Source organism: Lactuca serriola, chromosome 5 (genome assembly GCF_051521515.1).
Source record: "Lactuca serriola cultivar US96UC23 chromosome 5, Lser_US96UC23_V15, whole genome shotgun sequence".
NCBI lineage: Eukaryota > Viridiplantae > Streptophyta > Magnoliopsida > Asterales > Asteraceae > Lactuca > Lactuca serriola.
Window position 1 is genome coordinate 171,176,960 of NC_136412.1, and position 72,089 is coordinate 171,249,048.

The following is a 72,089-nucleotide window of genomic DNA, read 5'->3' on the forward strand; positions in this document are numbered from 1 at the left end:
TTGGGTCAAAAATATGGTTTATACTTTACTTTGCTAGGCAAATGTATTTTTCTGTAATATTTTATGAGTTTATGGTCAGTGGGTGTTTACGGCCGTAAACCCATTTACGGCCCATGTTCACCAAGCCTATATATATATATATATATATATATATATATATATATAGGTGTTAGGGGTGAGAAGTAGATTGATGAACAGAAGAGAATAGGGAGCTTAAGTGTGTGTGAATCTTGTATCCGGATCTTCATTCATATCAATACATACAAGATTCATCATTTTCTTCTTTCCTTCTCTTCTATTTGATCTGACATCATCCGTTTGATTGGGATTCCGCACCATCAAACGGATCTGATTGATACACAAACAGATTGGGGACTTACACAAGATGGGATTTTGTTCGATCCGGCCAAAATCGAGGCGGTGATGCAGTGGGAGGTTCCAAAGTCTCCCTCGGATATCAGGAGTTTTCTGGGTATGGCAGGGTATTATCGGAGATTTATTCAGGATTTCTCCAAGATTGCAGTACCCCTTACTCGTCTGAGGAGGAAGGGGTGGATTTCCAGTGGGACGTTGAGCAGCATTCAACATTTGAGACCCTTCGACAGAAACTTTGCGAGGCCCTAGTATTGACCCTCCCGGAGGGAATTGAGGATTTTGTGGTTTTCTATGATGCGTGTATCATTGGCTCAAGAGCATTCCTCGTGCAGAGAGGATGAGTGATAGCTTACGCTTCGCGGCAGCTGAAGCCGTATGAGACGAGATATCTCACACATGATCTTGAGTTGGGAGCAGTGGTTTTCGCTTTAAAGATTTGGAGGAATTACCTTTATGGGGTCTATTGTACTATTTACATGGATCACAAGAGTTTGAGGCATATTATGGATCAGCCGAACCTGAACATGAGGCAACACAGGTGGCTGGACATAGTCAAGGATTATGACTGTGAGATCCTTTACCATCCGGGTAAAGCAAACGAGGTAGCGGATGCCCTGAGTCGCAAGACAGCTGGACTTTTTGTTGAGGTGGCATTTATGAGGATATATGTGGATTCTCCACTTGTAGGTTTGATTAGGGAGGCTCAGACTGAGGATGTTCGAGAGGAGAATTGGAAGATTGAGAGGATCAGGAGGTGAGATCACCACATTTTTACCGGACAGTCGTGGTTTGTTGACCCGTTGTGGTCGAGTGTGGGTTCCTGTGTTTGGTGGGTTCATAAAGATTGTGTTGGAGGAGGCTCATAAGTCTCGCTTTTCTATCCATCCGGGGACACCAAGATATATCGAGATTTGAGACTGAGTTATTGGTTATCGTGCATGAAGAGGGAAATTGCTTGGTATTTCGATAGGTGCTTGACCTGTAGGATGGTTAAGGCTGTGTATCAGAGGCTACATAGCAAGTTGCAGCCTCTAGAGGTTCCCATGTGGAAATGGGGGCAGATTTCGATGGACTCCATCACCAAATTGCCAAAGACGGCAAAGGGTTTCGATGTTATCATTGTCATCATGGATTGTTTGACCAAGAGTGCCCATTTTCTGACAATTTGGGAGGGCTCATTGGCCGAGAAGTTGCCCAATGTGTATATTCGCGAGGTCGTTTCTCGCCATGTGGTTTCGGTCTCTATTGTTTCAGACCGTGATGTTCAGTTTACCTCCCGATTTTTGTAGAAGTTTCTTGAGGAATTGGGCACGAGGCTACACTTCAGAAACGACTTATCATCCGCAGACCGACGGTCAGAGCGAGCGGACCATTCAGACCCTCGAGGATATGCTGCGAGCATACGTCATAGATTTTGGTGGGAGCTGAGACTCCTACCTACCTCTTGCAGAGTTCTCCTAAAACAACAACTTCCATTCTAGCATCGATGCTCTGCCCTATGAGCTTTTGTATGAGCGGAGATGCCGCACCCCAGTTTGTTGGGGCGAGGTTGGCCATAGGGTCATGGGTCGGACCGAGGTGGTTGTGCAGACTACCGATATGATCCAGCAGATCAGGCAGAGATTACAGACTACACAGAGTCGACAGAAGAGCTATGCCGACCGACGCCAATCTCATTTATGCATGATGTTGTCTGTTATGTTTATGTGGTGGTATTTTGGGGAAGACTCACTAAGCTCTGGGCTTACAATTTTTTATTATGTTTCAGGTACCCCAGATGATAGCGAGAAGGCGAAGGCTTGATCGTGCACCTCCTCATATTTTGTGTTATGATTTCTGGGAAAACTCTGATGTGAAACTTGTTTTGAAAACAATATGTAATAAATGATGGTTTTTGGATTTATTTAAAAGTTTAAAAATTTTCAAAATTTTGTGGATGTTACACATTTGTGACTGGGATACCGAGGATCACAAACAACACGTGAATAACCATGCAAATTAGCTTGGTGCTCTTGATGTCATTTATCATCAATGATAATTTTCGATACACCCATTGTCACTCTTTATTAGTCCCTATCAGTGTGCCGATTAACCACATACGCTCCATTAACGATTTATAAAGTGCAATGTGCAATTTCATGGGTTAGCATATAAATTCACATTTTTCCTAAAGTAACTAAGATTGTGATTTAAAGCAAAATAATTTAGTTGCTTTTAATCACATTATACTTACTAATGAGAATTAATTGTCCTATCAAGCCCGTTCGGCTAATGACCTTCCACCATACAAGAAATCAATGGGTAAGAATGAATACCTAATGACAGTCATTTTATAGGCCGATTCATTAAACTCCCCTTATAGTATGGCTTCGTGAATGAGGCGTACTAGCGGTTCGACTGACTTATTCTTATACATATAATAATAATTAAACATTTAATTTTACATATAATATAAGGTGTATTTTAAACTTTTCAAAATACTAGGGTTTATATTTTAAATTTGGAAAATTAATAAATTAATTTTAATTTAAAATTAAGCCAATCATGAATTCAAGATAAGGATATCTAATTACTTAGATAATTATTCAGTTTTACATAATTAAAACATTATTTAAGGTAATTATTCTAATCAATTCATGAGATAAGCAATAAAAACGATTTTTATGGATTTGATCGTCCACCACGTCATGGTAAACAATTACCACGTCGTGGTCGAACGAATCCACAGGTCACCACGTGGTGGTGGAAGTCACCACGTCATGGTGGCAGAACATAATGACGATTTTGTTTTTCTTCTCCTTGTTCAAGTTCAACAATTATAACAATTCAACAGAAAACAAATCCTACGCTCTGATACCACTAATGTGTTTTATGCAAAACAATAAACTTAAATCATTAAGTGTGCATGCAACCCTAATAAAGATCTATGTTTTCTCTATTGAATATATAACTATGAACAACAAATCAAGAACCCGAAGAACGCTAGGCTATTTTCAAAAAATACCAAATTAGGGTTAGGAATGTATACCTTGATTCTTATTGTTGTAAATAACAATTAACACCTTCTTCTTTATCCTTTGGAAGCAAGCACCATAATTGTTGTGCCTCTAATAGAATCACACCCAACACAAGCAAGAGGATGAGAGGAGAGAGGAGGAGAATTTCGGCCAACCCAAGTGGAAGAAGAGAATGCCGAAATTGTGAAGCCCTAGGTTATTTATATAGCTGAGTTAGCTTGTTGCTAAAGTTAGGGTTTAAGGAGGTAACCCTAAAGCCCTTTGATTGGTAACCAAGCTGCCCATTCCCCTCATCCAAGGGGCTTTGGACGAAAATTCCTTGGGCTTGCCCAAGTGATTTTCTTCCACCTCATCCATTGAGGTCTATGGGCTTCTTTCCTTAACTTCCAATAAATAACCACACAGACCCTGCATTTTTAATTAATCCAATTAATTCCAAAATTAATTCCAACTAATTTATGATCAATTATTAATTAAACAATATCTTCATAATATATTAATAAATCAAATATTCCAATTTATTACTCAAATAATAAATCAACCTCTCTTTCTCCAATATCATCATGTCCAGTTGCTAGGTTTGATGGCAACCCAAAAAGATTGTGATACTATCAATTCAAGTTTATACCAATTATAGTTATGGGCTTAGACATCTAATCCAACAGAGGTAACGATTTCTTCTTTAGATGAAGCTTTGAGCTTCAATGGTGAACTTGTTAGTTTGGTTAGACTGCTTGAGTTAATCAGTTTATAACTCAATTATTATGTTGTTGAGAGTGATTTGAAACTTTAAATAAGCTTTATATGTGATTTTGATAGTAAAATCCAAATATGGAAAGTTAGGGTTTGAAACTTTAACTAGTGAGGAAGATGAGTTCATGCATTAGATAAAATAGATTTAGAGGTAGAAGATGAAATGTTAGAATTATGATCAATTAAGTGATCATTTTGATATAAAGAGTGATTAAGCACTTAATAGGCCAACACACGTTCTAAGGAGCTTAATATGTTGTATGATTAAGCCTTCAGTAAAGAAGATGGATCAAGATGTGTCAATTGAATATTAGAAGCCAAGGGTAGTTAGACTTCACTAACTAACAATGTGAGTTATAATTCACTCTCTTATTAGATTATGTATGCATTTAATATGTTGATGTTATTATATATGCATGTTTATATGTTAGGCTGTTGTGTTAAATACCCAAGATATATAAGATGTAGATAGAATGTGAATGGTATGGTTAGATGTAAATGATATTACCTACAAGCTAATAGACGAAGATAAAGTATATATGTAGGGTTATATATTGATGGTATTATGTTATATACCCATCATATATATTATACGAAGACAGAGTACAAATGTATGACTAGAGGTTTGTTAAATACCTACAAGCTAATATATGAAAATAAAGTATATGTGTATGTTTAGATAGTAATGGTATTATGTTAAATACATACATCTTAGTAGATGAAGATTTAGATTAAGTACTTAATGAGTTAAGTACTAGAGTGGTAGTAGAAAATCTCTTAAGGAGATGATGAGATAAAATGATATGAGGGATGTGGTGTATAAGACTATGGTGAGACCATAACATTCACATGAAAGATTATGTGAATGAGGTCATGTTTCCTTTGGGAATGGAGATAGATGATTCATTTGGGAATGAAGATAGATGATCCCATCGGGAGTGGAGATAGATGATTCCTATGGAATAATATGATGATTCCTTCGGGAAAGGAGATAAATGATTCATTCGAGAATGGAGATAGAGGATTCCTATGAGAATGAGATGATGTGTGGTTATAGAAGATTGAGAAAGGGTTCCATAAGTGGAACAAGGTAAAAATTTTCTTTCGATAAACTTGGTATAATCCATGAGGGATTAAGTGTAGAGGATTCGTAAGGGATAATTGTAATCCACGAGGGATTTAAGAAAAGAATAGTTTTCAAGTGATCCATATGGGATCATGATGATGGGACTAAGTCTGGATGAATGTACACTGGTAAGGTTAACGTATGTTGTCCCCCTACATAATAGGTGAAGCTATCATATATGATTAGACTGTTTGCTCTAAACAAAAGTAGAATGGGAATATGAAAAAAAGAAATAAGAGCAAGGATGAGATAGGACGAAGATAGGAGTGAGTATGCCATAAAATGAGAACGGAGTATTAGTTGAGAGAGAAGTGATTAGGAAGAGGTATGGATAGAGTAGAACGAGAAGAAAGAAATGAGGTGAGATGGGGGAATAAGAGGAGTCGGGGAGAGGCTGACATAGAGTATGAATAAAGCATGAAGTGAACATGAGAAGACATGAAGATAGAGTATAAGACAAGTATGAAAAAAAGATGAAAAGGCATGATGTGAGATAGAGTAAGACAAATGAAAGAAAGAGCAAGAGTTGTAGAATATGAATACATGATAACAGATTAAAGTATAACTTACCAGTGGTCTGATGTTGTAGATTCTTTCATGTTTTCATGTGTTGAAGGTTCAGGTAGTAGCCATTGTACGACAGGAGTTGGAAGCGTCAATGACTTCGAATATAAGTAGTTATACTTATGACATTTCCTTGTTGCACTAAATTAGAGTTATGATTTATTGTAAACCCGAAACAACGTGGGATGTAAGATGTTTTGATTTTAGAATTTCGCATTTTTAGAGAAAACTCTGATAGATCCGTAGATACTCAGAGTGAACATTTTGGTTCATTACAATAATGTCCTATTAAAATCATCCATCCTCCACACCATAATCAGTTTGGGAGCCCAAGAAAAAGAGAAAACAATATGAGGTGGAAAGAAGCCACGATAAGGGACATAATGGTACCGGTGAGAGTCAAAGTCAGGTGCTAGTGGATTTCATACCCATGGTCCAGGTGGGAGTAGAAAGCTTACAACGAAGTTTGTAAGAGTCACTTGAAGCAAGTGCAAAAATAAAGGACATGTTGCTAGAACTTGCAATGGCCAAACAGGGAACCGATAGAATTGGAGCTAGTTTGATGTCTTTTGGTGTTTATGTGTCAAGTGGTGTTATTGGATAATGTAATGTTTATGTTTATTGTATGTTTAATTTTTTGGCACTTGATGGTATGGTATGGTGTCTATGGGAATGGTTGATGTTATGTTAATGTTTAACTACGGTAATGTTGATGTTTAAAAATTAGTGTCATTGTTATATGTATTTTTGGCTAGAGTTTTTTTACACATTGAGTTAACTTGTAGCACTTCACCTTTGTTACATTTTACACAAAACAACTCATTGTCATTGACATTGTCTAACTCATAAACGGAAGATTGGTCAAAATATACTAACATATAATTACCATTGACATTATGATACAAGACATGTCTTACATTTTTCAACTTAACCAAAATATACCCAAAAGATGTAATTGTCTTACAGCTTAACCAAAAGATTACAAAAGATAACCAAACCACATGTATACTACTTCTTGAGTGCCAACACAATCACAAAGAAAATCCAACTGCATAACAGGTAACATTTAGAGTTTTATAGATTATGCCTTCAATTTGTTGATTGATCACAACAACCTAGGCATTATATCTTTTGAACGTGCACACATGGGACCATCAACCCATGCAATAAACCGACAATTCGATTCCTTGAAAGAAAAAACAAACTTACACCCCCGATCAAAATTATTTTTTGAAAATCCAAAAAATAATTACTTATTTTCGTAGGGCATTCCCATAAATGACGATGATGACCTGGTTTTTATTAGGGCAACTAAAGAAGATGACGACACGAAGGTAGCACATGGTCTTTACCATATTTAAATAGTCTAATATATTAATTAAATAAAAGGAAGGAAATAGAAGGAATGACAAAATTACCCTCATGTAGGCGAGAGAGTATACACAACTGTTAAATTATTGGACTAAACTTGCAACAAAATCAAAGTTTTGGATCGATAGTACTAGTCTAAAACTTGTTGGATCAAAATGTTAATTTTCAACAACCACCAATTTTACAGTTTTGTCTAATAAATAATTACTCTCTTATATTGAATCAAATATTATAAACATTTTTATAAGTTAATAGTTTGTTTGAAAAGGGTTGAAAATAACAACACTCTAGTAAAGAGCGCAATCTTGTCCTAAATTCTGCAAATCCGGCCAACTGTACCTTACCTTGCTTTTACTCACAGTAATGAGTAAACCCCCCTCCTTTCAATTCTCAATTCAGTTTCAGCTTGACGCATTGGAGACCGCTCTCTCAATTCAATTTCAGCAAATCCCCTTGAAAACCCATCTCAGTTTCAGAAATCTGTGTGTGTTGATGTGTGAACTCTACCCTAAAACTTTCTACTTTAAGTTGTTGGGAAGCGGCCAAAAAATATGGTCATCTCTTGTTTACTAGTGTAGCCCACAAAAAAAGTAAAAAAGAAAAAAAGGGCATTTGTTTCTTACTCTCAAAAGTTTCTGATATGGAGAGTGGCAGCAACAGTGGTGGTGCCGCCGCCGCTGCTGGTGGTCGGTTGCTGGTGGACGAATCTTCTTCTGATGTACAGAACGACAGGAAGCGATTTCAGATAGAATTGAAACCTGGTGAAACAACGATTGTTTCATGGGTTAAGCTGCTTAAAGAATCCGGCATTCCAGTTGATCAGTCTCCTCCTCCATCACCTGAGCCTCCGGTAAGAATTCTCCTTGTTGGTTTTATGTATATAATATTCTGATGATTCTGTTGTTGAATTTTTATTATTTCTCCATTACTAGGGTTAAATGATTGTTAGATTTGTGCAAATTTTGTAAATTTTGTTTAATTTGGACACAATTCGGCATGCTCTTGTACAAAGGAAGCCTCAATGTAAAAGAATTCAGCAGGGGAGCCCAAAATTTCTCAAAAAGGAGGCAAATTTTACAAATTGATTACAACTTTTATTTAGGGGTGGAAAATTGTTTAATTCTCCAATTTTTACTAAAAATTTCCCTACTTAAGAACTCACAGATCATATGAGATTCAGGTACTCATGAAGACACCATTCCGAGTTAAAATTCATTGATCCCTTAAGGGATTGAGGCTGCAATAACATTTTTATCAGATTATTTTGATCAAATTTTGTCAAAAAACTCTGAAAAATGATTATTGCTACTTAAAGTTGCAATAATCAGTTTAAACACACATCCAAACACCCCCTTTGTATCAAAAGATTACGTGCACTTACAAGTCTTCTGCTTTATATGCGAAAAGAATGCTCTTTTAGAATAGGAAATAGGAATATACATTAATATTTTGTGATGCCAAAAGCTAAAACTGCAGATCTTCCTTATGATGAAGGATTCTATTTATTTGATGGTTCACAAGGGGTGAATCTATGCTGTATATATATCTTGCTGATTCTACGTTACTGGTGGATTTATCTCATTAAACCTTTAGGAATTTGTTGATAAATTCAATGTCTATCTTGTGCTTGGTGGTCTTACAGATGGAGTATCGCATTGTAGCAAGAGATGTTCCCAATAAAAGAAAAACTAGAAGCCAGGGGGACCTTACACCTGAAGCTACCCACTTTAAACCTTCTCCTAGGAGTGTTTAATGAGTGTTGTAGGGTTGTAACTGGTTCCTTTGCTTGGTTACATATAATCTATATAGTGTTTAAGTAGTATTATCAAAAGACAATGGGGTCCGAAAATGGTTTGAACTATTTGGTAGAATATGCACCTTTTCGTAATTATGTTATATATAATATGCGTAATCGACTAATGATATGTATATGTCTTGTGATATCTACTAATGATGGAAACCTACAAAGAATTCCTAACAGATTCTCTATATTGACTTGCTTGATCCTACTGAGCTTAGTGCATACATGACAACTTCCAACTTCCTGATTGGCGCTATACATCGTTGCATCTTATATATGACAAATGTTATGATCTTTTTTTCATGCTTTTAGACATGGGGTAGGACTTAGGAGTAGAAGTAAGGGTAAGTGTAACCCCCCGCGTAGAGTTGTTGGTGTTTTGATGTAATGTCTGTTACTTTGGCTAAATGTGAGTGAACTTATGCATGTGTTGATGTGACATGCTTTTTGCTACTATGGCTTAATTTCATTTCACCTAATGCCCGTCACTCGATAAACTCATATCACCCATTACAATTTGAGATCTTATCATGTCCACCTTGACTGTCTTTCCAAATGATGCTACCATACTTTCTTGGAATATTTATCACTCTAATCCTTTCTTTTATCATGGGGCTTGAAATGCAATTCAATATTTGCATTCTTGCTACATTATTATAAGAAACATGTTGCATCGTGGCATCTTCACGCTTAGAACCTTATATTATAGAAAGTATGAAATATAGACCTTACCCTTCACTAGAGAGTATTGATATATATCTCTCTCTCTATGTGTGTATACATATGTACGAATGCATATGTATGTGTGTGTGTGTGTATTATAACATATAAGTAACTTTAGGGACACTTGTCACCTTCCCATGTTCCTAACTATCTAATTTTCCCGCTGATCCCAAATGTCTCTAATTTAGGAAAGTTGAAACACCCTCTCATTTTTAGAAATCTTTGATGTTACTTATTCCTATGTATTCCTAGCAACTAAACCTAAGTAGGCGCATCGTTTAAACTTAGTAAATTCTCCAAGGAGTTCCTCAACCAAGTAAATATGTATTCCCTACATGCCTACATATTATTAGCATAACATTACTCTAAACATGACTTATTTATCCCTCTATTAACTATGTTAATGCTTGTAACGTCCATACATATGAAACGACATGCTATCTACCAAGATATGGATTTAATATTCGAGGCAAATGATTATGAAAATTTTGCCAAAGGACTGTAGTCAAATATGGTAAACGCAAACTCGAGCAACCTCCAACTAATTAACCAACATGAGGAAGGTAAATCTTAATGTCTTGAGAGCAAGGAACCTTACACCTCCTTTGTGGAATCTCATCTCCTTACCACTAAGGTAAGCATGTAGGGACGACTTCCGTCAAATAGGGCCTAAGTGGGCTTGTAAAAGGGTAGACCCAAAGCCCAATACATTCAAAGCATTTTAAAGCAACAACCCAATCGAAGCCCAATACCCAAAAAACAATTTAGAGCAACAACTCTACATGGGCATAACTTTAACGGGGTCTTTTGGTTTCTTTAGAGAAACAAGACCTTGTGACAACCTATATATAGAAAAAAACTCATAAATGACCTTCAACTCATCACCTCATCTATGCATACTTTCTCTAAACCATGCTTTATTTTGCTTTCTCCTAGAGGCAAATCAAAGAGTTAAAATACCAAAGCATACATCGTGCTTTTGGTGGATATATCTAATCGGAAGGGATGAGATTCAACATGATGTGAATCCAACATGTCCTTACTGTTAACTTCGTAATTACTCATTTGTTTTATGAACCAAATTTCCTTGAATATGTGAGGATCCAAAGACATACCCATATTTCTCTCTTGAAAAAGTAGTAGGAACATTTCCTTCAACTTTGTTTGGCTCATATATATGATGAGACTATTGATTGTTGGATATGCTTCCTTACATAACCTATCTTCGTTAATTTAGAACCCACATTGTTGGAAACTTCTATATCATGAATGAGACAATGAGAATGATGTATTCACCATCAAGCATAACCACATCTTCCATTCCTTCTATAACGAAAGTTGCTTTCAACGCGTTGATTCTTGATATCTCAATTGCTATAATTTAGAGTTTTTTTTTTTTTTTTTGAACGGCAGCTTGATTTGTTAGGTGTTGGTGTTAATACTCCAATTCTTGTTAGCACCAAGGATCAAACCCTGGCCTCCCCATCCTTGCAAACTAAGAGACTATGCCTCTACTAATTGGGCTATTCCCAATTCTTCTCAACAACAATCAATTTATGCCAAACTAGTTATGGTAAGTAATAATGAAAACGGAAGAATCATTATTTTGCATTGATAACATATGCATATACTCCATTTCTCTCTTGCTACTCACCTACCCCCCATATATTTCCTCAATCGGTTTTTTGTAGTTGATGTTTTTGAAAGTCAATGTAAATTTAAAGGAAAATAATATATATCACAAATCTTGGCATTCCAAACATAAAAGAGTGGATCGCAGTCTTGAACATAGGTTTACTTGGGGGTGTTTGGTTCAACGGGTTCTGTGGGAGTTGAGTGGAGTTGAATTCCATTGGAACTCTCAGAGTTGAATTCCCAATCGAAGCTTAATACCCAAAAAAAACAATTTAGAGCAACAACTCTACATGGGCATAACTCTAAGGGGATCTTTGGTTTCTTAAGAGAATCAAGACCTTGTGACAATCTATATATAGAAAAAATCTCCTAAAGGACCTTCAACTCATCATTTACGTATACTTTTTGTAAACCATGCGTTATTTTGTTCTCTCCTAGAGGCAAATCAGAGAGTTAAAATACCTAAGTCTACATCATGCTTTTGGTGGATATATCTAATTGCAAGGGATGAGAATGAGATTCAACATGATATGGATCCAAAGACATGTCCTTGTTGTTAACTTCGTAACAACTCATTTGTTTTGTGAGCCAAACTTCCTTGGATATCTGAGGATCCAAAGACATACCCATATTCCTCTCTTGAAAAAGTAATAGGAACAACTCCTTTAACTTTGTTGTATATATATGATGAGACTATTGATCTCCGGATATGCTTCCTTACATAACCTATCTTCGTTAATTTAGAACCCACATTGTTGGCAACTTCTATATCATGAATGAGACAATGAGAATGATCTATATTCTCCATTAAGCATAACCACATTGTTTCGTTCCTTCTATAACGAATGTTGCTTTCAATTTGTTGATTCTTGACATCTCAATTGCTCTAATTTAGAGTTTCTATCACCCCACTTCACAACAACAAGCAATTTATGCCAAACTAGTTTATGGTAAGCAATAATGAAAACGGAAGAATTATTATTTTGCATTGATAACATATGCATATACTCCATTTCCCTCTTTCTACTCACCTACCCCCATCTATTTCCTCAATCAGTTTTTTGTAGTTGATGTTTTTGAAAGTCTATATAAATTTAAAGGAAAATGCCATATGTTACAAATCTTGAACATAGATTTACTTCAGGGCGTTTGGTTCGACGGGGTCTATGTTACTTGAGTGGAATTGGAATTAAGTTCCATGCTAATCCCGCGTTTGGTTGGAATTGAATTCCTTTGGAATTCACCAAATCCGTTGAGGATTTCAACATTCCATCCTAAACCCACATAGTTGAAATTCTCCACATTTCCTCCTTTGTTAATAAAACTCATATACCCTTTTAACCATAGAATTTCACAAGTAAACACCTCTCGCTTCTCCATGTGCTTTGCCTCTTCTTGCGAATTTCCTTCCATTTCCTGCCAACCAAATGCCAAAATTCAATCCCTTTAGATTCCAAATCCTTCAATTCCAATTCCTTTGATGGTATCCGATTCCTTCAAACTTGTAGCATTCACTTTTTCGCACACTTCAATGGCATATCTAACTATAGTTATTTTTAATGCAAAGATGCTATTCCATAATTGAGACATGATTTGTAGAAACAGAAACAAAGAATTTATTCGTCTTCTTCTCAGTTCAGTTAGCTACTTGTAAATTTTTAATCCTTTTCTTGTGTTTGATGACATACTATTTATACTTGATTTGTTTCCTGATGTGACATATAGTTACAATGCGTATCTAAGATTATATGATAGTTTTTATTACACACACCTTCATTTTCTCTATATTCACAGTCATTTTCTAAATCACATATTTTGGTGAATAAGTTAATTATTTATTCACTTATTATTTCTCATAAGTGATTGAATGTCTTCACTCCTCACCAATTATGGCATCTACATCTCTTAATTGTAATGGTTTCTTTTAAATACTTAGGCTGATTTCAGGATGAATTTGGTATTAATTGCTCATTTGACCATGAACTCTCTCTTTTGCAGAAGTGGTTTCATGAAGAAGATGAGTCAAGAAGAGAGTACTCCAACATCATTCTTAAGAAAGAGAAGGAAGAGCAAAAGTGAGATATTGCTAACTCCTTTATTTTTTGTGAAAATTATTTATTAAAAAGCAACCCAATATTTTTGAATAAAGCAATTAATGTAGTTTTGTGATTGTTAGCTATAGATCTTCCACAATAGAGCATTGCCAACCAAAAAAGCAGAGGACTGATATCTCACAAGTCTTGGAAAGGATCAATGTAACCAAAAACACAAAAATGGGACATGCGAGGGTAAAATCGTCAACTGATGTGAATTATCATTATGATAAGAAGAACAAATCAGGATCTCCTTGTGGAATGACATCTGATAGGGCTGCTGTATGTGTTGACCTTAGTGAAGAACATTCGGTCAACAATGGAAGGAATGAGCTTCCTGACCTTAATGTTCCTTATACAGTGCAGACAACAGTGAGTAGTATACAATGCATACACACAAGCATAGATTTTCTATGCTTATGTGTTGTTTGACTTTCTTTACAAACTTCCCTTTTTGACAAAGCTAAAAGTATACGTATTTATCCATCTCAAACCAGTATTCTGTCATGATTGTAAGGCGATTTTAGGCATTTTTTGATGAATAGTTATCCACTTCTGCTAAACTAAATGGACTTAATGGTGATATGACTTAATCCAATAAGCTATATAATTATATATCAGTGTTTCTTTTTTATTTAAGACAAAAAGAATGACTTAGGCGAAGGATACTTTCCCCATTAACGTTTCCTCATTTATTTTTTCCTTTACTTTCCCAAGTGTGCCATTATTTTTCTTTAAACATCATTAATATAGTTTTTTTGCAATTAATAGAGTACTTCATCAAGAGACATTAAGGATGAATCTTGTGGTTTGATGAATGGATCAATGCTCGAAAGTACCATCTTGGAGATGGAGACAATGGTTGCAGAGTGTAAGTTCAATTTTCTCAAATAATTGATGTTCAATTCATGAAGATTGCAATATTTTTCTTTTTTCTTTTGAAGTTTTCAAAATATAATCACTTGCCCATTGTCATCCATTACAAAAAACCAATGATATTGATTTGGGTCGACATAGTTGCCCTAATTTGTCTTTATTGAAGAATATCGAACACATTTATGTCCCATTTCTATTTTATTTTCCATTTAGTGTTGTCTGAATAAAACATATATGATAAATTTTGTAAAAGCTTAGGCCCTGTTTATTAAGTTATTCTTTCTGCATTAAGTCATATATCCAAAATGTGTTTCTTTTGCAGCAAGACAACTGCATGGTGATGTTCAAGATTCAGTTCATTCAGTAGCATCTAAAAGCCATTTGCCTCCAGAACTTAAGAAAAAGCTTGAGACTGTTGCTAGATTAGCAGTATGTAATACCATTATAACATCATTGTGTCATAAATCTTTTTTTTTTCACATGGGCTATTTTTTGAATACGAAAAGAAAAATAATTTGATTCTTTTTTTCTTCTTTATAACACTTTTCTTTGGGAATTTCAGCATTCAAGCCAAGGGAGAATATCAGATGAACTAATGATGCGTCTTATGAGCATTCTTGGACACTGGTTGAAGCCAAGAACACTAAAGGTATCCAATGATTTTTAACAATTTTCGTTTCTCTTCACTTGAGCTACAAGAGAACTGTTATTTAGAGTGCACAATTTTAAAACATTTTGGTGAAAACGGTTCCTTTTTGGATTATATTTTATTGCTACAGGGTCCAAAGGGGGGAAAATGGATCAAACATCTTAAAAGTTGATTAAAATAGTATCTAACTTTAGACAATCTACTAAGTTGCTTTATTAAACAAAATTCACAACCTACTTTCATTATCTTATCGATTTATCCACCACTGACTTTTTTTTTTTTTTAATTAATTTAGCTGTTGTACTATTATTACAATTATCATAGAATCATAAGAGTCCAAACTCAAGTGACTAAATCAATAAAAATGGTAAAAGTAGGCTGTGTTTTTCTGTATTTTAACTTTTTCAAAACCGAGTAGCCAGGAAAAATGGTTACCCAAAAGATCAAAAAAGAATATTGGTTTAATCACAAACTACAGAAAAATTGTCAAGTGGCTAAATAATTAATTACTCATAAGTCATACCCGTTTTCTTGGTGTGTATAGAGATGCTTGAGGGATATTGTTTCATCATCAACATGTGGATTGGATGATATCCGGTTTATCCAGATTAAAAAGGAGGTGGTTGAAATGATCAAATTACGGGTCCCATCAATGGAAACAAAGGTACCCTTGTTACACAAATGCTTACATTTTTTTTAACAAAAAGAGCTACATAATCTAATAAGTTATATAATGCAAAAAAAACGACTTAATAGAGAAACTAAAAAAAAAAAAAAAAAAAAACGAAGCATTCCCCATTAAGTCCTAACTTTTTACAAACGTTATTTTTTTTTAAACAAAACATAATATGAAAAAAAAAACATGCCTTAGGGCTTAGACTAGTTTCTTAAAAATAGAATTTGCTTTGATTGGTTTGTTTAAGCTCATATAGGCTCACCAACTCAATGTAAAAGAGGGGCATTTTCGGAACAAAAGCAAAAAGATATGCATACATATTTTTCAAAGGATGATATTATTGAGCATAGTTTTATATGAGGGGTGTTTTGACTTTTGAGGCATAAAAACTCAAATTTCCCAATATGATTTGGTCCATAAACAAAAACAACCATTGAAATATAAAAATTTGCAGGTTGCTCATAATGCAAAATACAGTATGGACCATGAGATGGAAGATAAAATATGCGATTTCTATGACATTTATGTCCAGGTATTGTTTTTAATTCCATGACTCGGGTAAAGGGCACTAATGTCTTTTGCACACCCGACAAAAAAATGCAATTTTTGTCCTATTGGCATTGGTCCCGGTCTGAGTCCAATGTATGCATGCCACCTGTCATGCTGAGTAACAAAAGGGGCCTATAAGGTGTTGCAGTATTTTTGTTCTGTTATATTGGACTTAATAATGGACATATACTTCATTTTCCTTGTTATATTAAACAGGCGATGGATGAAATTAAAAACTCAGAAATAAGAAAATTCTACATTCAGGTAGTTGTTTTCTTGGAATACCACCCTCTTATTTCTTTCCTTTCTTTTGTATGCCGATTTCTTTATTAAAAGTTGCTTTGTTGAAGGGTATTTATGACATTTGACTGATAGTCAAACATTTCAAGAGTAAAATGCTCATGATTTTTTTTTACTTGATACTAATCTAAAGCTTCAAGATTCTAGTTTACCAAACATAAAAACTAAACTAATAGCTTGTTAAAAAAACATTTATATTTAGAATGTACTACAATAGTCTATATTACCCTTGCTAGTCTTCTTTTTTCTCTTCTCTACCACATTACCTTGTGCCTATATAATAACATCATTCAATTCTTCAAGGACATGATGGTCATCTTATCTGTTTTCATGCTATGTCTTACTTACTCCTCTTATGTTAGTGTTTCATCATGTTGTTTTTAAATATAACAAGTGAATTGAAGGGCATAATCGTCATCTTATCAGTTTTCAGTGGCTTTTTGACTGAATTTGGCATAAATGACATTCTTTACCGGTTTTGAGTTCAATGGAATTATGGAAACTAAACCTAATCCTAACCTAAAAGGGTTCTATCTTAATTTAGGAGATAATTCCAAAATAAAATGAAGCAATAAATATCTCCCATAAAATGGATTTATCTAATTTAGGAAAAATATTTTTCTTTTATGTTGTCAAGCTTGCGTCTTTGTGGCCAAAAGGGAGCATGGACAACCATGGAATACGAAATGCAATTTGTAGAGCCAAAGAACGTAGAAGAACACTATTGCAAGAAAAGGTTCGTAGCTCTTGTTAATTTATAATTATTTTATCCAAGGGTATTTTAGACTTTTGACACATAGTAGATGACTGTTTAAATATTGCAATTTATATGGCATTTATCAGGAAGTCTCATTATCCAGTCTACATGATTAAATTAATGTACATATAATTCTCTATTGATTGAACAAAAAAACATTGCTTTGCAATGAACCGAGTTAAAAACCGAAAGGGTATATCTGGGAATAAAATTTAAGGTAGGTTTGTTAAGATTGTCTGGATAACTGCTGATTGGATAAAAAAGTCTTTTGATCATGTTCAGGGGCATGAAAAGAAGCCTACTGCAGGGGTGGATAACAATCTCCATGAAGAAGCTAACTTAGTAGCCGAACAGGGAAAAACGGTAAATGACCATAATGCCCCTGTTGTAAATTTTCCGGACACTGTTGTCCCTGGCACGCCTGAACTTGATCGGAAACTTGGTGCACCTGCAAAAAGGTTCAGCCCACCATCAGCAGGTGATTGCTGAGTTGTATAGGACACTACCTGTGAAAATGTATATAAATGGTAACATTTATGTGACCATGTTGCCCCTGTTCTAAAATGTTTAAACCTCTCAATCTTGATTTTTGTTACATTTATGTGAAAACAGGCCAATTGTACCAGTTTTTTTCTTCACATAAATGTTAATATGTTTAAAACAATTTCATTAAATAATAACCAAGTTTCAGTTTTGCTCTATGTTTGGTAGTTGGTACCTCAATTCTTTTTAAGAGGCTTAACTGCTTAAATTTAAGTTTTCATGTCATTTATATAAAATCAATGAAAGTCACAACCAAAAGCACTCAACTTTGTGGCAATATTACATAAAAAAAAGTAGTTTACATGTGTCATCTTTTCAAATGTATTAAGTTGGCACTAGAAAAGATTAATAAAATGCATTCAACACAAAACATTTAAATCCAATCGCATGTACTCTAGTATCCAATCACATGTAATCCTTTAGTTTTATATGACCTGCATTTGACGTGCAGTGAATTGAGACATACTGCACTGAGACATGAATGAGAAAAAATGCAATCTTTTGTCCCACCTCTTGATCTCTTCTGTTCAAATGAATGCTCTCGTCATCCTTATTATCGAAAATAAACCAAAAAAGCTTCTACAATCTTGTAAAGTTTTATCAATCAGAATAGCCCTACAAAGCTTGTCCATTCCACTCCATTGTGTGTCACATGACATCAATGATGTGAAAAACAAAGTTTCATGTCATCGATCTTAAGCTAGAAATCTTGAGATGCATGCTAGAGATTATGTTGGAACTTTGGTAGTTCTTTTAATTTTCTCTCTAACGATTATTTTGTTGTAGAGGATAGTAGACACACAACCCAATCACCTTGGTTAGCCATAACTCATAACATAGTAACCAGGCTTTTAAATTTGTTTTAGTTAGGTACCTTGAACCTTTTTTCAAATTGTCACATGCTTATTTATTTGATATGGAAATGAGTCAATGACATGACAACATATTTGAGACGATTTGATTAACTAATAACAAAGTTTTATTTTTGTGTCACTTACGCACCTTTAATTATATTAAGGGGTTAAAATTAATGTTGGAAAGCGAACTCATTGTTTTTCTTATCAAGCCATGTATGGTAAATTGGCTGAATAAGTAATGATATGTCTAGATAAATGTATACATAGTGTTTGTTTTATTTATGGACTTCTAAATGAGACTAAACAACCATTTTACCATTATATTTTAAAAAAAAAATCAACATTTTTATTTAAGTTTAACATTATTTATCAATTTTAATATGTGAGGAGCTGGGAGGTAAAATGAAAAAGATAATATTGGTAGAGGGTTGGCATCTTAACACATTAAGCGATTAATTCATTTTGTCTGTGTTAAGTAAAAAAAAAGTCATTTATGGTCGATTCATATTAAGAACTCAAGACATTAAGAAAAAAAAAGTCATCACACATGTATATATAGAAGTTTGAAATGATATTATAGTTTGAGCCATGGATGAAAGTCAGCCCATCGTTTCTTTACATCGAAGTTTCAATGACATAAACACACACAAAAAAAAAGCTTAAATTTGCACGAGACGCTGTTCTTGGTGAGCATTAGGCTAATGGAAGTGAGAGGTGCTAAGCCCTCGTCACCCCTTGCCAAGAAGTCGTCAAACACTACTCATTGGCTCTTGCCAAGGGTCCAGCCAAAGAAGGGTCGACAGTCGGCTAGCAAGAAGAGATATGAGAAAGAAAGTGGAGAAGGTGGGTTCTGATTGGTGCCGGACATATGTTTTCTTTTTCAAAATGAAATCACATCTCCACAACTCCCTAATATTACAAGGTGAATAAATTTTCTGACAAATTCTTAAGTGACATGTATAAATCTAAGGTGGCGATGTGCTAAAAATGACTATTTTACCATTTTGTTATGTTTTGTGTTGAATAAAATATATATGTTGATAAAATATTGAAACAATGACTACAATTTGAATAAAGAGGGATAATTGTCTCTCCTAAGTCCCAACATTTGATTATACGATAATAGAATTCATAATCTCCATACATAATCAATAAAGAATCACAAACTAGTCGAGATAAGCATACGAATGATCATATGCTCCAATTTCTAAAAAATTACAAACTTCTTAAGAATTACATCGATTTTAATAAGCTCAATTGAAGACCATTTATTTCCCGAGAGACGACAAAGACCATTGTTTACAACGTACGCATCGGATAACTCCAAAAAGCTATAATAAACTTCGGACAATAATGTTTGCTCCCGTGAAATCAACCAACTTCACATAAATTAACTCTCAGTAAGGAACCTGAAAGAAACATGCTTCTATCATCTATTTCAAAAAAAATGCTTCTTCATATCATTGTTATATATTGGGCACGTCACACGTGTATGGGTCAAGAAACATACATACATGGTTTGTGGAGTTGAGGGCATTGTTGCAGTTTAGGTCTCTCTCTCTCTCTCATATCTAATTGATACTTTTAATTATTAAAAAAAATTATTATCCATCTTATCTTAAATATACAACCCAACCAAATCAAAAAATTATCACTCATTAGCAATCAAACCAAACTCAATTTTAAATTTACATAAATTTTATATCAAAATTGACTTTATTTTGTAGAAAAAATAAAATTTATTTCATTTTTTTAACAAAGATAAAACGTAATTATTTACAAAAATAGTTTTAGTTATAAAAGTTAATTTAGTACTATCATTAACTAGCGAACACTTGGGCATGGATAGATCAAGAAAAACGGACGAGTATAGTTTGTAGGCTTCTTTTAAAAAAGTTAAAATAAAATAGTGAGCTTACTCCTGCCCTCGATAGTTTTATACTTGTTTATATGAGTATAGAATGTTGGAAACTTCTAAAATCGTTGGTCTAGCCAGATGTGATTAATTGCATTAGTATTTGAAAATATTTTTTAGTGTTGCCAATTATCTATAAAATCCAAGAAAAAAAAACTTTAGGAATTGGGCTTTTGGTGTAATGATAGGTCTTGAGTAACCTAAATTCCGCCCATAATCCATAAAAGACTAGTTTATAACCCATGAAAACCATTGTCGTAAAATTATTTAAACTTTTATAGTGAAAACTCAAAATTATTAATCAATTATTTTAAATAAATTATTAATTAAAAGATATTTTTTTAGTTACATAAAATTATAATAATTATTGATTTAAATAAATACATGAAATTATATCATATTTTTTTTTTGAACGGCAAAATTATATCATCTTATAATATATATTAATTTTATTTTATTTTTTATTCTAATGTTATTAATTTAATGTAATGAGAGTGTGAAATTTAAAATTTAAAATGAAGAATCAATTATTAATTTAATATAATTAAAATAAAAAAAAATTAAAATTTAAAATTTAAAATAAAATTTGACATATCACATATAATATATAACACTACTCATTTATTAAAATATAAAATAAGGACAAGATACTCCCCTCACAATTTCACACCATTCTTCCGACCAAAACTCCCGAAACAAGGATGTACCCAATTTTGTTAGTTTGATATATTCATGCATAAAACACTAAAAGTAACACAAAATTGGGCCGATAGTCCATTAGAGAGGGCCTAGGTCTAGGATGGGATATTTATACTAATCGTTAGCCTTTATTTTGAAATACGACATTCACAATCTTAAGAGAAGAGAGAGAGGGGGGTTTCCAAACAGAGACAAAGAAAAAGAAAAGAGAAAAAAAAAATGTCGTACAAGCGCGGGAAAGGCAAGGACAAGGACCGTGACGACTTCATCTGCGACGACGACGCTCCTCCAAAGAAAATGCACAAGAAAGACACATCCGGTGATGATTCCGGCGACGATGACACCATCTTCATCTGCGAAGTTTCCAAAAACCGGAGGGTTAGTGTCCGAAACTGGCAAGGGAGGGTTTTTGTTGATATACGTGAGTTCTACGTCAAAGATGGCAAGCAAATGCCTGGGAAAAAAGGTTTACACTTCACTACCTTTCATTTATTCACTGAAATCCTCATATTTCATGATGTAATCATATAGGGTTTTTTTAGTTTAGCATTTTCCGTGTTTGAATTTATAGTTTATCTAGGGTTTCATATTGTTTAAACTGTATTGACCTAGGGTTTACTTACCTTAATTTACACATTAGGGTTTTCAGTAAACGATGGTTTTAAACTAGAATTCGTATTAGAATAACTTATAAGGAACTTAGCCCCATGGTTTATTTGCACTAGGGGTTTTCTTAGTGTCAGTTTGCCTTCAGTATTATTGTTTTTATCCGTCTTCATTGGGAAACATTAATCTTCACATTTTATCAAATAGCTTATAAAGAACTTAGACATGGTTTATGATTGATTTTGTTTAGTGTTCATCCATGTACGAAGTTCAATCTGCAGAAGGCAAAGTAACAACTACTGATATTTTTTCTTTTACTGTCATTTCAGGTATCTCATTGAGCATTGATCAGGTATTTAATTGCAGCTCTTCTCTTGTGTTACAGACCTTACTTAAGTGTTGTTTCTTTTTGACTTAATAGATAAAGTCAGGGAAACTATGATTTCCTAATCAAGTCCTAACTTTTTATAAATTTATTATCATTTACTTATCTAGACAACACTTAATGTTTTTGGTCTTATTAACAATGAGGTTTTGTTGCTGTTGTATTTGGCAGTGGAAAGAACTTCGTGCTCATGTGGATGAAATTGACAAGGCGCTTGCATAGTAAATGGTGCACTATTTGTAACAAGTAGAAGACTAAATTGTTGTCTCTTTTTGTTGACTTTTGACGAGAATCATTAGTGCAAGTATGCTTATATGCTGTATGTAGTTGTAGATGGTGGATATGGATTCTAGCGTGGGGTGTTTTGCATGGTTTTCTTTTGAACGAGAAGCATATATTTGCAATGCTATCTTTCATCCTATTAGAGCAAACTATCACTAAATACATTGAATGTTGAAAAGATATTACCCTTAGATTGTCCTTTCCCAAAAGACAGAAAGCAAGAATTGTGAACCTGTTAGGCTGGTGCTGGCGGTTAGGGCTGTTTATTGTTTGTCTAAAAAAACCAAATTAACAATTTATTATTTATTTATTTTAATATATATATATATATATATATATATATATATATATATATATATATATATATATATATATATATATTTATTTATTATTTTATTATTTTTTTTTAAATAGATTCAAAATGTATCATCTATTAAAAAACCTTAGTATGTATTTTCTCTCAAAAGTTTTTTATTTATAAAATATAAAATTTTAATATATTTTTTTAATAGTTGTTTATAGACTTTAAACCACAACTAAGTTATTTGTTTTTTTATAAAGTTGGGTAATATTCTAATTATATGTGTGTTTAAAAAAATAATCCGATTTTTGAAAATTTAATTATAAAAACCGATCTAACTAAATTGTAATTTGATTGAATCGAATTGGATTTGAATTTAGTTTGAGCTATTTGAATCTATTTTTTGAAAATCGAAATCAATTTGGATTCATTTGATTGGGTCGGGTCAAACTCATCCATCCAAAAGAACACCCTAGGAAATGGGCTTCTCTTACTATCTTTCATTTCTCTCTTTTTAGTAATATATAATATATATTGATATTAGGATATAATATTGATATGGGTTCTCATTTTTACTTCTTCTAACCCACAACAAATAAAAAAAAAAGATATTATATAAGTGTATGAAAAGAAGACAGGGTTGAAGAACCCGTGAGAAATCCTATTTGGCGGTACCGTCGGCTACACGTATAGGAAGTTGAACCTTCCAAGGCCGATAAATATATAGAGTAGTAGAGATCCAACTAGTTGGTTCAAGGTAAAAACGAATTTAATAATGAACTATGGAAGTGACTTGGTGACACATGCATTCTTTCAAGAAATCCTATCTAAAGTCAACTTGTAACACCCAGGTCTTGGAGGTACTTATTTATTGATTTTCTAGCTTTTGTGATGGGGGTCATAACGTGAGGCATGGTTGTCACGTCGTGAGTGACATTGACTTTTTGACCCGAGTTTTTGAGTCTAACGACGTGAGGCTTTGGGTGCTCACGTCGTGAGAATCCTCTGATGGCCAAAACCCTAATAATTTGGGTATTTAATGGAATGAGAGGGCTAGGGTTGCCCATCCTTAGCCTCCCTCACTCTCTTGCATCTTGAAAACCCTAATCTCGACCTAGAAGCCCTTAGCCATTTTTGTGTCATTGAAGCATTCTTTGGTGGTTTTTGACTCATTGAAGTTGATGAAGACCTTGGTGGAGCAACCTCTTGGCAGTCCAGCTTCTATATCACCTTCTTGTAGATCTTTTGGACCATTGTAAGCCATAAAGCTATGGCCTTTTTCCTCTTGCATGCTAGATCTAAGTTTTAAGCTACTTTTTGCATGGTTGTGAAGGATTGCACGTATGGGATCCATAAAGGTGGCAACTTTATGGATCATTGAGACATCCTCTATAATATAATCTTTAGATCTGAGTTTTGAGTAGTTTTAGACTCCAAGCATGAGCCTTGATCCCATTTTCCCCTATTTTGACCTAATGAGTGTTTGATTAATGCATTGGTCATGCATGACCAAAAAGTTATGATTTTTATCATCCTTTGGGTGAGGGAAGACCCTCTAGAAAGTCCCAAGTATTGGTTGAATGGAATAAGAGCTTAATGCTCAAAGCTGACCAATGCAACACTCACAGGAATAAGCATGCCATCCCGACTGTTTTGTCCGGATTAGGTCACGATGTGACCCTGGAAGTGGTCACGACTTGACGACGGTTGGAATTTGGACCGTTAACTTGAGGCCATTTTGGAGCATTGGGCCTTAGGGTTCTCTAGATGGGTTGGGCCATTAGTGGGCCTAGTTTGGACTTGGGTTGTAACGACCATAAAAATTCAACCAATTTTAAACTTTTCAAAAACAAACCGATTTCATAAATTTATTACAAAAAGGTTTTCAATACAATTATTATCAGAGTCTTCCCAGAACCACATCATAAAACATAATCATGAGGAGCGGTACGATCACGCCTTTGCCTTGCCACGGTCTCCTGAAGAACCTGAAAAACATTAAACCACAACTGTAAGCCCGAAAGCTTAGTGAGATATCCCCAAAATATCAACCACATATACCATACACGCATAACATGTCATAACATAACAGAACACAGAACAGCCATGCATTTCGGGTCTACTGTGGGACTGGTCCGCTGCTCCGGCCTTCAGTCCACCTGGTCCACCCTCCGAGACTAACCACATACATCGAGTCTACAGTGTGATTGGTCCACCCGTACCGGGCCTTCAATCCACCTGGTCCACTCCCTGAGTCTACAGTATCACTGGTCCGCCCGCACTAGGCCTTCAGTCGGCCTGGTCCACTCTCCGAGCCTTGGCACGTCTGGTCCGCCCTCTTGGGGCCTACAGCCTATCCGGACCGCTCGCTGGGCCTTCGGGATAACCGGTCCGCCCTGGGTATGTTGGCCTACAGCACAAAGCAGGACTCGCCTCAACCCAACCCCAGTCCAACAACCACGTGCACATAAACATTCAAACATATAACAATTTGCATTCAATCAAACCGATCTAGCAGATCACATAGCATATCATCATCCTAACCAGGATACCGACCTAACCGGTCACTAGCATAGCATCATCCTATATACCAGGATACCGACCTTAACCAGGTCTCTAACATAGCATCATCCTATATACCAGGATACCGTCCTTAACCAGGTCTCTAACATATACCATCCTAACTACCAGGATGCAAACATAGCAAAATAATAACATAACAACGATACCCGGATCACGATCCGATAAAGGGCCAGCCTTGGTGCCGTAGACCCTGTCGATATAGTGAGGATAACTCACCTCACAACTGCCGACTGAACAGATAAACCCAAGCTGCTCCGGCCACTGATACAATCTCCACCACTAGCCAACACCAAAACACTGAATTCAAAACAAATGCCAACAATTACCAAAATGCCCCTGGAAGTCAACTGGTCAACCCTTGGTCAAAGTCAAAGTCAAAGTCTTCCCCTGACTGACTCTACTCGCCGAGTCAACCCGATGACTCGCCGAGTCCCCATGCTCAGAACTTCCCAATGCGCGACTCGACTCGCCGAGTCCCATAGCTCTGAGTCCTTTCTCACTCAACTCACCGAGTCATCCCTTGACTCACCGATTTCACGGCTCAACCAGAAGAAAGGTAGGACCTCACGACCAGACTCTCCGAGTCCAAGGCTATCTTCAACAGACTCGCCGAGTTGTTATTCCAACTCATCGAGTACCTGCCTATCTTCATCCAACTCGCCGAGTTGTTCTTCCAACTCGTCGAGTTCCAGCCTATCTTCAAGCAACTCGCTGAGTACACCCTTGTGACTCGCCGAGTACCCCTAGATCTGAAACCATACAGAGGCTTTCCAAGCCATGCAGAAGCTCTAAACCATAGATCTACCCTTCTACAAGCCATCCATCACGTAAAGTGGCAAACTTTACGTGAATCCAAGTAGATCTAAGCATTTTACACTCTAGGGTTTGGGTTTGGGACAAAAGAACTTCACCAACAACTCTTGAGCATAGACTTTATGGCTTTCTGGATCATTAACAACCTAGATCTGAGGTAGCAACCTCAGATCTTACACCAAACTTGAGATGGACCTCATTTATGCCCCAAACCCCCCCCCCCCCCACAAATGATAGTTCTAGATGCACAAAAGCCCAAACAGAAGATTATTACCTCAAATGAAGGCTCCCACTGATGAATGAACCAATTCTCTACAAAGCCCCTTGCTCCAATCTTCTTGCTCTTCAATTTCCTTCCAAGATTACCTCCTCCAAGGCTCTAATCTCTCACCAACGAAAGCTCACACGAATTTAGGGTTTCTGGAACTCAAAGGGAAGGTAAAGAGGCTGGGGAAGAAGTGTTATGTTCTTTATATAGGGCTCAACCCCCGGAATTAGGGTTTTCTCCACTCGGCACCAACTCGCCGAGTCCACCCATGCTACTCGCCGAGTTGGTCACTTAACACGCGACCAGGGTCGCGACCCTACTCGCCGAGTCCACTCGTGGACTCGCCGAGTTGCCCTTTCACACTTACACTTTTAGCCCTTCAACTCTACTTTTGATATTTCGGGATGTTACAATTCTCCCCCACTTAAATTAGGCTTCGTCCTCAAAGCCAGCGGCAACTCAACTCCAGAACTACTCTTGCAATGCACCACCTGGCTTTAACCAGACCAGGTTCCTCAAAACACAACCACCGAAACCCAAAACCCAATTTTCCTTTCCGCGGTGTTCTGACCACCGCTTCAAGCCGGCCACCGGACTCGTCCTCTGATAACCACACTTATCAACTAAGTACCACTCCATGATACTTCACTCGCTCCAAATCACAACAATCACTCGACTCATACGAACTAGAAATAACCATGAACCACCGGAATTCCCGGTCGGAGCCCAACTTTATCCACTCCATGCTGACAGGATGACACATCCTTCAGCCTCAGAGCAACTCCCATGAGTTCTCCACCGCAATCTCATACCTATGCTGAACTGGCTCTAGCATCTTCGGGTTGGGAAAACCCGATACACTGACGACACCTCCAAACATCCCCCAGGATGAATTTCCACCACATACATAAATCCTTGATCAAAATCAAACTGGAAGTTCAAGATTCCATCCCTGCATTCCTTCCGAGCCTTTTGGCTCTACACCCTCAGAAATTCCTTCCGTGACCTCAACAAACATCCAACCCGGATGTGATTCCATACCACAGCCGCAGACACACTGCTCATCAACCATGATTGGAACACCCCAATCATAACTCTGCACTACTGCTTTCACTTTCGTGAACTTACACTCCCTCTCAGAGCTACATTCATTTCCCTTTCCTTACCAAGGAAATCGACTTGGCCGCCTTGTCACTACAACAAGTGCCACGGTGCTCACCCAATACTACACCATTTCCTCATAGCATAACCACTATCCCATGCACCACACATACTCTAGATCTACTCGCAAGGACTCTCAAGTCCATGCACTACCTTCCACTAATCACGATCAATACCCGAGGCCAGACCTCCTGATGCTAACACATCGCGACATACTCATTCCATTTCCTCATACCGATCAATCAACACATGCAGAGTCTTCAGCATGACTAGACCGCCTTACCAGGCCTTTAGCCAATCTGGACCACTCTCAGAACCTTCTGCAGGTCTGGACCGCCCTCCAGGGCCTTCAGCCTGTCTGGACCATCCTCCGAGCCTTCGGCCTGACTGGTACGCCCACTGGCCTTCAGTCTATCCGGACCGCTCAACTAGCATTCGCTATCCCGAAATATCCTTCTAGGGAAACTCTCCCATGCATACTGTTCTAGCCCGCTAGGGGTTCCGAACTCTATCTCTCTTCTACCTACTCAATCCCGGCCCGATCCCGGCCTTCCACAATCAATCACCCTTGGTCTGTATCCCGCCCCGTCTGACTGACACTTTCTCATACCAGCCTACGCTCGGCTGACAGAACCACCGTTGAATCCCAACAGCTAAACAACTTCTCATACTTATCGAACTTCCGGAGAATTCTCCAATTCTCCCCCACTTAGAGCACTGACTATCAACCACCGGTCGCCATCACCGACCTTCCTCGACAACCCTACACAACACAACCCTTACACGCAAACTGATTCCCACTAGAACGAGCAACCTTCACAAAATTACATAACAATACTGATCATCTCGGGCTCGAAAGAAACCCGACCTTCACCAACCACTCCTCAAACTGCAGATGTTACCCGACATTCGGACCAAAAGCCAGATTCCCACTAATAACCCTCATGAATGATAACCAACGAAATTCCCAACACCAACTCATAACCATGCCACAACCCTCAAGGAACAACGAATACAATACTAAAAATCACAAAACGAGACTAGCAAACATACAATACTCCAAAATAATCACAAGATAACAAGATATCAAGAAGGAAACATATCCGCAGCTGCATCCGGCACTGCCCTGACCTCCTCTGATGTAAGCTGAAAAGCACGACCCTGAGCCCTTGGGGGCTCCGCTCCACCCTGACCTCCACCCGTAATCCTCAAAGTGGCCGGTGCTGGAGCCTGCACCGATCCTGCAGCAAGCTGTGGACAGTTGACCCTCAAGTGTCCAACCTGATGGCAATGATAACAAATCCTCAAATCCAAAACCGGGACTGTCTGCCGACAATCCCTCGCATAGTGCCCCTCCTTTCCGCACTTACGGCATGCACCACCGGACCTACAAACTCCGGTGTGACCCCTCCCACACTTCCCACAAGTGTGGCTGCTCTGATCTCCCAATCTAGAATCAACGGTCTTGGACCGTTTCGGCGCCGGCTGCGACTGTACCGGGACCTACCTCTGCTCTCTCAACTGCAACTCAATCACCAACTCGCGCCGCCTGGCGGCCTCCTGCAACTCTAAAAAGGTCTCGCATCTTTGGGGTTACTTACTGGCTCTGGCTGATGGTACCTCCGCGTCCTCCTTTACTCAATTTGAAAACCATTTTAAATCCTCTTTTGAAAACTCTCCTTGATTTGAGACTGGATTCACACGAATGTTCCTACAATTCACTCAACTCAAGGCTCTGATACCAACTTGTAACGACCATAAAAATTCAACCGATTTTAAACTTTTCAAAAACAACCCGATTTCATAAATTTATTACAAAAAGGTTTTCAATACAATTATTATCAGAGTCTTCCCAGAACCACATCATAAAACATAATCATGAGGAGCGGTACGATCACGCCTTTGCCTTGCCACGGTCTCCTGAAGAACCTGAAAAACATTAAACCACAACTATAAGCCCGAAAGCTTAGTGAGATATCCCCAAAATATCAACCACATATACCATACACGCATAACATGCCATAACATAACAGAACACAGAACAGCCATGCATTTCGGGTCTACTGTGGGACTGGTCCGCTGCACCGGCCTTCAGTCCACCTGATCCACCCTCCGAGACTAACCACATACATCGAGTCTACAGTGTGATTGGTCCACCCGTACCGGGCCTTCAATCCACCTGGTCCACTCCCTGAGTCTACAGTATCACTGGTCCGCCCGCACTGGGCCTTCAGTCGGCCTAGTCCACTCTCCGAGCCTCGGCACGTCTGGTCCGCCCTCTTGGGGCCTACAGCCTATCCGGACCGCTCGCTGGGCCTTCGGGATAACCGGTCCGCCCTGGGTATGTTGGCCTACAGCACAAAGCAGGACTCGCCTCAACCCAACCCCAGTCCAACAACCACGTGCACATAAACATTCAAACATATAACAATTTGCATTCAATCAAACCGATCTAGCAGATCACATAGCATATCATCATCCTAACCAGGATACCGACCTAACCGGTCACTAGCATAGCATCATCCTATATACCAGGATACCGACCTTAACCAGGTCTCTAATATAGCATCATCCTATATACCAGGATACCGTCCTTAACCAGGTCTCTAACATATACCATCCTAACTACCAGGATGCAAACATAGCAAAATAATAACATAACAACGATACCCGGATCACGATCCGATAAAGGGCCAGCCTTGGTGCCGTAGACCCTGTCGATATAGTGAGGATAACTCACCTCGCAACTGCCGACTGAACAGATAAACCCAAGCTGCTCCGACCACTGATACAATCTCCACCACTAGCCAACACCAAAACACTGAATTCAAAACAAATGCCAACAATTACCAAAATGCCCCTGGAAGTCAACTGGTCAACCCTTGGTCAAAGTCAAAGTCAAAGTCTTCCCCTGACTGACTCTACTCGCCGAGTCAACCCAATGACTCGCCGAGTCCCCATGCTCAGAACTTCCCAATGCGCGACTCGACTCGCCGAGTCACCCCGAGACTCGCCGAGTCCCATAGCTCTGATTCCTTTCTCACTCAACTCACCGATTCACGGCTCAACCAGAAGAAAGGTAGGACCTCACGACCAGACTCGCCGAGTCCAAGGCTATCTTCAACAGACTCGCCGAGTTGTTCTTCCAACTCGTCGAGTACCTGCCTATCTTCATCCAACTCGCCGAGTTGTTCTTCCAACTCGTCGAGTTCCAGCCTATCTTCAAGCAACTCGCTGAGTACACCCTTGTGACTCGCCGAGTACCCCTAGATCTGAAACCATACAGAGGCTTTCCAAGCCATGCAGAAGCTCTAAACCATAGATCTACCCTTCTATAATCCATCCATCACGTAAGGTGGCAAACTTTACGTGAATCCAAGTAGATCTAAGCATTTTACACTCTAGGGTTTGGGTTTGGGACAAAAGAACTTCACCAACAACTCTTGAGCATAGACTTTATGGCTTTTTGGATCATTAACAACCTAGATCTGAGGTAGCAACCTCATATCTTACACCAAACTTGAGATGGACCTCATTTATGCCCCAAAACCCCCCGCAAATGATAGATCTAGATGCATAAAAGCCCAAACAGAAGATTATTACCTCAAATGAAGGCTCCCACTGATGAATGAACCCATTCTCTGCAAAGCCCCTTGCTCCAATCTTCTTGCTCTTCAATTTCCTTCCAAGATTACCTCCTCCAAGGCTCTAATCTCTCACCAAGGAAAGCTCACACGAATTTAGGGTTTCTGGAATTCAAAGGGAAGGTAAAGAGGCTAGGGAAGAAGTGTTATGCTCTTTATATAGGGCTCAACCCCCGAAATTAGGGTTTTCTCCACTCAGCACCAACTTGTCGAGTCCACCCATGCTACTCGCCGAGTTGGTCACTTAACACGCGACCAGGGTCGCGAACCTACTCGTCGAGTCCACTCGTGGACTAGTCGAGTTGCCCTTTCACACTTACACTTTTAGCCCTTCAACTCTACTTCTGATATTCCGGGATGTTACATGGGTCATCATTGGGCCTCATGGTTATGGGCTTAACCTTAGAAAGTAACTAGGATTTATATTGATTATGTTCAGCAATGTGAGGAGCCGTTGGGCAGCAGACTTAGGTGTGAGATTCGCTACCTTTTGATTGAGGTGCGTTTTCCTCATTATTCTTGTGGGTCGAAGGCACCAATGTCAGCCCCTTTAGTTATGTATCATAGTATATAGGATGTTGCTAACGGTAGTGATCTGTAGATCTATATGCTAGTATGTTAACTAGTTAATTATCTGTTGCTAGATATGTGTTATTTGTTATGTATATGTCGACATAGTAGATGGGATTGAGACTACTGCTTTGTGTTGACAGTCAATAGACCGGGCAATCCAACCGTAAGGTTGTGGGCCAAGGGTAATCCAACCAGGAGGTTGCGGACCCGTTATGAATTGGGCATTCCAAACGAAAGGTTGTAGGCCGGGGGTAATCCAACCGAGAGGTTGTGGACCCGATACTTGTCGCTTATATGTTTTGTGCTTGTACTTTGTGGGAACTCACTAAGAGTGTGTTTGGGATTCCTTTTAAAACAACTTTTGACTTAACTATTCCAAAAAGTCAAAAAAGTGCCAAAAGATGTTTGGCTAATGGAAAAGATCTTTTAAAATAACTTTGTGTGTAGAAGGAAAATTTGGTTTTTCAAAAGTCACAAAATCCTATCTTTTTGTGACTTTTGTGACTTTTAACCTCAAAAGTTGGCTTTTACCTTTTTAACTAATACAAACACATTTTAAAAATTTTCTTTTGGAAAAAGTCACCACTCAAAAAGGACTTTTAACCTTAAAAAGTAATCCCAAAAACCCCTTAATCTTTAACTTACAATTTCAGTTTATTGTTTCAAGTATTTCAAATGATTGTGGCAAGGCGAAGGTGTGACCGTGTTTTATGTTATTTGGATTTTGGGATACTTTGATTATCGAATTACACTTTTAAAATAATGGTTTTGTAAACTTTTATGGTTTTGGGTTATTTTTGCAAAGTTAAAGTTTGTTATGATTCTTGGATGTTACACAACTTTTTTTTTACGAAATTACCAGATAGGTTTGAGCCTAGTATAAGGAAAAAAAACACCCCTGTGATAAATTTTTCATAAAAACCCACTAATTAATTAATCATACATACTTATAAAGCTAGCATTTTTTCTTGAATCTCATGCATTTGAAACCCCCATTCTTTTTTCCTTTCACCACATTCATTTGAAACTACCATGACTTTTCAATTTTTTTATAATAGTAATTATAATTTGGTAATTAGGTTAAATAAATATCAAATCTAAAGTGTATTCATATATAAACTAAATTTCAATATTAAAATAATATCTTTAATTCTACTTATAAAATTATGTTTTTTAACTTTTAACATATTATACTTAATTTATTAGTTTTAATATATTGTTGGATGTAAACCATTATCATTTTAAAGGTATAATTTTTGAATAATTTGTATAAAATACTTAAATTATTAATTAAAATATAACATTATAGGCTCAACTTAAATATAAATTTTATTTAAGTTCAACAACCCAATGATTATTTTATAAATAGTTAAAAGTGATAAATTGTAGTGTCTTTCTAATAATGATTGTAAGTTGGTTAATAAGGTAAAATAAATATCAAACCTAAAGTGTAATCATAAATAGACTAAATTTCAATTTTAAAATAATATATTTACTTCTATTTATAAAGTTATTTCTTAAAATTTTAACATATTATACTTAATTTATTAGATTTAAAATGTTGTTGCATTTAAACCATTATCAGTTTAAAGCTATAATTTTTAAACAGTTTGGACAAAATATTTAAATTGTTAACTTAAATATAACATTACAGTTTCAACTTAAATAGAAATTTCAGTTCCACTAAAAAAACCAAATAATATTTTGTAAATAGTTAAAAATGATAAGTTACAGTGAGAAATGCAAAAACTAAATTGTAATATCACTTTAACTCAAATATTTCCCAAATATATTTATATAACTGTTAAAAAATTTCAAATAAGTAGCTTAAAATAACTTATAATAACAATAGGTAAAAATAACTCTATATAAATGATTATATTGTTACTTTTAAAATCAAAAAATAATGGTTGATGTTTTAAATAATTATAATGATAGAAATTAAAACATTAAACAAATAAATTTTAAAAAATTAGTTAAAAATAATAACTATAAATAATATTAAACCATATATAATATTTAATTTTATTGATGTGTAACTCGCGAGTAGAAGTCATTCAAACGATTGAGATTATGATGTTATAATAGATTTATATATTATCATATAATTCAAAATAATCAATATATTATATCAAATTAATATACAAATTATTATATTAAATTTAACAACAACGTTAGTGTTATATTTTAAAAAATATATATTTGTAAAAACTTCAACTATATAGGTGTTTCTGCGCATTACAATGTCAACTCAAATATAAATTTTAGTTCCATTTAAAAAAACTAAAGAATATTTTGTAAATAGTTAAAAGTGATAAATTGTAGTGATAAAAGCAAAAACTAAATTGTAATCTCAATTTTACTAAAATATTTCTTAAATATATTTTTATAATCGTTAAAAGTTTTCAAATAAGTAGCTTAAAATAATTTACAATAACAATAGTTAAAAACAACTCTATATAAATGATTATATTGTTAGCTTTAAAATAAAAAAACAATGTTTGATATTTTAAATAATTATAATGATAGAAATTAAAACATTAAGCAAATAAATTTTAAAAAATTAATTAACAATAAAAACAACTATAAATAACATCAAATCATATATTATATTTAATTTTATTAATGTGTAACTCGCGGGTGGAAGTCATTCAAACGATTAAGATTATGAAGTTATAACAAATGTATATATTATCATATAATTCAAAATAAATAATATATTATATCAATTTAGTATATACAAATTATTATATCAAATGTAACAACGTTATTGTTGTATTTAAAAAAATCATATATTTGTAAAGACTTCAACTATACAGGTGTTTTTGCGCAACGCGCGAGCATTCGCCTAGTGATATAATAATCATGAGAAGAAGAATAACTAGTAAATAAATGAGATCTCCTAAATTACAAAGAAAACAGGAATGCTTAAGCTGATAATATTCTAATCTCCAACGACAAAACACATTAAACTTGTAGGTTAACAAAAAACCTAATAAAAATATACATTCGAAGGCAAACATATAATAATATAAGTTAGTAATTAATGAAATATATGCATAAAATATTAGATCAATGAGAGCAAAGAGATGTAGAAACCTAAATGTTAGTTTGAATGCACATGTGAATATATTTTTTATAATTATAAAGAGAAAACGAACATAACAAAGAAACTCAAAAACTGAATAGAATATTATATATAACATTCACATGTCAATATCGTTGTAACTTTTGTCAATATCATATATTTAATCGCAAACACCTTCATGGCCCTGTTTTTTTTTTTTTTTAAGAGTATTGTGACTAAAAAAATATAATAATTTTTTAAAGGTAGAACAATACACTTAAGGAAATGGGAAAAAAAAAACATAAATTAGAAACACTAGGACTATTAAAAGTTTTTATATCAGGTAAATGATACATACATATAACAGTCTGAAAACAATTTATCAAAATCAAGACAAAAATGACAACCCGAGAAAGACGAGGGGCCAATTAGAATCTTTTTCTCATTCGCCTAAAACTTTCTGCTTCTTGGAGGTGTTCATGAAGGATCTCAGCACCCATTCTGTTTGTGCTTCGTCTTGATCAACTGTTCCAAGCTTTATCTGCAACAAAACAGGGAAAAAGTTATATTTATATGCATCATATCATTCTACATTGTACTTTCAATGTTTTCCTATTAAAACAGTCAAAATTGCTTTGTATATAGATGACAATGCTACTACTATTGGTTATATTTGTTCAAAGTAAAATGTTGTAATAAGAAGAAATAAAAATAGGATTTTATAAGATTCGTTACCTGATACAATTTTAACTCAAACCGAGGCCCAACCTCCTTTAGATCAATCGATTTAGGACCTCCACTTTGCCTATAGACATGATGCCTGTAAAAACGTGTAAGTTTTATTTATTTTTAAAGTGTTACATTTAATTAATTTGATTTAGATCATGATAAGCAATTACCTGAAAGAAATGTAATCTGATTGATTAGCAAAAGTGATTATACGTTTGGAATCGGGCTTAGGCACTGGGAAGAGATGCTTTAAGATGGTTGCAGTCCTTTCACCAATCTATTCAATCACACAAACGATAATATGTCAAAAAAATATATATATATTTCTAACCCAAGAAACCTTGTTGAAATTAAAAGAAATTGAAATTAAAGTCAATAAGGAAAAACAAGTGGCTGTATACCTTGGTTGAAAAGTTGTTAAGAATCAGATGTGGATAAGCCTCAGAAACAGTTCCCATTTCCTTCTTGTCTTTATTGTCATGTCTTGTAACCTATAAAAAAAATATTAGAATATGCATTCAAGAATTAAGTGCATGAAATAGCAACCATACTTTCACTAACATTAGGTTAAACTTTAAAGTACAAAAAGGCTTAATAAGAAAAAACTGAAAGTACAATGTTGCAATAGAAAGAAAAGAAAGCAGGATGCTATAAAACACAAAAAATGTGTGTTGCTATTTCTTGCATTATGGAAACAAAATAATACAAAAAAGAAGTTTAATTACTCACCACATTGAGGATTTGAAAATAAGAAGTTGGACCAAAAGGCAAGTGACTTATAACAATCTTATCAGGAACACCACGATGTTCATAAACAAGGATAAGATCTGTAAAGTCATGTGCTCTACAAGTCTCAACTATTTCAGATATAACCTGTGCATTCACCAAAATATATTAAGTTTCAACAATCAATTGGCATAAATGATGAATCAATCTATGTTTAAATTTTTTTTATCTAACCTGACCACCTCGGTTCATACGTTGTGAATTGGGAAAGACAAACTTCAATTCCTGCAATTAGAGCCATTAAAGAAACTGCTTTTCCACAAAATATGACTAGAAAAAGAAAATAATTTAGCAAATGGCAAACCTTTACGAACTGTTTAAGAGGAGCACTTGGGTCATGAGATGTGGTTAGTAGGATTTTTGGATCTCTTTCATTTGCATTTGCATATTCATCGTCTATGGTTGATCTTGGAACTAGATTGAAGAAAAATAGAAGACAATGTTACTATCGTGTTCTGATACAGCATCTTAAGATGCCAAATCATACAACGTCTTTTATGAATCTAAAACCCCAATCGCGTATGACATCTTTCAATGGACAAACTTCAGATATAAGATCGATTTTGAAGGGTAGAAAACACACCTGCAGTTCGTTCATCTTCAAGGTCGATTTCTTGGCGAAGAGCAGCATCCTCGTTTCTGAGCTCAGTCGGAATTGGTTTCCCCTCTGTGCATAAATCAAGATTATATAACTTAACCAAACAGAAACAAAGAAGTAACAGTAATCATTCGACCAAAAAGAAGAAGAAGAAACCTTCAAGAGCTTGTTTGATTTTGCGTTTCTTCTCGTAAAGCAAACGCTCTTTGCCTTCCAAACTTTTCCTATACAGATACTCTCTTCTCAACCTCACATTCCTTCGCAACATACTTTGTCTTTACACACAGACAATTACTTGCAGTTTCTCCTCCTAAAACAGTATCGAAGAAAATAGGGTTTTTGTGTTCTTTGCTGAAGTTTGCAGGTAGCGGGCACCAGTTAGGGTTTTAGGAGTCTGTGGAAATAGGATAATTGCACAAAACTATTGCGGATTGTACTTTTTGGCCCCCGTAGTTTCAAAATATTTAACTGTCACCAACCTCTAGTGAGTGTGAGTCGAACATAACGTTTACAAGTTACAACCTCAACAAATTATATTTAGGTAGTGTTTGTTTTTTGTCTGCAGATCAACGTAGATTCTTCTGTCTGCGCCGCACAGACCACATGCAAATATTAGCATTCGCAAAATGTTTGTTTTTTTGAAGACTGCAGACCTAAAAATGTCTGCGCGCCCACTTCTTAGCGCAGAAGTGGACCAAAGTCTTCTAACATCTTCAAACATTTTCTAACCTAAAAAAACATATGTATCTTTATTTTTTTCAAGTTTTTTTTAATTTATATTTTTTCCAACTTTATTAATGATAAACAATTTGAAAAAAAATTACAAAACTTAAAAAAAAATGTCTGATGATACAAACATAATATTTTTGACAAATTTATAAATAAAAATTTATTACAATAATAGTCGTTGAAGTTGTTTATATAAATATGAAAAAAAATCATAATATATTCTTATATTTTTTTGCCAGATTTTGTAAAACATTATTTAATACGTTATCGTCAATTTCCCGATAAAATATTTATGATACGTTTTTAATGGATTTAATTGGAAAAATCAAAGTTTATTTTCATCCATTTATGTATCTAATTCTTTGATAACTAATTATAATGTTTAATTATAACTTTACAACCAAAGTTGTTGGTTTTTATCAAATATATACGTTAATTCACATCATTTTTATTTTTATTTTTTATAAATAATACATAAAAGTTGATCTAGATTCGTTAATTATTTATAACAAAGTCATAAAAATATTAAAAAATCACTTTGAAATTTAAAAAATCAGTTTATTTAGATTTCAGTTTATTTTAGTAGCCCGCAGATGTTAAAAAAACAAACAGTCTTCTTTTTTCAGACTGCTGACATTTTGCCTCAGAAAAAACAAACAACACCTATTCTAAATACAAATGTCGGTTGTCTTTTTTTTTTCTTTTCTTTACCTTTTACTTTTCTTATTTTACATTTCCATTCCTTTCCTTCTAATACTAATATAGTCACCCCGTTCCTGAGTTCAACTTAACGAGAGAAAGGAAAGGAAATGGGTGGAAATGAGAATAAAATAAAAGAAATTAGTGTTTCCGAGTTTCATTAAAGGAGAAAAATGGGATGATCACTTTCCCTCCTAACTTTCCTTCCGATTTGGGAGGATTTGGAAAGAAAGAACAAAATGATTTATTTCCCTTCCACTTCTCTCCAAGTCGAGAACACAAAAGAAAAAATTGTTTTCCTTTCCTTTCTCTTCTTTTCTCTCGTGGTTTTCTTTTCTCTTCTTTTCGTTTCTTTTGTTAAACTCGGGAACGAGTATATATGAAATATTTTTCAATTTTTTATTTCATTTTTTTCCTATTGGACCGCTGTTACTTCTTATCTTTGTCTCCACAAGTAAAAATTTCTTCATTGTTTTTTCAAACATCGGGGCTTTTGACATGCACTTTTCCTTTACCATTCCAACTGTTTGACGAGGTAACATTCCCTTTTTTATGTATTTGTTGCATATCGGTTGCCTTGTTTTTTATTTTCTCTACCTTTTACTTTTCCCATTTTTCATTTCCAATCATTTCCTTCTTATACTAATATAGCCGACCTTATATATGGAATATTTTTCAATTTTTTATTTCATTTTCTTCTTATTAAGCCGCAATTAATTCTTATCTTTGTCTCCACAAGTAAAAATTTCTTCATTGTTTTTTCAAACATCGGTGCTTTCTACCCGCACTTTCGTTACCATTCTAACTGTTTGACGAGGTAACATTCCTTCTTTTATGTATCTGTTGCATATCGGTTGTCTTCTTTTTTATTTTCTTTATCGTTTACTTTTCCTGTTTTTCATTTCCAATCATTTCCTTCTAATACTAATATAGCCGACCTTATATATGGATTATTTTTCAATTTTTTATTTCATTTTCTTTCTATTGGAACGCTGTTACCTTTTATCTTTGTCTCCACAAGTAAAAATTCTTCATTGTTTTTTCAAACATCGACGCTTTCTACCTACACTTTTCCCTTACCATTACAACTGTTTGACGAGGTAACATTCCTTCTTTTATTTATCTGTTGCATGATTTTACTTATAATGTCTTCTTTATGCCTTATTTACGAAGTTGTCCAACTTCACCAATCCGTTTACCTTTCCTCGATTTTACTGCATATGTATGCTTTCTCATTTGGATTATTGACTTATCACTTTCTTCTTTCGTTCATATCCTATTTATCATTAATAAAAAAAATTATTTTTTGGATCGATTCTAACAGATTAAAAAGGTTGGTTGTTGTCACCATCCTTCTGTTATGAAAATTAATAGACAGATTGTTGTCTGCATCCTCCTATTCTAATGTTCTTTTTTGTTTTACTTAACTTGTCGCTTTTTTCTTTCGTTCATACCGTATTTATCACTGACAAAAAAAATCTCTTTTAGATCGATTCTAAAAGTATAAAAAAGTTGACTGTCGTCGTCATCCTCCTATTCTCAAAATTAATACATATATTGTTGTCCATATCTCCCTATTATGATATTTTTGTGTTTCGTCCAAAGAAAATGTTTCTTCCCCTATAAGAGACCTAAGGTTTTTCAGGTTCTATTATTGATAAAGGGGCATCAATTCTAATTAAAAAAGTAAACACTCTCTACCTCTGAAAAATATAACTTTTGAAAACTTATCTTTTTTTGAACAACTGAAATTTGCAGCTTACCTGATGATGCCTTTGTCTTGTGATTTTTGGAATTCGTTTGTCCTTAGAGTTGTGCATGTGCATTGTTCATTGGCTTATAGTCCTAAGTTCTTTTATTATTTATGAAATCCGAATGTTTAAAAGTAGTTAATCTTATAAAAAAATCCTTATATTTTGTGTTTTTTTTCTTTTAAAACTTTATATTTATTTTTTTTCATGAAAACTACCTTATATATTTTTTTTTCATTTTTTCCAAAAAACCCTAACTTGTAATGTTTTGAAATACATCCTCAACTTTTTTAGTTTTTTTTTTTCTAAAAACCCCCTCATATTTTATAAAAAAAATAAAAAAATAGCTAAAAGGGCCAAATTGGAAAAAAAATCAAAAAATATAAGGTTTTGTCATGGAGAAAAAATAAAAATTATGTTTAATCCTAAAAAGACACAAAAGATAAGGTCTTTTATAAATTAACCCCAAAAAATCCTTAACAAATATATTTACATAAAACACAAAATATAAAGTAATTTATGAAATTAACCCTAAAAATGTATTATATAAACAATTTTCATTTAGTTTTTTAAAATTTAATAATATCTCCATATGTTTGAAAAATCACATTAGTTGATATTAATATTTTAATAAGTAACAATTGAATAACATATTAAAATTATATTTTAAAATTTTATATTTGTATCATTTTGAAAATTATTTTTTTAATATATATAGATATATTTAATCAAATAAATTATATAATTAGAAAAATTAATATTTTAGATATAACCATGATGTAAAATATTTATTATCATGAAATATATAAACCAAAATAAACAAAACCAACAAAAATTATAAGATTAAAAGTAATTTTTTATTTTTTATATAAAAAACCTCAATAATAAAAAGTTTCTAAAACCTTTTGATATTTTCAAATACTAAAAAGATTTTGAGAAAGCCATAAAAAAATTAAGGGTATGTTTGAGTTAGCTTATTAGCTTATGACTTTTAGAAAAAATAGTTTTTAAAAAAAATTTGGATTAGAAAAACTGATTTTTAAGAGTAAAATGACTAAAAAAAACTATTTTTTTTTTTTTTTTTTTTTTTTTTTTTTTTTTTTTTAGTTTTAACTTAACTTTTTACTATTCAAAAAGCTATTTAAAAAAAAAAAACTTTTTTAGTTTATTAGCTTTTAAAAAATTAAAAAAAATAAAAAACTAATTAAAAAACTAATAAGCTATTTTAAAAGCACCCACTAATAATTTCAAAACTCATTTCCCAAACACCCCTAAACTCCAGTACTCCACTGGCGCGGCTTCGGCGTAAAACCCTCGCCCAAAAACCCCTGAAGACACCTTTTGGATTTCTGTTTCTGACGATTTTTTCGTACAAATCTGAAATTTGAGCAACGTCTCCTTTGTTTTTTGTATCGCTAAGATGGAATTCTGGTACGAAGATTGCAAATCGTTGTTGGAACAAGTTAATCTTCAAGAGAAGGAGCTTAGGAACAAGAGAAGGTTTGTATTTCAGCTGCTTTATTCTCCACATCTTCTTCAACAATTGCTTTATCTTTGTTTTCTTTTTGCTCATATAATTTCTAATTCCTGGTTATTTCTGATCATGAAACAAGGTGGTTAATCGGATTACCAACGTCCGGAAACGAAGCTGGCAAACTAAAAGAATCTAAATCTCAACCTGAAAGGTACGAGAGATAGGATTCAGTTCTGTTTATTAACGTGAGTTTACTTTGAGTCAAAACGTAGCTATTATGTTTCTCAAAGCTCTATCTGACTACTTATTAGTTCAAATTTTAGTTCTACGTTCTATATTGAGCGGTTAGTTTAGACATGGATATTGAAAGTGATATGATATATTGATATCAAATCATTCATTCATTCAGCATCTCTAACATCAGATAGTTTTTGGACATTGTTATCATCATTTTTGATGGTGTTGAGTGAGGTTTTGGTTTGTAATTATTTAAGAAAGTAATAGACAAAACAATGGTAAAGCAAGTTTACTCAACACTTTTGGTAATTAGTTTGTTGCAGCTAGTATATTACTACTGAAAGCTGATTATTGACACTTAAATAATCAAATAAGTGTACAATGTATGCAGAAGTAGTCTACCCTTACCCAAGCACCAAAAACTCATTGTTGCAAGTTATATTATTGAAATCTGATTATTAACACTTATGTGTATAGCATGTTTGATAGAGTTAACAAGTACAAAATTCAACCTGCTAAGCTATATACATTTTGTTTTTTTTTCTTAGTTCAGAAAGATTGAGTTAATAGAGAAGTTAGAGAAATGAGGCTTTCCCTATTAAGTTCAAACTATTTACAAATTTGCCCTTTTCTAAGTATCTTTACTAGTCCCCTCTCCATGTTGGTTACTCATTTATAAAACATCTTTTAATGTGTGCAGGCCCATACCTGAATACCTACTTAGGGAAGATGATGTAAGTGTTATTAATTTTGATGATGAAATTATTATTGGTTATTTTTTATAATTTAGGAGCGGAAGGCAAAATTTTCTAATAATATATATTATGTTACCACTTCCTCCTCATTTATAGCCCACAATCTTTTATTCACATCTCCTGATATTTCTCAATATTTGCATTCAGGTATTCTATGAAACTATAAGATCTTTTGTCAAAAAGCTAGTTGAAGAACCTGAATCCAAAAACAAATACCAAATTCTTCATGATGACATGCAACTTATTCATTCACCTACAGACATTACAACTCTTCTATTCCTAATCGATGATATGACAAATCAAGGCCTTTTCCAATTTGCCAAACTACTGACAAGTGGTTCCATTGAATTTGAAAAAACCCGTTGGAAAATGAAACAAATCATCAAACAACACCTCTTGGAAAACAATACCCCAAAGATAAAACTATCCAACGATCATTTATCATTACTCAAGAATCCACAAAATTTCCGTTGGAATCACGAATTCCGTTTCATTCCCAATTCCGGTTCTTCCCATTCCGCTGTTTATAAGATACTTAGCATACTCGAAGATTTACCCCTTCAAACTCTTTCCGCCATGCATCGAAAACTCCGTGGAGTCAAAGATTACATTCCGAAGTTAATCCCAAAAAGATCCGGATGGAATCGCGACGTGTTGATCAAGCGATTGAGAGAAAAGTGTTTACGGTTCCTTTCGAAACTTAATGAAGGAGATTCATTACAAGAACCATTAGCAAAAGCAATGGAAGTTGCAGGGTTGACTTTAAAGTTGATTCAAGGATATCACTATGCAACTAACTTCATTCAATTTTCACCCGAAATTATCTCTCTTCAAAACGAGATTGCAATGTGTATCAAACTAGTTGACCATATTGAACTAAAACTTTTAAAGAAAATACAAATTATAATCGACCCTGATGTGAAATTATCTGATTCGCCTTTACGGGTTAAGAATTTGTTGATGGAATATCTTTTAGAGTGTAGTGATATTGAGAACATTCCACGGTCTTTATTTAAAGTTCTTGCTATTATAAAGAAAAGTCCTAAAGGTAAAAAGAAACGTATGGTGGAAATGAAAGTAGATGAAGAAGTGGAATGTATTTTGAACGTGAGTGCTTCTATGAAGCAAGTTTTGTGGGATGTGATCCCGGAGGATGATTTTGACCTAAAGTTTGCTGATGTGTACATGGAGGATCATGGAGAAAGTGATGGTGATGATATTTGTGAAGATAATGAACAACATATGGAAAATAATGTGTCTAATTTCAGTGATTTCAATGAAGAAGTAGGAAGTACCGAGGAGATTGAGATCAAACTGGCTAATTCCGATTCCATGGCGGGAATTAGTTTGATGGAATCGGATTCCTTGAATAGTTTGAAAGTTACAAATTCAATGCCATATCACTTGGTGAGCTTTGGAAATATGGAAACGAATCGAGTTTGTGATAAAGATTTAAGTTTGGAAAGGAATTTAGTGTTTGATGATGATAGGGGTATTTGTGGAAATCGGTACCTTGGTGTACAAGTTGCTAGTGATGAGGTGAGTATGGTGGCGTATTGTGTCATTGGTCGTATGTTGGGTGATTTTGCACGAATCGAAGGATGTGAATTGAATTCCAGTGATTTATGTTATCTTGAAAGTGGAAGCAATGATTTAAATAAAAAATTTGGTAAAGGTACTTCTAAGTTCTAACTACTATCTTCACTTCCTTTTCCTTTTCGTTTTTTTGCAGTTTATCTTTTAGGGTATGTTTGTTAGATGGAATGGAATGGAAAAGGTAATGGAATGAACCATTCCATTCCTTCTCCGAATTCATCATACCAAACACTACCTAAATAACCTTTAAACAAATCCTTTGGTGTTAGATTGCCTTTTATTTATGACTTTATTTGATTGATCCATTTAATAAAATAATATATTTAAATCATTGTTGGCAGCTGCAAGAAAAGAAAAAACTACTCATGAGGAAGATGACTGTTCAATCATGATTAAGGTAGTAGAAGAGCTAATTCCCTCTTTTCCTAAAAGGTACACTCTTTATAACTGAAATGCTTCATTTATATAATATGGTAAATATAAAAGATTCTTTATTTAAAACTGCGACAAAACTCTCGATCTCATGTCTATGCAGAAGACATGAATGTGTATCATAAAACGTTTTTTTGTTGGTAGTTATAAGGCTAAATACAAGAAATAGCAACACACTTTCGTTTACTTGTATATATAGCTAACTACTTTCATATCATTGTACTTTCAATTTTTTTGCTAGTTAAGGCATTGTACTTTGAAAAATTACCAGATTATAGCATTGTATTTTCAATTTTTTTTATTAGGACATTATACTTTGGAAAATTATATCCAATTATAGCAATGAAAGTTACTTTGTATTTGGATGACATTGCTATAATTGGGTAGTTTTTTCAAAGTACAATGCTATAATAGGCATAAACGAAAGTAGAGTAAATAAATGAAAGTAGAGGTACATTGGTATTTCTTGCCTTTAAACTGTTTTTAGATCTTGATGTATAACAAATTACAAAGGTTATTATATTTGTTTACAGGCAAAAAGCTACACCTTTTTTGCCTTTTTGCAAATAAATAACTTTTAGGGGGAGACAATTGTTACTAGTAATATACAATAAAAAAACCTTCAAAACCTCTCTTTTTTCAAGTATTACACCAAATCAAAAAAATTATTTTGCATAAAAGTCCACAGGGAGGCTTTGCTAATTGTACTATTAAACATATTTATGGATGTTATCTTTTATTTGTATATAATTTTTATATGTCTAAGTTTTTTTTTTTTTTTTTTTCCTGAAAAATAAATGTTATCCAGTGAAGCAGATAGACTAAAGCAATTGATGGGTTGTAAATAAGCATCTAAGAAGCTGATGATAAATCTATACTTTTGGTACAACATTTGAGGAATCAGGAACAATTTTGTGATGATTGACATGTAAATTTGGAAATGATTAAACATAATTTGCTCTGGGCGTGTAGTTTTGTCCATAAATGCAAAGGTGCTCTTTCTTTTTACTTGATAGACTTAATACATGCAAACTTTATTTGGTATTAGTGTTTCGTTCGGCGTAATAGCTGAAAAACTAGTTGATACCAAATTAGTTGATAAGCCAGTTGGAATTTATAAAATAACAAAACGACATTTAGAAGAATGTGTTTTTTTATAACAAATTTAAGTTATATTTGAAATTTTTTAAAAAAAGTTTTTGAAAAGTAAATTTAAGTAGTTTTTTCTTTTTCTTTTTTTTTTTTTTTTTGAAAAAAAAAAAAAAAACTAGCTTTTAAGTGGGTCAAACGGGGGGAGTATCATGTCAAAAAAGCATGGAGGGACCATCCGTACCTCCAAGACTCCATTCCTTCAAGCAGTGGGTCAAGCGGTTTGTCATCTAAGCGGGTTTATGTTTGTCATCTAAGCGGGTTTATGAACCTGTTCGACCATTTATCAACCCATGCATTATTAAGTATTTATGCTTTAAGATTTGTACCAAAAATAATTTTATATGTTCTTAAATTAGTTTTGTATGTTTTTAATTTTTTGTAAATTAGTTTGTATGATTTTTATTAAAAATTGAGTGAGTTGAATGGGTTGAGAAATATAGGTTTTCTATGTCTTGTGAGTTAGAAAAGATGGAATATGAGTCCACTTCCCTCCCCTTTACTTACTTAGGCGTTGCGGTTGGGGCTAATATGAAAGGTGTTAAAAATTGGGTTCCGGGGATTGACAAATTTAAGGCGATATTATTCAAGTGGAAGGCGAAAAGTCTCTCTTTTGGAGGTCGACTTACACTTGTAAACTCGGTTCTTAATAGTCTCACGCTTCGTTATTTTTCTCTTTTTAAGGCTCCTATAAAAGTTATTAATGTGTTAGATAACTTGAGAATGAGGTTTTTATGGGGAGGAGATGACGACAAGAGAAAAATCAATTGGGTTGTTTGGGATGTGGTTACAAAACCGAAAGCAGTTGGAGGTCTTAGTGTTAGCTTTCTTGAGTCGATGAACTTGGCTTTTCTTGCTAAATGGTGATGGAGGATAAAAATAGGGTATGATTTTTTTTGTTCTTTTATCAAATCTATTCATGGTATTAACTATTAAGTTGATTGATGGTAAGCCTTTAACTAAAAAATCGATAAAAGGTGTTTGGCTAGATATCTCTTAATTGGATGTGGCATTTGGTGAAAAAGGTAAAGACTTGAATTTTCTATTTAAAAGGAAGGTTGGGTTTGAGGTTAAAACTCATTTTTGGAAGGATGCTTGGTTTGGTGATCTTACTTTCAGAGAGCTTTTTCCTACCCTATATGCTGTTGAATATGTTAAAGACTGTTTACTCAAAGATAAGGTGAGAGTTAATGCTGAGATGGAGAAGAATTACTGTTGGGGCTGGTCTAGGGAGCACAGGAGAAGCTATGAAATGAACCAATTTCCTGTCATATCTTTAAGGCATCTTATGGATAAATCTAGTAGGGATTGTAATGATTCATTTACTTGGGTTGGATGGATTCCTTTTAAGATAAATTGCTTTGTGTGGAGAATGATCAGAAATTGAATTCCTTTATCAACTAACGTGATGAAGCGAGTATAAGGGTGCCTTCCAGCTGCTGCCCATTTTATTGGGTCTTTGACGAAGAGCTAGACCATGTCTTTTTTCATGTGATTATGTCTCACCTATTTGGAAATGGATGGTCGAGTGGTCGGTCTTCGTAGGCAACCGACTTCTTGTTTGGATTTAGTGGAGATTCTCAAGGTGATCGATGGGGACAAGAACAATCAAAAGTTTAGGATGTCTTTGCTATTTGGATGATTTGGAAAGCTAGAAATGCTTGTGTTTTCAAGAATGAAAGGCAAGTTGCATTGATTATGGCAAATGATATTAGATTATTAGGGGGTGTTTGTTTTAACTTTGAAAATGACTTTTACTTTTATCTTTTAGAAAAAGTCAAAAAAATGTTTATTTAAGTGAAAATGATTTTTGGAAATCACTTTTCCAATAGAGTAAATTGAGCCTTTTTGAAAAGTTACGTGATTTTTCCTAACTTTTCAACAGTAAAAATATTAAATTACCAATATACCCCCATATGTCTTAATCAATTCTTCATTCACAGCATATGATTTTATACTCTTTCCTAAAAGTTAACCCAAACACTTTAACTTTTGATTTTTTCCCTTCAAAAGCTAATCCAAACACATTTTAAAAAACAACTTTTGTAAAAAGTCCTTTTACAAAAATGACTTTTGCCCCACAAAAGCTAAGCCAAACACTCTCTTAGCTTGTACACTTATAATTTGATCAGAAATAAGTTTATGCTTAAATCTATTAATCGATATATGTGGTATAACTCTCCGCTATTTTGCTCGTACTAATACTAATTCTTGAGCTTCTTGCTTAAATTTTGTTTCTAACATATTTTGCTTTGCCGGCTGTTCAAAAAAAATGGAAGAAAAGAAGAGACAAAAACTAATGTGACAATGGTTTGGGAGGGAATGACTCCTCAACCCTTACATATTTGCCATTATTTATGTTTTCTTTTACTTTCCCATATATGTTTTTTTTTCAAAATTTTGCGACAAAATTGCAAAGTTGGTCCTTGTGGGTTTTTTTATTTTTTTTATATATTTTTTAAATATGGATATGATTCAAAAAGTTTTCTAACTTACAGAAAGTCCAAAATCTAAAATTTCCCATGATTTGGTCCGTAGAATACTTAAAAAAACTGTCTTACTCTTTTATTTTATTTTTGGATTTCTTAATATTTCCTTATTATTCAAATGAATTATTTAAAAAATAAAAAATAAGAAAGTGCCCACCTATCCCACCTGTACCCGCTCACCCCCTCTCTATTATCTCTTTGTCGTCTTCTTTATTTCATATGCAAAAAAGAAACACAACATACATTTTTTCATTGACGTGCAACTCAAGCACATACATACACACACTTTTTGAGAATTTAAAGGGAAAAATCAACCTAGCCATCCATCATAGATAAACACATAAAAAATCAAGAACCTGCAACATTTTTTGATCCATTCTAGCCTCGATGGAATTGCATCTCACTGATGAAGAATTGATTCGTTCCACATGGTTACATCTCTGGCTCTATGGACTGCCATACCCATAGCCAATTTGAGTTTCATTCATCGTCATCGTCATCTAGTCCTTCTAAATGAATAAGATTTGAACTATATTTTATCTTTCAAGCTTGGATCAACTTGGAGATGACGGTTGTGGTGAGTCCCCGATGCCCCTGGTCAAATAGTGGAGATCAAAGATGATTGGTGACTAGGTGGATGGAAGGTTGAGGATGTGTGTTGGATCAGGCAGAAGCAACAGAGGAAGAGAGCCAGAGGAGCGAAACTCAGTTGTTGTCGAAGGTGGAGGCTTCGCTAGAGGTGGATGCTTGGTCTCGGCGGATAAAGAAAATGAAGGGGAAGAAAGAGTGCCGAGAAAAGAGGAAAATACCATCTAGTTTCGTTTGTGAGCTCGAATCATAGGGGATGTGGGTATGGTGGGTGGGTTAGACCCATTTTCATTTTCTTTTTGATTATTTAAATTTTAAGAAAATAATAAAATCTACTCTAATAAATGAAAATCTTTTTGCCACATGTCTTACTTTCATTGATTTGGTCACATATCATTTTGTGATTGTTTTTAATTAAAAATTTTCTACATGACATTTTGTGGGGTTTTTTTTTCGATTTTATTAAATTCTACATAATATTTAAATATAATAATTGCAATAAATGTAATAATAAATGCATATCAATTTCAACAACTGACTTTCTTTCTAATTTCAACATTTCTAAATTAAAACTTCATTAGTTTCCTTTGTTTATTTATTTAAATTTAAAAAGGAAAAAAACACATTAATTTTAATAATTCAATATTTTTCTAATTTTTCTTATAAATTCAAACCTTTTCAAATGTTTAGAATTTTCATATATATATATATATATATATATATATATATATATATATATATATATATTTTTAAAATGAACCTATATAAATACTTGAGTCTTATACCTAATAATATAACAAAGAAATTAAAATGGTAGAACAATCTTTTCAAGTAATTTAGGACCAAAAGTACATGAATTTCCAAAATTTAGACATTTCATGCCAATTTAAAACATTTTGAACCTTAATAGGTTTATTTATTTATTTTTGGTAAAGCATACGGCCAATTTCGCATTTTTGTCATTTTTGTTAAACATCATTTATCCATAAAAGCACTTGAGTTTTTTTTTCCACAATATATATGTGTACCTAATTGTTCTAATATGGAACAACGAAAGTATCTTTACTCTTTTATGAACGAAACAAAGAAAATTGTGATTTATTTTTATCGATTAACTACTTCATTTTTTTTGTAATGATTAAAAATCATGTTAGGATCGCTATTAGCCCAACCATGCTAAAAAACGAGGAACAATGAGGTTCCATTTTCTAAAACTAATCGGTAATAGAAGGGATTACCCATTGCCTTATATGCTAGCATCTAGTTTCTTATTTTATCAACGTGAGATTGGGTTTGCACTCAACAATGCTCCCCTCAACGATTGTTCATTAGATCTAATCATTTTTTCATATCGCCGATACTTTCAGGATACGCTCACTTGACCTGGTCCATTAGGAAGACTTTCGATATAAGGCTTCAGGATCAACTTTGTTGGACCGAGAATTACCGAGGATTGCACCATCTGCGCCAACCACAACATTCAGGCTATGACCATAACTTTGATACCACTTGTTAGGATCACTATTAGCCCAACCATGCTCAACAATGAAGAACAATGAGGTTCCATTTTCTAAAACCAATTTGGAGCAACTTGGAGCACAATGAAGCACTTGGAGCAACTGGGAGCAATTTGGAGCACTTGGAGCAACATGGAGCATCATGATGCGCCATGTAGAAGGAAGTTGTGCCATCCTTGGGGATGTTGCGCCAAATGATAGCAGGATGCGCCATCATGTCTGAAGTTGCACCAAGGTGATTTTGAGCCAATGAGATGTTGAGCCAAGTGATGATGTTGAGCCAATGAGATGTTGTTGCTCCATCAAGAAGGGAAATTGCGCCATGGAGGAGATGTTGCGCCATCATGGACCATCTTGGTACATGATGTGCCATCTTGATTCCTAAGAATTAAATCAAATTAACTAAAATTCTATTTTATTTAGATGGCTCAAAACGCAAATGCAACAACAAACTTCTCTTTGCTCCAAATCATCTTAAGGGAAAAGTTGACAAGATCAAACTACTTAGACTGGATTCGTGCACTATGAATCACTATTAGATACGAGAAAAAGGAGTATGTCATGGATGAAAATCTTCACGAGGTTCCTGAAACTGGATCAACTAAGGTCGTTCGAGTCAACTATGAAAAGTGTCTAAATGTAGAATGAGGTTGTGTAACGCCCGGAAGATAGGGCTAGATGATTAAATAATAAAAGGATAATTATCTGCCTTCAAACTATCCAATATTTTGTCAGAAATTTCTGTAAGTTAAGTTGCACTTATCTTAATTCAAGTGTAACTTATATTTATATTCATAGTCGTTATATTGAATCTTAAAATGGGATTTAGGCAGGATTTAGTGAGGTATTTAAAGTAGGATTTCCAAACAGTATACTCTGTATACCAAAGGGACGCTACCTCTGATATGATCCTACTTGGTTGCTCCTTACTTGATAGATCTTGATATATACAATGGGGCTAGTGAGAAATCTAGACTATCGTTAGTCACCAGGAATAAAAGACTAAGACTTAATGATATACGTACCTAGGCTGTAACATCCATAAAATTCAAGTCAATTTAAAACTTTTTAATTCATTTAAAACCATTCAATCATTACAATTTGTTTTCAAAATAGTTTAAACATCAGAGTTTCCAGAAACCATAATCATCAATCGAGGAATTGTATGGTCACGCCTTCGCCTTCCCGCGGCCATCCGCTGAACCTGAAACAATAAACTGAAACTGTAAGCCTGAAAGCTTAGTGAGTTACCCCCAAAATACCAACGCCACACCGATAATCATATCATATAAACATATAAGCAACATAACAACCATGCATCTCGAGTCTACAGTGTGACTGGTATGCTCGCACCGAGCCTTCAGTCCACCTGGTCCACTCTCCGAGTCTACAACATGACTGGACCGCCCACACCGGGTCTTCAGTCTATCTGGCCCACTCTTCGAGCCTCGACATGTCTGGACCGCCCTCTCAGGGCCTTCAGCCTATCCGGACCGTTCGTCGGGCCTTCGGCCTGACTAGGTGCCCTCCTGGCCCTGTAGTTTATCCGGTCCGCCCTGGGTATGTTGGCCTACAACACGAAGTAGGACCCGCCTCAACCCAACTCCATACTAATCAAACAATCATGTGCACATAAATATCATACGCTAGCATGTATATAATAGATAATCATACCGATCTAACAGATCACTAGCATAGCAACCATCCTATAACCAGGATACCGACCTAACCGGTCACTAACATAACATCATCCTATATACCAGGATACCGACCTACATCAGGTCACTAACATAATACCATCCTAACTACTAGGATGCAAATTTAGCAAATCAATAAACATATCAAGCAAATACCCAAATACAAATCCGATAAAGGGTCGGCCTTGGTGCCTTAGACCCTGTTGATATAGTGAGGATAACTCACCTCGCAATCGTTGACTCGAAGGATAAGCTCAAACTCTTGGATCACCGCCACAAATTCCACCACCTATATTCACCACACAACCATGTTCATAAATTCGCAAAATGCCCCAGAAGTCCAATAGTCATCCTTGGTCAAAGTCAAAGTCAACGGTCAAGGTCAACAATCCATGTTGACTCGACACGCCGAGTACAACCAGCCACTCGCCGAGTTCCTTGCATAACTCGCCAACTCGCCGAGTCACTTGAGTGACTCGTCGAGTTCCTAATGTTTGTGGCTGTAAACTCCTTGACCAACTCGTCGAGTTTCCCTTGCAACTCGGCAAGTTCATGCATGCCAAAAAAACCAGGAAAACCCTGACTCATCGAGTCACCCTATTGACTCGCTGAGTTGACCATGCTACTCGCTGAGTCCCTTCAGTCCTTCATCCATTCAGATGCTTTTTAAGCCATGATAAGGTTCCATATTGCAGATCTAGTTTCCCAAGGCATGTTTATCACGTAAAGTTGCAAACTTTACGTGCATGCAAGGCTCTAAAGTCTTATAATGACAAACCCAAGCTTGTAATGGAGGTTTACACATAAGGAGAGGCTCATAACTGCTAAAGTTGAAAGCTTTATGGACTTAGAGACCACAAAGAGTTCATATATGAAGTTGCAACTTCAGATCTTAGCTCATACACAAGGAAAGCCTCCTAATATGCTAGAATAGCCCTAAAATTCATCCAAATGAGATCTAGAATGAAATGAGGCCAAGATAACGACTTGATACCTTCCAAGAGATGCAAACTGAGGTAGATATCAGATGCCCACACGTTCTATGCTCCTAGCCACTTGCTCTCCAAGTTCTTCTCACCAAGAATCCTCTTCTAAAGCTTAAAATACACAAATGGAGCACTCTCACACGAATTAGGGTTTACAGACTATCAAGAGGCTGTAAGGGGAGGCTGAGGAGGCCAATGATCCTTTAAATAGGGTGCAAAACCCCGGAAATTAGGTTTTCATTCTCCAGCTCCTACTCGTCGAGTCCTTTCTTGGACTCGGCGAGTAGGTCACTTAAACACCTGGACCAACCCGCTGCTACTCGACAAGTTAGGCAACCAAATCATCGAGTAGACCTTAAAATCATGAGAATTTATAACCATAAATTGATACTCGAGAATCGGGGTGTTACATGGGTCACATCAAAAGAAAAGCCAAAGTGTTAGGCGAAGTGCTGCCAAATTCATCAGTCATCACTTTTTACAAGCTAGTGCATAGTTACTTTCAGCTTAGACATACATATAAAGTATCTTTAAATGCTATTTGTGCCTACTATCTGTCTACTTGATATGTGTGCTATAATATGATATGATTTCACTTATATAAATTACTTTATCATATTCGCATTGGGTGGTGAAGGGTTTTGGGAAAAATAAAATAATGGGTTGGTTAGTAAAGGGTTTTCGGAAAAATAAAATAATGATGAGAGGTCACGCATTGTATTATCGGGACCAGTCATCTAACAGAGTATAGGTGTCGACCACTGACTATTCTAGGTAGTCTGGTGGAACACTAGCAGGTTCGTCACCTATAGGTGTTAATGATCATACTTTTCAGGGAAAAGGAAATTTGTTCGTTTGGGTACTCTATCCCCCTTATGGTTGCCTTGTTGACTCATATTACTACGAATTCCCTGAAGAGGTATTGTCTACTCACATAGATCTTTTAGGGTAGGTCTCTTGAGATTAGTGTAACGTCCGCGTTTCTTGGTAGGAAATGATTAGATGATTAGGGTCAATAAGTGTAACTTATTTGATATAATCAAGGGCAATTATTTGAGTGTTATGTGATGATTTGTAGTATACGTGCTTACGATAATATAATAAGAAAAAAATATGCGTCTAAAAAAGAATAATAATTAGGCCGAATACCCTTGACGAAAGTTGAAGTAGTCGTGATAAGGATTCTGAGGATATAAGGAACACTTAAATCAGACTTATAACGAAGAAGTTATGGTTTGTCGAAGTTGCGTGATTCAACCCGATTCGACAATGCACATCGTAGAAAGTAAATTTTTGTTAGGTTACTTTTAAGCCTTAGTGGTTTAAACAAAAGTCGTAGTAGTTGTTAAACCAAGAGTGTACATATAGAGAACGTCCAAATCTGACTTCATTAGAGGAAGTTATGATTTTTCTAAGATTCAACATAGTAGTATACAACTCAAATATCGAATTTTCGATCGTATGATTGTTAGCCGAAACAATCTAAACGAGAGTCAAAGATCTTGTTAATAAGAGTCCAGCAATACGAAGACAGTAAAAAAAGACGTCGGATGACAAAGTTATGCATTTATACGGGCTTTAACAGTCTAATCCTGTGTAAAATAAATGAAGTTAAAACTAGTCGACAGAGTCTAAATGAAAGTTGTAGATCCCGTCGATAGCTACGTATGGATATAAAGAACCTAAAAAATGGAGTCTGTATGAATAAGTTATGCAATTTTGAAGTTTGAGTTTCGTTGCATGTGTCTAAACCCCGCACACGACCTTCTAGAAGCTACCATGTAGCACCAGCCAGATTCCGACATGTGGCACCACACCCAGGCAAACACATAGACCATGTACGCGAAACGCAAGGCCCTTAAAGGGTGCGCATGCTCATATCCCAACCTATAAATAGACACCATAAGCTCATTCCTTTCCCACAACATTCGATTCTCTCTCCCTCTCACTTGATTACTCTCGATTTGGTCCGAATTTTCCTTAGTAGTTAGGATATTTTGGCAAGTTTAGAAGTCCCTAGAAGCCTAGTATCTAGTAGCTATCAGCCCGAAGTTCCACCAATGCAATTTTTGGACATTTTTTAGGGAATCTTTGTAAGTTAAATTACACTATATTCTATGTTCAGCAGCGAGAGCTAGGCGCTACCTTCAGCAGGGATGTGCGGGGTATGTCGCGTATGTTATGGATACCCGGGAGAACGGGGTAAGGCGACGGTGAGCGAGGTTCCAGTGGTACGAGACTACGTTGATGTGTTCCCGGAGGAGCTTCCTGGAATACCTCCGGAGCGCCAGGTAGAGTTCAGGATCGACCTAGTTCCTGGTGCGGCTCCGATAGCCAAGGCACCCTATCGGTTGGCTCCTCCCGTGATGCAGGAGTTGTCTACGCAGCTGCAGGAGCTGTTGGACAAGGGATTTATTCGTCCGAGTGGTTCGCCCTGGGGAGCCCCGATCCTGTTTGTGAAGAAGAAGGATGGGTCGCATCGGATGTGTATAGATTATCGGGAGCTGAATAAGGTAACAGTGAAGAACCGTTACCCACTCTCGAGGATTGATGATCTCTTTGATCAGTTGCAGTGAGTATCTTGGTTCTCCAAGATCGATTTGTGTTCAGGCTATCATCAGATGAGGGTTAGAGAGGAGGATATACAGAAGACCGCGTTTCGGACGCGTTATGGACATTATGAGTTTGTGGTGATGCCGTTTGGGCTCACCAATGCTCCTGCCGCGTTCATGGACCTCATGAACCGCGTGTGTAGACCGATGTTGGATCGGTCTGTGATAGTTTTCATTGATGACATCTTGGTTTATTCCAAGACTCAGGAGGAGCATGAGGAGCATCTGAGAGAGGTATTGGAGACCCTAAGGAGGGAGAGCTTGTACGCCAAGTTCTCCAAATGTGAGTTTTGGTTGTGCGAGGTGCAGTTTCTTGGGCACCTCGTCAATCAGAACGGGATTTCAGTAGACCCGGCCAAGGTGGAGGCCATGATGAGGTGGGAGGTTCCGAAGTCTCCATCCGAGATTCGAAGTTTCCTAGGATTGGCAGGCTACTATCGGAGGTTCATTCAGGATTTCTCCAAGATAGTCGTACCCCTGACACGGTTGACTAGGAAAGCCGTGGTCTTTCGGTGGGGGCCTGAGCAGCAGGCAGCGTTCGAGACTCTGAGGCAGAGATTGTGCGAGGCGCCGTTCTTAGCCCTGCCCGAGGGCGTGGAGGATTTTGTGGTATTTTGTGATGCATCGATCTCAGGTTTAGGCGCAGTGTTGATGCAAAGGGGGCATGTCATTGCTTATGCCTCGAGGCAGCTGAAGCCTCACGAGGCGAACTACCCGACGCACGATTTAGAGTTGGGGGCGGTGGTCTTCGCCCTCAAGATATGGTGGCATTACCTTTACGGGGTTCGTTGTACCATTTACACGGACCACAAGAGTTTGAGGTACCTCATGGATCAGCCGAATCTGAACATGAGGCAGCGTCGGTGGTTGGACGTGGTGAAGGATTATGATTGCGATATCCTTTACCACTCGGGGAAGGCCAATGTGGTGGCCGATGCGCTTAGCCGCAAGGCGGCGCCGACCAGGGATGTTTGCATGAGGATGACTGTGGTGACTCCCCTGTTGGAGCAGATTCAGGAGGCTCAACAGGAGGCTATAAAGGAGGAGCATCGGAAGAGTGAGCGAATAGTGGGTCAAGTCACCTCCTTTGATTACGATAGTCGGGGGTTGTTGACACTACACCGTAGGGTGTGGATGCCGTATCATGGAGGCGTGCGCCAGATCTTGATGGAGGAGGCGCACAAATCCCGATTATCTATTCATCCAGGGGCAACAAAGATGTATCGGGATCTTCGCCTGGACTATTGGTGGCCCTACATGAAGCGGGATGTAGCGTGGTACGTCGAGCGGTGTTTGACTTGCAGGAAGGTCAAGGCCGAGCATCAGAGACCGCACGACAAGATGCAGCCATTGGATATCCCGTTGTGGAAATGGGAGGATATTACGATGGATTTTATCACGAAGCTTCCACGAACGGCGCGAGGAGTAGATTCGGTTTGGGTCATCGTGGATCGGTTGACCAAGAGCGCCCATTTTATTCCGATTCCGGAGAGTATCTCGGCCAAAAAGTTGGCCGATATCTATATCAGGGAGATAGTGGCGCGGCACGGGGTGCCAGTGTCAGTGATATCAGATTGAGATGTGTGGTTCACTTCTAGGTTTTGGAAGAGGTTTCATGATGAGTTGGGCACTCGTCTGCATTTTAGCACCGCTTTTCACCCGCAGACGGATGGTCAGAGTGAGCGGACCATCCAGACTTTGGAGGATATGTTGCGGGCGTGCGTGTTAGATTTCGGTGGTAGCTGGGATACCTATCTTCCTTTGGCTGAGTTCTCGTACAACAACAGCTATCACGCGAGTATTGATCATCCCCCATTCGAGATGTTGTACGGTCGGAGGTGCAGGACCCCGATATGCTGGGGTGAAGTTGGCCAAAGGGTCATGGGGAGCACCAAGGTGGTGCTCAAGACGACCGAGAGAATCTAGCAGGTTCAGAGTAGGCTTCAGACTGCGCAGAGTCGGCAGAAAAGTTACGCTGACAAGCGTGAATCAAACCTGGAGTTCCAGGTCGGGGATATGGTTCTCCTGAAGGTGTCGCCTTGGAAAGGCGTCATTCGATTCAGGAAGCGGGGCAAGTTGGGCCCGAGATTCATTGGACCGTTCAGGGTTGTAGCCCGGGTGGGCAAGGTGGCATATAGGCTGGATTTGCCAGCCGAGCTCAGCCAGATCCACAGCACCTTCCATGTCTCCCAGCTGCGGAAATGTCTCGTGGATGATTCAGCGGTGGTGCCATTAGAGGATATACAGGTTGATGACAGCCTGAATTACATTGAGCGCCCAGTCGCAATTCTCGACCGGAAGTCGAAGGATCTAAGGAACAAGAGGGTGGAGCTAGTGAAAGTGCAATGGCAGCACCGCAAGGGTTCGGAATGCACTTGGGAGCCGGTGGAAGAAATGATGGAGCATTACCTCGAGCTGTTTCAGGATCGAGCGTCAGACTTCGATGACGAAGTCTAAAATAAGTGGGGGAGATTTGTAGCACCTGGTTCCGGGTACGTAAAATTTATCTTAGTAATTGTCATTTTAGCCTTGGACTCGGCGAGTTTTAGGTCCGACTCGCCGAGTAGGGACGCGGTCCGGGGGCACGTTTAAGTTGGCGACTCTGCGAGTCCATATTCTGGACTCGGCGAGTCCATATTCTAGACTCGGCGAGTCACCGCTGTCTGTTGAAACCCTAAATTTCAAGGGTTTGCACCCTATTTAAACACTCATTTCCGCCCCAACCTCGCCCCCATTCACCCTCAGAGCTCCCAAAATCGTCTTTGCCCTTTTCCTTGTGAGATTGAAGTGTTTTGGGTGTGTTCTTGATGTTTTTGAGGAGAAAGAAGAGTAGAAAGAGGCCAAGCAATTTTGTGACATATGAACGTTCTCCTTGAGGTATAGCTCGTTTCCCCTCTGTTTTCAAGCTTGTAGTCCCTAATAGCTTCATGAAAGTCCTTTTTGAGCCATTCTTCAAGCTTGTTTGTGCTTGGTGGGTGGTAATAAGTTGTTGGCCTTTAGATCTAGGCATGATTTAGTCCCTGGAGCTTGGATCTACTGCCTTTATGGAGTCATATTGCATGAAAGTCCTAGATCTACCCCTTTTGGTACACTTTGAGCCCTAAAACCTTCATTGGTGATTATCTACACGTAAAGTTGGAAACTTTACGTGTAAACCAGGCCCCAGGAACCCAGATCTACGAATGGCATGGGCTGGATTCAAGCAAAATCGCGTGTATAGTTTTTGCATGAGGCAGACTCGGCGAGTCGGGTCGCGAGTCCCCGGGTTGTTCCCCTTTTTGTGTTGCGAGTTGGAGTGGTGAGTCATTGGGTATGACTCAGTAGGTTGAAAGCTAGACTCACTCATGAAGTCACTCGGCGAGTCATTGCAACGACTCGGCGAGTTCACGGCAATCTCCTTGTCTCAAGAACAACTCGGCGAGTTGTTCATACAACTCGGCGAGTCACAGCTTAGAGTGTTCTTCGGATGAAGATGAACTCGGCGAGTTGTTCATACAACTCGGCGAGTAGGATGAAGGACTATTGGCCTTGGGTATAGAAGGAAGACTTGTCGAGTCTACGCTTAACTCGACGAGTAGATACGGACTTATGGTTAGACTAAAGGAAAGGGACTCGGCGAGTTGGCTAGCCAACTCGGCGAGTCTGGTCAACTGGCAGTTGACTATGACTTGACTCATGACTTGTTAAGGGTAAATGGGCAATTTACGCTGAGGGCGGTTAGCAGTAATTGATTAAGTGTTTGGTGGGAATTGCAGTCGGAGGATTTCCGAAGCAGCAGTAGACAGACCTTTCCCACACAGATCAGCAGCTACTTCGAGGTGAGTTACCTTCCAGTAGCGGTGGGTCTAAGGCCACAATGCCGGCCCACCAGTAGGAAATGTATGATAAATGATTGTCTTTGTGATATCATCTAGGTCTGCTACTACCTGATATGTTATATGCTAGCATGATATGTTACATGTGATAGTAATAGAGTTCGGTTGTCAAGACCGAAAGGTAGTCAGACACCCTAGATACGTCTGACAGTATATGATGATATGTTTGCATGCTGGCTTTTTACGTTATATGTGATAGAGGTAGTAGGAGGGGACTAGTCCCCGAGTTCGGTTGTTAGGACCGAAGGGTAGTTCAGGTACCCCAGATATGTCTGATAATATGTTATGTTATGATATATGCAGTAGGGGGTGAAATAGTCCCCAAGGTTCGGTCGTCAGGACCGAAGGGTAGTCAGCACCCCAGAACGGCGTGACATGGGTAGTCAGCACCCCAGAATGGCTTGACACGGGTAGGTCGGCACCCCAGAATGGCCGTACCGGGTAGGTCGGGCACCCCAGAAATGCCCGACAATATGTATGTTATGTGATTGTGTGATATGCGGTACGATGGGGGAACTCACTAAGCTTCGTGCTTACAATTTTCAGTTTTGGTTTCAGGTACCTCTTCTTCGAAGGGGAAGGAGCTGGCGCGGTAGCAGCCCATCACACACATGTTTCGTATTCCGCATCACGAGACCTTCCTGGGGATTTGTACTCTGACATTTTTATGTTATTGAAATGTTTTTCCAGACATGCTATATCTTTATAAAATGTTATGATTAGTAAACGTTTTATTCGAATGTTTTGCTAAATATATGTTTTCAAAAATGAAATTTTTGGCTCGTATTTTGGGGCGTTACAAGTTGGTATCAGAGCCCTGGTTTGAGGGATTTGGACACACCTTCGGGGGTGTTTGAACTCAAATCGAGGGATTAAAAGATTTTAGAAAGAGAAAATGTTTTCTAAAACTGCTAAGTGAAAGGGTTTTAAGAAAGAACAAAGTGTGTGATGTGCGCGACCGGCCGAGCTCAAGTAAGTATTCCCCAATGTACCCATACAAGTTTATATATGTTTATCAGTTTATGTAGAACAACATGCTAGAATAGGACTAAGGATCTAGGAGTGATGCCTTATGTGCCTACTTTCTGTGCTTCAGTATATGAAAAAGTTGCATGCTAGAATTGAGTAGACAGCAGTAGGGTAGCCTGTTTAGATTATTCCTGATAGTACGAGTTTATCATTGTATGCTAGTCCAGTTTTTCTCTACGAGGATAAAGCTGCTTGAAATTGTTTCCTTTATGTCCAAATGTTGTTGCTTTGTGCTATGTGGGCTTTGAAGTGATGGGAGTTAGCTGTTAGATGAATACGTTAAAGTCACATGTGACTAGGGTTGAATAATATCAGAGTGTTGGATTTGAACCTATTGCGTAGCTCTTGTTTGAGTCCTAACCGTGGTAGGGATGAGTCCCTCACTCGAAGGATTATCCGAGCCTTGTCACATGTGATTGTATTTAGGTGGTAGCTAATTGGCATCACCAAGAGGCCTTCAGCAACTGAGGACTGGTTTGGGTGGAGTCAGAGTTTCCTAGGGTAAGCCTAGGATAAGAGTAGCAGAGATCAACGGTAGTGAAAGGGACCTGGTGGAGTCACGGCAGTCCTTGGAGAAGGTACGGATAGATGTGGAAGGTAGTATGGGCCCGTACTACTGAAAGCAGAGGATCCGTACCCGAATCGAGGAATGCCAAGATAAGACCGGGGAACTTGTAGTAGGTGTGATCCCTCCAGAGGTATCAGTATCATTAACAGTTGTTATTTCTTTTGTATTTCAGAATGGTGGTACTACGTTCGAGGCCAGCAGTTGGCAGTACAGGAGAGGGATTGGGTTCGGGATCAGGTTCCGAGCCAGTAGATGAGGGGCTACGCGAGTTCATCGCATCAGAGATCAGCAGAGGCATCCTTGAGTCGACCCCCATTATCTTCGGGTCGATCAAGGAAGGGATATTGGAGATGATGGAGGATCGCCTCCGGGCATTCAGGAGTGACATGGCATCTGGCCAGTTAGGATCCCGCACACTGTCCTTCAAGGACTTCCGGGGCAGTGGTGCGCTGGATTTTCATGGGGCGAAGGACCCCATAACTGCCAGACGATGGATTGCAGACATTGAGTCTGCCCAACCGATTAGCTTCTGCCCTGAGGGGTCGAAGGTGAGATTGGTAGCAGGATGTTTGAGAGATCGAGCTAGGGATTGGTGGGAGTCCGTCGGTGACTCGTTGGGAGCCTCGGCTGTCGAGGCTATGACCTGGTCGGACTTCGTGACCAGGTTCAGGGCAGAGTTTGCGTCGGCTGTCGGGCTTCAGCAGCTGGCCAGGGAGTTCCTAGATATGAGACAGACGACGGAGACTATGGCGGAGATCACCGCCAAGTTCCGGGAGAGGGCATTATTAGTGCCCCAGTATGCGGGTGATGAGGACATGAGGAGGACCCGCTACCATGACATGTGATATTGCCATATTTATACCTATTTTCAGGCAATATTTAAGTACATTTTTATTAAAAAGTTGGTAATTTGTTTAGAATAATGGTACTTATGAGCTTAAATGTTATTTACAGCCAAAAAGAAGACATTTTGAAGAAAAGGGACTAAAAGCGTTAAAGAAAGAAACTTCGGGAATTAAAAGAGTAAAAGTGAAGAAAATCTGGAAAAAGATCATTCACGACGTGAGACTTAAAGGATTCACGACGTGAATCGTTGGTTCTAGAAGATATGTACGCGGGTGAAGGAATCCTTGACGGGCACGGTTATCTACAACTCACGACGTGAATTTCTTACTATTCACGACGTGAATTTATGGATATCAGCAACTATATAAATCCTTGACCATTACGAATGGAAAAAGCTTTTGGCAGAAGGAAGGAGTTCCAGAAGACGATTTGGAGCGAAAGAAAGGTTCTGGAAGAAGGTTTTCAACACCAAAAAGAATAAACGTTTATATTTTAGTTAAATAAGAACATGCCTTTCATTACTTTTAGCTGTGTTGGTTTAGTTGCTATGATGAACAGCTGAATCTAGCTACTCTTGTTTAGCTAGATGAAGCTTCAAACTTATGAATAGTTATATGTTTATGGATTAATTTTAGTTGGTAAAAATTGTTTGTGTTTAATTTGTATAACCTAGCATGCTATTGTTTGTTTATCTAATTGCTTGATTGCATGTTCTGTGTAGCTTAGTGACCATTAATCTGCATGAACTTGTTTACCTAATGATTTAGTGAACATTGAATTTGTTAGAGCTAGGATTGACCAATCTTAGTTAGTAATTAGAATAAATGAGCTTAGCTGTGCTAGAGAACTTGTATTGTGATCATAATTGCGTTTATACAACAAATTTTACATACCATATTTACATTCATAATTAGTTCTGTGTTTAATTATGTGTGAACATACATGGTTTGACATGAATTAGTTAACTATTGGTAAGTTAGAACTAAATTACTAATACAACTAAAAACCAACTTAATAATTCGTAATCATTAGCTAGTCATAAGAGAGAAGTGGATTCAAACTAAACAAGAGTGTGTTTTTATTTATTGAATTTGATTTAAGTTCATTTGATCTTGTAAAACCAGATAAAACCCCTTTTAAACTTGTTAATAAATTAGGTTAATTTAATAGTAAGTAAATTAATTAGAACACCGTTCCCTGTGATCGACACCCGACTTACCCAAGCTATACTGTAATCTGACTAGGTACACTGCCTATAAGTGCATAGTTAGTTAAGTTTGTTAGGTTATAAATATTAAAATTAGTGAGTACTTTTGTGCACATCAAGTTTTTGGCGTCGTTGCCGGGGAACGACTTAGGTTATTAGTTTATTTAGTTGCATTAGATTAATCGACCCCTTTTTGTGGAATAAAATCTATAAAAAGGTTAATTGGTTATTTATTTTTGTTAGCTTAGCTTAGTTTATTTTTCTGTTTCTGTCACAGAGTTCACGACGTGAGATTTAATAAACTCACGACGTGAAAGCTGAGATTTCAGTTTTTAGTTTTTCTTATTTTAGTCCAGTTTTACGTTTTTAGTTTAGCAAGTTGCAGGAGTTCATGACCAGAAGTTCAAACACACACTTGGTGCCACCACTTGAAGATCCCGAGTATGCACTTCACAAGAAAAAGACGCCCTTACAAGAATTGAAGTCAACTTTTTCAAGGAAGTCGGGAAAGAAGACAAGAGAGTCAAGTTCATCCGCAAGGCACAAGAGCAATATTGAGCACTTGGATCAAACACCCGTCCAAACCGAGTCCGAAAGCGATACCGAGCCGGAATTTGAAGAACACACGAGCGAACCCGAGAACGAGCCAAGGAACGAGATGGAAGCAATTGAAGAAATGTCCATGGGAGCTTACAAGAAGCGGATCCGAGAAGATGTGGGTCCCGGTTTAGTCCAACCCGTAATACCTGCCACTGCCACATTCGAGCTGAAGGGACACATATTGACTGCACTGAAGGACATCACATTTTTCGGGAAAGATCATGAGGATGCTTTTAAGCATCTAGATGAAGTCAACGACATTGCGGACTACTTTAATATCCCAAATGTCAACAGAAACACAGTCTTGCTTAGGATGCTTCCCATCACTTTCAAAGGAGCTGCTAAGGAGTGGTTAAAAGCACTCCTACCGGGTACAATCACCACTTGGGCTCAAATGCGTGAGCAATTCTTGGACCAGTTTTTCCCGCCATCCAAGATAGCCAAACTCAAGAAGGCAATAGCCAACTTTGAGCAACATTCGGGAGAGTCACTATACGAAGCATGGGAGCGGTACAAGGGCTTGCTCAGCAATTGCCCTCAACATAACCTAAATGTGCAGCAAGAGATGTCAATCTTTTATGATGGGGTCAACATGATGACAAAACAACTCCTTGATTCTCAAGGACCTTTGACAAAGAAAAATCCAAGGGAGGTCAAGGAGCTAATTGAAGAATTCGCGAAGCATTCTCGCGAATACCACAACCCGAGGCAGGAAGGAATCAAAGGCGGAGGAGGGGCCCAAACTGAAGAAATAACAGCGGTCATGGCCATGCTGAATAATATGGACCGCAGGATAACACAGATGGACCAGTCGATACATGCCGTAAGAGTGGGTTGCGAGAGATGCAGTGGTCCACACTTGACCAAGGACTGCAATGTAGATGAGTATGGGAACAGAAAAGCTCAAGTGTGCTACTCTAGTGGGGATAAGTTTGATGAGGACTGGAGGAAACCGAAGAAGGAGTGGTTGCCATATGAAGAGTATAAGAAGCAAAAAGAAGAGAAGTATAGGCAGACAGGTCGAGGCCTTTATCAAAAGGAGCAGCCACCAGCCGAGAAGAAGCCCGACCTAGAGACCATTTTAATGAAGTTTATGGAAGCTTCGGAAAAGAGACACGATGCCACTGATTCTGCCATTATGGAACAACAAAATTTGATAAAGAATCAGCAAGCCTCCATCCATAACCTTGAAGTACAATTTTGTCAACTAGCCACTCTAGTTCATGAGAAGTTATCCCCGAAAAATACCGAAACGAAGACCCAATCTCATGTAATGGCCATAGACACCGAAGAAGAAGCCATCTCTGAGTTCCTGGAGGCATTGGAAGAAGAATCACAGCAGCCCGATCCAAAGATGATGAAGATCAAGCTCGAAAATCATGAAGCTGCTGAGTTCCAGAATTCACGACATGAACCTTATATGTTCACGACGTGGGCCCGTCATGAACAGAAAAATTCTGTAGTTGGTTCGGTTTATCAGCCACCTTTGCCTTTTCCTTCCCAAGCTACCCTTAGTCCACTGGAGAGAGAGAGAGCATAGAGAGTTTGTCAAGCATGTGAAGGGGATCCCGATTAATACTCCCTTTGTCGAGTCCTTATCCAAAACTCCCGAGCGTCAAAAATTACTGCAAGATTTGATAGACACTCGCAAGCAATTAAAGAAGCAGTCTAAGGTGGTCCTAAGTGAACAAAGCTCAAAAGCTGTGTTGGGAGAGACACCAGAGAAGATGGGGGATCCTAGACGTCTCACTCTTCCGTGTGAGTTTGGTAATAAATTGAAGGTTAATGCTTTAGCCGATTCTGGGGCTAACATTAATTTGATGCCTTTTTCATTTTATAAAAAATTGGAAATTCAGAAGATGAAGGCTACAAAAATGACGATTCACATGGCGAACCGTTCAGTGACACAACCCCGGGGCATAGTGGAGGATATTTTGGTAAAAATTGGAAAATTTGTTTTTCCAATAGATTTTGTAGTAATGGATATGAAGGAAGATCCCGATGTTCCAATTATCCTTGGCCGTCCATTGCTTAACACTGCTGGAGCTCTTGTTGATTTCCGCGAGTCTAAGCTCATCTTGAGAGTTGGAGATGAAAAAGAAGTTTTTGGGATAGAAGATGGCTTCCCAAAGGAACATGTTCAAGAAGAGGTGTTCACAATTAACAAAGACAATGAACTAGAAGAACTAGAGAAGCTTATGGAAGAAGAGATCAAGGCAGTTCATCAGGTCAAAAGAACAAAACCTATAGCATCTGTTCCATTTTTGGTTGAAGTCATATCTTACAAAAGTCCACCTTCTTGGGTGAGAAAAGAGGATGAGGAGATGACAAGTGATGAAGAGGAGGTCACTTCAAGAGTGACAAAGCCGGTGGTGAAAGAGGAGGAAGATGCGATGAGGTGCAAGGAAGAAACTAAGGGCACAAAGCGCAAGCTTGAAGAAGAAGTGAAAGTTAAAAAAGAAAATTCAAAGAAAGCATACAAAAGGCGAGTTCAAGCTTACAAGAGGCGTTTCAAGGAACAAAAGATCCTAGTGGTGGATTCTTCCGAGGACTCAACGTAGGAGGCACGGAGTCCGGCTCAAGACTCCAAGAAAAAGAAGCGCTTCTCGGGAGGCAACCCGAGTTTGGTTTGCAAATTTTTTTTCTTTTTGCATTTTAGTTTTGAAAACTTAGATCAAGACATCCAACTCTATTAGAACATAATGTAGGGATCTTATAATGGAAGTAGTAATAATTGAGAACTTAGTTCAAATTCAAAAATTGATTTTTCTCTTCCAGACTACATTCACGACGTGAATAGTTATCAATTCATGACGTGAATTGTGAATGAACCGGACATATAATCCATGATATGGCTTAGCCCATTAAACTAGTAAGCCTAAGATCAGTCCGTGAGTACATGGCCCAGACTTAAGCCCAGACACTATTCACGGCATGAATCTTACCGAATTCACGACGTGAATTTTCAAAAGTACGGGACCACAGATTAAACCCCTAGAAACCAGTTAACCCTTCAATTGTTTATTCTTCACGAAGTGGAAGCAGAAATTGGTCCCTCCTTGGTCCCCATTGCTGCGATTTTAGCCGATAACTCCACTAATCTTCCTTGTGCTTACGTAATACTTCCAACCAAGGTAATAATATTTGGTTATAAAGTTTAATTTATGCCCTAATAGATGAACTTAGGGTTAGGGTTTGTTGATTGAGTGAAATGACGGAGTTAATTCGTTAAAATAACCTTTGAATGTTCATACTAAGTGTTTAGAAGTAGTATAGGAGTAAAACCCATGGATATTTTGACTAGATTTTTCCCCGATGGTAATGATTCTGCCTTCTGGGTTTGCGACTTCACGACGTGAATCTTATATGATTCACGACGTGAATTCTAGGGCTGAACAGAATTCATTTTCCTCTATGTTTAATTTGTGGATATTTGTTTTGGCTGTTTTTTTTTCCTTGTTTTTGCAGGAATGGCTCCAAGAAGAGAGGTTCCAGCTGGGGTTGCGGGTTTGCACCCATTTTACAATTTTTCCCGCAACAATGGCACGTGATGTTTTGACCCGTTGGAACAACAGATTGGGGTGGCTTTACAACAGGGAAATTGCAGTTGCTCCAACAGTCAATTGGACAAGATTGAGGGAAGTAGGGATCGTAGACCGGGTGGGCCCGTTCTTGACAAAAATATTCATTGGAGATGGGTATTCGTTTACCTATTCTGGTTGGCAGAATCTGTTCCGGGTGCAAGAGCGGGTCTACAAAGAGTTTTGTGTCGAGTTTTTCGCAACGGTGAAATTTCAGGAAACGGTTCAAGATCCACATTGGCCACAGGCGTTGGTATTTAGATTGGGGGGTGAGTACCAGGAGTGCAGCCTGGTTGAGTTTGCTTGGAGAGTAGGACTGTATGATCGACAGGAGGCTATGACTCCCGAGTTTGGCATGTTTTTGAGTGGGGCTGCTAGAGGATATGCGGAGGGTGTCACGGGGTATTCTTTTTGGCATAACATTGCCTCCGGGATGTTTAATTTTGGAGTATCTCCCGAGAACAGTATTTGGTCCCCGATCCATCGTTTACTCCACCGGTTCATCACCTTTTCCATCAACCATAAGAGGCATGGCGACAAAGTGACTAAGCAGAACTTATTTTTCTTATGGTGCATCTTACAGCCTGGTGTCTGTTGCAACATCCCGTATTTTCTAGCTCGTTTTCTGGCCGGGTTTGCCGTGAGTTCGTGCCCTGGGAACCCCATTTGTGGGGGGCATTTTGTTACTCGTTTGGCCCGTTCTTATCATTTGGTTGTTCCCGATATTACTAGATCCATGACGTGTGTTGACGAGCATGACTTTGGTATGGGATATTTAGAAACTATGCGGGTGGTCAGAAGTTTTGGATCGCATTGGGGCATAGTACCATCAGATGGTGAGGGTGATGATGAGGATGATCAGCCGACCGACCAACCTGCGCCAGAGTCGAGACCGAGGCGCAGGAACGTGAGAGGAAGGGGAGACCGCGGGCAACCGATACACCCACCTGCTTCCATGGTTGGTGCGCCTTTTGGGAGTGATATGGCTGGTTACTTTGACCAGTTATCGTTGAGTGTGAATTAGATAGGCGGAACGATGGAGAATGTTGTCCGGCATCTTGGGGTGGAGCAGCCACCTCATTTAGGGTATCATTACCCGATTTGCCCACGATGGTCAGAGTATGGTGGCCGTGGAGGTGATGGAACTGGTACCAGTGGAGCGCATGATGATGAGGAGGATGTTTGATCGTTATTTATTTTGACTTGTTTTTAGTTTGTTTTTTTTAGTTTGTTTTTATGGGATTGTAAGAACTACTTTGAATATTATGTTACTTTTATTCTTCGTTGTTGATTGTTTCTCAGAAATTACTAAGGAGCGCCTAGAGAGGATAACGAGTTATGAATGCGTACATTTTTAGCCGGGAGTGTTTAATGCCGAGAGTCGAGACCCATATTTTCAAAATAAGTGTGGGGTGAGTCAAGAGAGTGGAGCGTTAGCGAAAGAGTCATAAACTGATGACTTTGGAAGAGTCTTAATACATTAAGACATGAGAAGAAGAATTGGGCAATGTTTTCTGCTTGTCCAGTTTTCACGACGTGAACTTTTATTATTCACGTCGTGAGTCAGTTATCAGGAGGTTCTCAGAATACACTTAGTTTCGATCTCACGTCGTGAATTGTCTCACACTCACGTTGTGAATATTAGATTTTTACAAGATTCAAGGCCCTTGACATTTTAGTCTTCTATGGGTTGATGCTATTCTTCTTGTCAATATATTCAAGATTATTTTGGCTCATTTTTACAACCATACAATGTGGCGTATGCTTTCCCACATTGGTCATTCTACTTTTGGAGACTTACACCATATCTGAAGATGATTGAAGGCTCGATTTCATGTTTTTCCGGTACACTTCTTATTTCATGAGTTCAAGAACCGAGTTTCTATTTTTGGAAGTCCATATTCAAGATGAACGTTTTCCACACTTTTGGAGATGCTCACGCCACTATCCCAGGAGAGTTTGTTTTTTTTCTCCCTTTTCTTTAATTTTCTTTAATTTTGATGCATACAATGAGGGCATTGTATGAAATAAGTGTGGGGTAGGGGTAGAAAAAGTAAATTGCTAGATAATCATAGAATTTGATAGTAAAAATTGAAAATTGAAATTTTTAATAATTAAATCTAGTAATAATAATTTGAATTATAATTGCTAGTGTTATGTGGGATGATCCGATGAAAGTTCAAATGTTAGTTGAGTCAATACACGTTATAGTGCATTTGTGGCCTCCCTTATTTTAGTGAAATCATGGAACAAAAACATAACCCCGCTTGGTTTGAGGGATGCAATATGTTTAGCAGCCTAAACCTGAAATGTATCCAGGAAAATTATTATCATTAACCGATAAAGGTTGAGGTTGAGCGCCTCTACTTAAGCATGTAGGTTTTGAGTGAAAAAAGAGAGGTACATGTTAAAAAAAGAGAGAGAATTACGAGAAAAGTTTGAAGAATTTTGGAGCAAATATAGTAAAGATCAAAAGATCAAAGTTCTGAATTCAAAAGTTGAAGATACCAGAAATCAAATAAGGTGGTGAATTCAAAGAAATCAAAGATCAAATGTCAAAGAAGTGAAGAATTCCAAAAGATCTCCATAGTGGTATCAATGACTGTAATTCTAGATTATGTATGCTTAGGTTGCTCAACTAAAAATACCTTGAGGATAAGGAGGTTTTCTGCGGATGGATTCGGAGGGTTGCATAAAATGAGCATTGTTCGGAAAAAGTGGGCGAGTGTTTATGAAGATTGTGAGTATTTAAAGTATGGGGGGTACTTTAGGAAAATTTTAGACACAAATGCATGCATTGAGGTCTTGGCATAATGGCTGAGCTAGAGTCGGATCGTTCTATGTGATGTTAGTAATCAAGGGTTAAGTTTAAATTTGCTTGAGGGCAAGGAAAGCCTAAGTGTGGGGTATTTTGATATTGCCATATTTATACCTATTTTTAGGCAATATCTAAGTACATTTTTATTAAAAAGTTGGTAATTTGTTTAGAATAATGGTACTTATGAGCTTAAATGTTATTTACAGCCAAAAAAAAGACATTTTGAAGAAAAGGGACTGAAAGCGTTAAAGAAAGAAACTTCGGGAATTAAAAGAGTAAAAGTGAAGAAAATCTGGAAAAAGATCATTCACGACGTGAGACTTAAAGGATTCACGACGTGAATCGTTGGTTCTAGAAGATATCACCAGAGGCATCCTTGAGTCAACCCCCATTATCTTCGGGTCGATCAAGGAAGGGATATTGGAGATGATGGAGGATCGCCTCCGGGCATTCAGGAGTGACATGGCATCTGGCCAGTCAGGATCCCGCACACTGTCCTTCAAGGACTTCCGGGGCAGTGGTGCGCCGGATTTTCATGGGGCGAAGGACCCCATAGCTGCCAGACGATGGATTGCAGACATTGAGTCTGCCCAGCCGATTAGCTTCTGCCCTGAGGGGTCGAAGGTGAGATTTGCAGCAGGATGTTTGAGAGATCGAGCTAGGGATTGGTGGGAGTCCGTCGGTGACTCGTTGGGAGCCTCGGCTGTCGAGGCTATGACCTGGTCGGACTTCGTGACCAGGTTCAGGGCAGAGTTTGCGTCGGCTGTCGGGCTTCAGCAGCTGGCCAGGGAGTTCCTAGATATGAGACAGACGACGGAGACTGTGGCGGAGATCACCGCCAAGTTCCGGGAGAGGGCATTATTAGTGCCCCAGTATGCGGGTGATGAGGACATGAGGAGGACCCGCTACCATGACATGTGATATTGCCATATTTATACCTATTTTCAGGCAATATTTAAGTACATTTTTATTAAAAAGTTGGTAATTTGTTTAGAATAATGGTACTTATGAGCTTAAATGTTATTTACAGCCAAAAAGAAGACATTTTGAAGAAAAGGGACTGAAAGCGTTAAAGAAAGAAACTTCGGGAATTAAAAGAGTAAAAGTGAAGAAAATCTGGAAAAAGATCATTCACGACGTGAGACTTAAAGGATTCACGACGTGAATCGTTGGTTCTAGAAGATATGTACGCGGGTGAAGGAATCCTTGACGGGCACGGTTATCTACAACTCACGACGTGAATTTCTTACTATTCACGACGTGAATTTATGGATATCAGCAACTATATAAATCCTTGACCATTACGAATGGAAAAAGCTTTTGGCAGAAGGAAGGAGTTCCAGAAGACGATTTGGAGCGAAAGAAAGGTTCTGGAAGAAGGTTTTCAACACCAAAAAGAATAAACGTTTATATTTTAGTTAAATAAGAACATGCCTTTCATTACTTTTAGCTGTGTTGGTTTAGTTGCTATGATGAACAGCTGAATCTAGCTACTCTTGTTTAGCTAGATGAAGCTTCAAACTTATGAATAGTTATATGTTTATGGATTAATTTTAGTTGGTAAAAATTGTTTGTGTTTAATTTGTATAACCTAGCATGCTATTGTTTGTTTATCTAATTGCTTGATTGCATGTTCTGTGTAGCTTAGTGACCATTAATCTGCATGAACTTGTTTACCTAATGATTTAGTGAACATTGAATTTGTTAGAGCTAGGATTGACCAATCTTAGTTAGTAATTAGAATAAATGAGCTTAGCTGTGCTAGAGAACTTGTATTGT

The 72,089-nt window shown here is 37.0% G+C and overlaps 4 protein-coding genes and 1 non-coding gene across 8 annotated transcripts; 3 read left to right on the forward strand and 2 right to left on the reverse strand.

Annotated features, from left to right (window-relative positions):
* The first annotated feature begins 7,505 nt into the window (after positions 1-7,505).
* On the forward strand, positions 7,506-17,966 carry LOC145053257 (ubinuclein-1-like). Of its 3 annotated transcripts, none has more exons than XM_079001263.1 (11): positions 7,506-8,056; positions 13,364-13,440; positions 13,548-13,830; positions 14,230-14,329; positions 14,657-14,763; positions 14,897-14,983; positions 15,528-15,647; positions 16,114-16,191; positions 16,425-16,472; positions 17,146-17,244; positions 17,548-17,966. In XM_079001263.1, the coding sequence occupies exons 1-11, from the start codon at positions 7,847-7,849 to the stop codon at positions 17,752-17,754; spliced, it is 1,416 nt and encodes a 471-aa protein (XP_078857389.1). In that variant the 5' UTR covers positions 7,506-7,846; the 3' UTR covers positions 17,755-17,966. The 3 variants fall into 3 exon arrangements, with proteins under 3 accessions (XP_078857389.1, XP_078857388.1, XP_078857390.1); XM_079001262.1 differs by having other exon boundaries at positions 7,507-8,056; positions 13,542-13,830; XM_079001264.1 differs by having other exon boundaries at positions 7,507-8,056; positions 13,542-13,653.
* A 3,441-nt stretch (positions 17,967-21,407) lies between these two features.
* Positions 21,408-22,679, forward strand: LOC145053258 (RNA polymerase II transcriptional coactivator KIWI-like). Its single transcript, XM_079001265.1, has 3 exons — positions 21,408-21,745; positions 22,215-22,237; positions 22,442-22,679. Exons 1-3 carry the CDS (start codon positions 21,499-21,501, stop codon positions 22,490-22,492), a joined length of 321 nt encoding a protein of 106 aa, XP_078857391.1. The 5' UTR covers positions 21,408-21,498; the 3' UTR covers positions 22,493-22,679.
* Positions 22,680-35,248: 12,569 nt separating this feature from the next.
* Positions 35,249-37,468, reverse strand: IMP4 (Ribosomal RNA processing Brix domain protein). Its single transcript, XM_079001266.1, has 9 exons — positions 37,232-37,468; positions 37,061-37,144; positions 36,782-36,891; positions 36,652-36,702; positions 36,421-36,564; positions 36,093-36,182; positions 35,862-35,968; positions 35,698-35,782; positions 35,249-35,503 (listed from the first exon to the last, which is right to left on the reverse strand). The coding sequence occupies exons 1-9, from the start codon at positions 37,341-37,343 to the stop codon at positions 35,405-35,407; spliced, it is 882 nt and encodes a 293-aa protein (XP_078857392.1). The 5' UTR covers positions 37,344-37,468; the 3' UTR covers positions 35,249-35,404.
* Positions 37,469-41,526: 4,058 nt separating this feature from the next.
* LOC145053261 (DNA double-strand break repair protein) lies at positions 41,527-46,226 on the forward strand. 2 transcript variants are annotated; one of them, XR_013684403.1, is made up of 7 exons: positions 41,527-41,754; positions 41,868-41,939; positions 42,666-42,699; positions 42,868-44,395; positions 44,658-44,748; positions 45,557-45,740; positions 46,020-46,226. XR_013684403.1 is itself a non-coding variant. In XM_079001268.1 (6 exons), exons 1-6 carry the CDS (start codon positions 41,675-41,677, stop codon positions 45,594-45,596), a joined length of 1,845 nt encoding a protein of 614 aa, XP_078857394.1. In that variant the 5' UTR covers positions 41,527-41,674; the 3' UTR covers positions 45,597-45,756. The 2 variants fall into 2 exon arrangements, 1 of the variants encoding a protein (XP_078857394.1); XM_079001268.1 differs by lacking the exon at positions 46,020-46,226 and having other exon boundaries at positions 45,557-45,756.
* An 18,127-nt stretch (positions 46,227-64,353) lies between these two features.
* LOC145055904 (small nucleolar RNA R71) lies at positions 64,354-64,460 on the reverse strand. The gene has a single exon (XR_013685451.1). It is a non-coding gene; the product is annotated as a small nucleolar RNA R71 (small nucleolar RNA).
* Between the last annotated feature and the right edge of the window lie 7,629 nt (positions 64,461-72,089).

Excerpts from the sequence above, each read along its gene's own strand:
- LOC145053261 (XM_079001268.1), top strand. The coding sequence starts at position 41,675 with ATGGAATTCTGGTACGAAGATTGCAAATCGTTGTTGGAACAAGTTAAT. Across the intron at positions 41,755-41,867 it reads GAGCTTAGGAACAAGAGAAG|GTGGTTAATCGGATTACCAA; the intron begins GTTTGTATTTCA and ends TCATGAAACAAG. Across the intron at positions 42,700-42,867 it reads ACCTACTTAGGGAAGATGAT|GTATTCTATGAAACTATAAG; the intron begins GTAAGTGTTATT and ends ATTTGCATTCAG.
- LOC145053258 (XM_079001265.1), top strand. The coding sequence starts at position 21,499 with ATGTCGTACAAGCGCGGGAAAGGCAAGGACAAGGACCGTGACGACTTC. Across the intron at positions 21,746-22,214 it reads GCAAATGCCTGGGAAAAAAG|GTATCTCATTGAGCATTGAT; the intron begins GTTTACACTTCA and ends CTGTCATTTCAG. Across the intron at positions 22,238-22,441 it reads TCTCATTGAGCATTGATCAG|TGGAAAGAACTTCGTGCTCA; the intron begins GTATTTAATTGC and ends TGTATTTGGCAG.
- IMP4 (XM_079001266.1), bottom strand. The coding sequence starts at position 37,343 with ATGTTGCGAAGGAATGTGAGGTTGAGAAGAGAGTATCTGTATAGGAAA. Across the intron at positions 37,145-37,231 it reads AATCAAACAAGCTCTTGAAG|AGGGGAAACCAATTCCGACT; the intron begins GTTTCTTCTTCT and ends ATTTATGCACAG. Across the intron at positions 36,183-36,420 it reads ATTTTCAAATCCTCAATGTG|GTTACAAGACATGACAATAA; the intron begins GTGAGTAATTAA and ends TTTTTTTTATAG.
- LOC145053257 (XM_079001262.1), top strand. The coding sequence starts at position 7,847 with ATGGAGAGTGGCAGCAACAGTGGTGGTGCCGCCGCCGCTGCTGGTGGT. Across the intron at positions 14,984-15,527 it reads TGAAGCCAAGAACACTAAAG|AGATGCTTGAGGGATATTGT; the intron begins GTATCCAATGAT and ends TGGTGTGTATAG. Across the intron at positions 16,473-17,145 it reads TAAGAAAATTCTACATTCAG|CTTGCGTCTTTGTGGCCAAA; the intron begins GTAGTTGTTTTC and ends TATGTTGTCAAG.